General features: G+C 38.7%; 2 protein-coding genes across 2 annotated transcripts; one reads left to right on the forward strand and one right to left on the reverse strand.

Moving 5' to 3' along the window:
• The first annotated feature begins 29,415 nt into the window (after positions 1-29,415).
• On the forward strand, positions 29,416-45,274 carry LOC145558529 (uncharacterized). The gene is made up of 4 exons (XM_081619799.1): positions 29,416-29,859; positions 30,286-30,395; positions 33,832-33,936; positions 44,210-45,274. Exons 1-4 carry the CDS (start codon positions 29,529-29,531, stop codon positions 45,014-45,016), a joined length of 1,353 nt encoding a protein of 450 aa, XP_081475925.1. The 5' UTR covers positions 29,416-29,528; the 3' UTR covers positions 45,017-45,274.
• A 533-nt stretch (positions 45,275-45,807) lies between these two features.
• Positions 45,808-46,268, reverse strand: LOC145559786 (glutaredoxin-C9-like). The gene has a single exon (XM_081621091.1). The coding sequence runs from the start codon at positions 46,266-46,268 to the stop codon at positions 45,825-45,827; it is 444 nt and encodes a 147-aa protein (XP_081477217.1). The 3' UTR covers positions 45,808-45,824.
• Between the last annotated feature and the right edge of the window lie 25,821 nt (positions 46,269-72,089).

The raw sequence follows: 72,089 nt of genomic DNA on the forward strand, positions 1-72,089 counted from the left end.
TGAGGCAGTTGATTTGTTAGGTCCGATCATTCAGCATATTAGGACCTGACCAGTGTCTCGAGGTGGTCCTAGGAGCGGGCGATCGGAGCTGGCTTCAGTTTTAGCTCGTGGCTTCGACATGGAGGATACATCGGCTGAGTAGCGAGTGCGGATTTTCATCCTGATTCTGATCTCCATGACCCTTTCTCTTGATAGGAGTTCACGCGTACTCCTTTGTTACCTCCCCTCTTTGGTCAGGATCCATGAGATAGGATCCTATATCTGGGTCAGCCTCGGATACGCCGACCTTCTCTTATCGCTGCGTCATGGGTGTCGGCAGCTGAACGACGAGTCTCCCATCACTGTCTATGGTCTGTGGAGAGTCGTAGAGGTGATGATCTTTTCCTCATTTGTTTCACTTTAACTTGTTCGACTCATGTGCTAAAGATTACTTTTCATTGCAGCTATGGTTCTACGAGTATTTCCTAGGCTTGGCTCCTCGCCGGCGTCGTGGAGCGGTCCATGATTTCCCTGTCGGGGCCAGCTGGCGTGATCGAGGAGAGTCGCAGGTGGAGTCTGTCCCTGCGCTGCGTGGGCTGCTACGCCGAGGCACTTCTTCTGTTGGCGTAAGAATTAGTTTTGTTGCCTGTTATTTTCCCTCTGACGTTGTTTCCGTTGTTTCATGCCAACTTTTATGGTTTTCAGGTTCCCATTGATGTCCAGTATCGTCCTTGGGCCGGGATGATTGATCTTCCTGAGGCCTTGCGTCTTTCAGCGCACCGCACCATTTTGGTTGGTACCGGACACTTTGTCTGGTATTTGGGGGAGCATGTCCTTCGTCAGCATAGTGACGATCGCTTTGTGGTGCCCTCATCTCCACCAGAGTCGATGCTGGACTCACGCTTGATTAGGGAGTTGATAAACAGGGGAGAGTGCTATAATTTTCCATGGCAGGAGCTTGTGCACATGGAGGGTGATTATGCGCAGGACTTGCTTCCCTCTCTAGCTCCTCCACCCCGTCTTCCTGAGGTATGATTTCTTTTGAGGATCTTTGTTACTAGTCTCTGTTTTAAATAGTCGAATAACTTGATTATTCGATCATATTTTCAGACGACTATTCGCCTTGTGGGGAGGATCGCGATTCCGCCTCAGTCTGTCCGCTATCCAGGGCCGATTGGTATCATCGAGGACCATATTGCTGACGCGCCAGAGGGTTACAGACAGGCGCAGGAGTCTCTGCCCGAGGTCTTTGAGCCAGTAAGTTTTTTGATGCATTATTCATCCTTTTAACACTGCTTGTTACTGACCTTTCTTTGTTTTATCCTCAGCCTAACCGCCCGGAGATGATGGGACTCATGAAGCTGGTTGACGCCCTGAAGTATTGCATCATCAAGCTTCGGCGTGGTGCGAGTTGTCGGAGCTCTAGCGACATTCTTGAGGTATCATTCATTTTTTTTTACTTCTACCATTTGTTTTATTTTGCATTGTTGACACCTTTTGATTTTGTATCTTTCAGGAGCAATGGAGGTCCCGCTCGCGCTCGAGGCATAGAGGCTCGGACGAGGAGGAGCTTGGTCGTGGTAGACGATCTCCTGAGATTCACCGGCGTTCTCATTCTCAGCGAGAGCCTCAGACTACTCAGCCGTTTTAGGAGGCTCAGTGGCAGCAACCTCAGTCTTCCCAGCGCTTTCCGGGCCAGAGTCAGGGGCAGCGGCAGTCGTTTTCTCAGCCTCCACAGCTTGAGCTTGGGTCTGTTTTGACTCCCTTGGATCCTGGTTCATTTTCAGCTCCATTGTCCGGGATTCCTCCTCCGGTGTCGGACTTGTTCTCAGTTCCAATGTATGGGACGATGCCTTCACCGACGATTCCCGCGTCTTTGAGTCAGTCTACACCGTTTGCCGGTTGGACGGGTCCTGCCTTGAGTTTGACTACTGCTGGGGTCACAGGGACTAGTAGGTACACTACTCCCCGTACTCGGATGATAAAGGGACTCTTTGGCTCACCGTTCCCATATTCACAAGGTGGAGATGATACTGATTTTGGCTCTAGAGACTTTTGACCGAGGGTTTTTATTTGTACATGCTATGATGACACTTGACATGTTTATTTATTACGACTCTTTTGTACATTATTCACAGTTTATGTATTTATTATTGTGTGTTAGTGTGTGCTTGAGACTCATTGTGTGTGATCGTGTATTTATTAATGACGCGACAAAAACGTAAGTGGAGTAATGGAGGGTACCGACCTTCCCCAAAAGAAAAGAAATAAAAAGACAAGTAAAAATAAATAGAATAAGTAAATAAAATGATAAAGAGAAAAATAAAAAAAAAATAAAATATTAAAGTGATGAATAAATAAATAAATAAATAAAATAAAGATAATAATAAAAAATTAAAAAAAGTTGAGAATTCTATTAAAAATAAAACTCTCAGAAAATTGAAAAAATAAACGGTGAAGATAAAATACTAAAAAAATCTGGATAGATGCGGGAAAAGATGAAAAAAGAAAGCGCGTGAGGTGCCGTGACACGGCACTGTACACCGTGTCACGGCAAAAATTGCCGTGTCGCGGCAAAAGTTCCCGTGACACGGTGGGAATTCCCGTGTCACGGTACGCGTATTTCTCAGCGGTGTGTTTTACGCGTATGAAAAGATAATTTCTGGGCAGTTTCGAGCGCTTTTGCTATAAAATAAGACCAGTATATTCATGATATGCATAATTACGAAACACAAAATAATTTAGAATTTCATATTTCAATAATCATGTCTACGAATTTTGACAATACATTGCGCGACTAGTCTTATTCTTTGACCAATGCTGAAAAAAGAGAGTTAGAATTATTTCATGTCAGGGGTTTGCTAGCCCTGCAACATGTAGCTATTGAACATGATTTTCTTAGGGCAGCATTAGATTATTGGAGTCCAGAAACACACTGTTTTAAATTTGATTATGATGAAATATGTCCCCTGCCGGAGGAATTCGGTGCAATCTTTGGATTTCCTGCTAGAAATCTTATTGCCATGCCTACCCTACGTGAATATTATTACCAAGATTTTGAACGCCATCTGAATCTAACAGATCCAGATTTAAATAGAATTGTGTGTGGTAATGAGGTAGACTTAGAAAAACTTGCAAATTTATATTTTAATCGCCTTATCTCTGAGTCTTATCATGTATATCGTAGAAGGGCATATATTTTTTGCATGTTTAGCAAGCTTTTATTTGCAAACGGTAGGGTAGGACATGCTTGTCTAGCGTCTGTGCTTGAACATGTCGAATCTGGAAGATCTCCTATGCCGACGTGCCTTGGAGAAACATTTCGTGGCCTTGACGAAGCAAAAGCTGACCAGAAAGCCATCAGGAAGGGCTCTCTGGTACTGCTGCAGGTAAAAATACGCTCCGAGTAGCCCCCGTGACACAAAACAGGCACCGTGTCACGGTGGGTGTCTGTCGTGACACGGTGAGATCTGCCGTGTCACGGGAATCTGTACCCCTTTTTTTTTATCAACGACTAACTCTTTTTTTTTTTTTTTTTTTTTTTTTTGCAGATTTGCAGATTTGGTTGATGGAGCGATTAGAACTATTTGAAGCCCCCGACGATGTTGAAAAATATGGCCCTAACGACCTAGTCCGCAGGAAAAAGAATTACTCTGCGAACATGTCGTATGAAGATTGGAAAAATTTCTTTGCAAAGAGGGAATTTTCCATTCGTTGGGTGGTGCCTTGGTGGAGGCTTACTAGGATGGTTGGCACGAATGATACTCCATATTGCCGTGTTCCTAGTATCTCAAAACTGACCTTTTATTGTCCTTCTCGACTGATGTGGCAGTATGGACTTGAACAAGTAGTTCCACGCTATAACGATAGTCCTCGTAAAGTATCATTGCATGAAAGTAACGTTCACAAGTACGAGACTTATTGGCTTGGAAGACCTTTGTGGACCGTTTCTGCAAGTGACCAAGCACCTCCTCCTTTATCTAGTGCATACAAGGCATGGTTGAACCCTAGAAGTAGGAGGGAACGATTCGGATCATGCAAGTCTGATGTGAAGAGTCGTCTTGGAAATAAGAAAGCCCCTCCTAAAGATCGTCTAGGTCCGAGAACACAAGGGATTGAGTTTAAGACTCCTATAAAGCCGAGAAAGAAGAATTATGTGAAAGGGAAGGGTAAAGAAAAGATGGTCTATAGGGAGAAACAACCGAAAAATTTCAAGAAAGGTGAAAGGGGTGAAAGTTTGACTAGGGGTGTGACGGTTCGGGCTACGAAAGACACATTAATGGTGAAGGCCGACCTAATTGACCAAGAGAAGGATGTTCCTAAAGTGAAGAGAGATTAGATCAATAGTGCTTTGCTTTTTATGATTTATAATTTTTATTTAAAATAAGGCATATGATGCCAATAATTGTAGTCGCATTTATTTCAATAATAATAGCATATTTATTTCAGCCTTAAAAATAAAAAATTACAATGACTTTTATTTATTATTTATTTATCTGGGTCAAGGAGTCGGACGCAATGGAAGAACGAAAATAAAATAACCTCGAATAAACAATGAATTCGCAACGAATGCGTCACTAAAAAAAACAAAACGGAAAACCTGAAATTCCACCGTGTCACGGTGAAAAATCCCGTGACACGTTACAAATTCCCGCGTCACGACAAATTTTTTTTTTTTTTGCACTCAGGTCCACTGCGCCACGGTGAACTGTACCGTGACACGGTGGAATGTCGCGTGTCGCGGCAAACCCCCCCCCCCCCTTTTTTTTGTCGTGACGCAATGCTGAACTGACGCGCATATTTGATCAACAGAGGGAGGATTTTTATTTTTTTAAGTGGCCGGGCCCCCTTGAGGGGTTGCCTACGTATCCTAAAAAGGAATCAGGCCAAACGTAGCTCTATTGGGTCATGAACCCACGCGACTAGGCATAGAATTTCTTGAGTTGATCCAAGTTGGTTAAATTGTGGAAACCATTACCGTCCATGTCTACCAATTGTGCCGCTCCGCCCGACAAGATGGCTTTAACAATGTACGGGCCTGACCAATTCGGTCTGAATTTTCCTCTTGGATCTAACACATTTTTACGAAGTGCCTTAAGCACTAGGTCACCCTCTTTGATGTTCCTGGTCTTGACTTTTTTATTAAAATGTCGCGCCATACGCTGTTGGTAGGTTTGGACATGATGCAAAGCTGCCAAGCGTTTTTCATCAAGTAAGACCAGTTCATCGTATCTTGCTCTAATCCAGTCGACTTCATCTAGTTGGCTTTCCAATGCGATTCGAAGAGAAGGGATTTCGAGTTCGATTGGTTGTACAGCTTCAACTCCATAGACCAAAGAGAAAGGGGTAGTCCCCGTTGATGTACGAACAGAGGTTCGATAACCCCAAAGGGCGAAATGTAGCTTACTTGGCCAATCCTTGTAATTTATGTCATCTTTTCGATGATAGTTTTCACATTTTTGTTGGCCGATTCGACTGCACCATTTGTTTGTGGTCTGTAAGGTGATGATCTGTGATGCTTGATATGATATTTCTGTAATAATTTCGCGCATTCGGCTTGGAAATGTGTTCCATTATCACTGATCATCTCATGTGGTACCCCATAGCGGCATATGATATTTTTCTCAATGAATTGAGCTACATGTTTCGCCGTTAGCTTAGCATATGAGGCAGCTTCGACCCATTTGGTGAAATAGTCGATTGCTACGAGAATGAATTCATGCCCCCCTTGTCCTGGTGGTGTTATTTTTCCAATGATGTCGATGCCCCAAGTGGAGAAAGGCCATGGAGAAGTATATGTGTAGAGAAGCGAAGGTGGAACATGCTGTAAATTTGCGTAGACTTGACACTTCATACATTTCTTGACGTATTCGTGACAATCTCTCTCCATGGTAGTCCAATAGTAACCTTGTCGTTGAATCTTTTGGACTAACATCTTTGCATTCATGTGTGTTCCACATATACCGGCATGCAAGTTTTCCATGGTTTTATGTGCTTCTTTCTTGGCTATGCATAAGAGATTTCTTCCCATTGCAGTTCTCTTGTGGAGTTCTCCCCTGATGAGCACGTACTGTGAGGCCAGGAGCCTCAAAGCACGGCGTGCCCTTTTATCAGTATTAGAAGGGTATTCTCCTCTTGTCACATAATTAAGGATATTTGTATACCATGGCTCTTCATCTTCTTCTTGTGGTTCTTGTTCATCGTCAAGTGCGTGAGAGTTTCTATCGGCAAATTGATTTTCTTCTCTTGGCAAATACGTATATTCCACTTCATATAGTTGCTCCGTGAGAGTTTCTAAATGAGCTTGATACGTAGCGAGACTTTCACTTCTCACTTTCCATCTCTTGGAGATTTGGTTAATGATTAGTGAAGAATCACCATAGATTCTGAGTTTCTTAATTCCCAAGGCGACAACTATTTCTAACCCCAAAATGCATGCTTCATATTCTGCGGCATTGTTGGTGACATCAAAGTCGAGCTCCATGGAAATTGGGATGTGCTCTTCATTGGGTGATACAAGCAAGACTCCTACACCACATCCTTTTTGGTTTGAAGCTCCATCGAAATAGAGTGTCCAGCTATCATCTTCAGTCATGAGTAAATCTTCGTCAGGGAAATCGTACTCATCTTCTTCTTTTTCAGCTTCTTCTAGCGGAAAGTCTGCTAAGAAGTCAGAAACCGCAGAACCTTTGATGGCTTTTTGTGGCACAAATCTCAAGTCAAACTGAGCAAGATTGACTATCCACCTTGATAATCTGTCATTGAGTGTTTCTTTTTCGAACAAGTATTTGAGAGGATCCATCTTGGACACGACATGCACTGTATGAGTGAGCATGTAATGTCTTAGTTTCTGTGCGGCCCATACAAGTGCGAGACACAACTTCTCAAGTGGCGTGTATCGCGTCTCATATTCTTGAAGTTTCTTACTTAAGTAATAGATTGCATTCTCCTTGCTTTCGATCTCTTGTGCTAGCATTGCCCCCATCGTTTCTCTTGTGACCGTAAGGTAGAGTCGAAGAGGAAAGTCAGGTATTGCTGGCGCTAGCACGGGTGGGTTTGCCAAGTACTCTTTGATTTTGTCGAAAGCTTTTTGGCAATCGTCATCCCATGTGACTGGGACATTTTTCTTGAGCTTCTTGAATATAGGTTCACATATCGCTGTGAGCTTTGATATGAACCTACTTATATACTGCAACCTTCCAATGAAACCTCGAATCTCCTTCTCATTTTTGGGTGGTGGCATGGCCATGATCGCCTTTACTTTTGTAGGATCTATTTCAATCCCTCGAGAACTGATCACGTATCCAAGTAATTTGCCTGACGTGACTCTGAATGCACATTTTGCTGGATTTAATCTCATGTTGTACTTGCGGAGTCTTTCAAAGAACTTGCGAAGTGCAATAATATGGTCTGGGCGATCTTTAGACTTAACGATCATATCATCGACATAGACCTCCACCTCTTTGTGCATCATGTCATGTAACAATGCTGTAGTTTCTCTTTGGTAGGTGGCACCCGCGTTTTTCAACCCGAATGGCATTACCGTATAGCAATATGTACCCCATTGCGTGATGAATGTGGTTTTCTCCATGTCTTCTTCGGCCATCAATACCTGATTATATCCGGCGTAACCATCCATGAATGATAGGAGTGCATGGTTTGTTGTATTATCGACCAGAATGTCAATGTGAGGTAGAGGGAACCCATCTTTTGGGCTTGCTTTATTGAGATCCCTGTAATCAACACACATTCTGACCCTTCCATCCTTCTTTGGAACTGGAACCACATTTGCTATCCATTCTGGATATTTGGATACTCTGATGAAACCTACGGCCAACTGCTTCCTGATTTCTTCCTTGATCTTGAGAGCTACATCGGGTTTCATACGGCGCAGCTTTTGTTTGACAGGCTTCATACCTGGAATGAGTGGTATCGTATGCTAAGCTACATCCCTGTCAATTCCTAGCATATCTTGGTATGACCAAGCAAATACATCAACAAATTCACTAAGCAAGTTAATTAGCTCTTTGCGTTCATCTTGACTTAGTGTTAATCCAATTTTTACTTCTTTAACAGTTGTATCATTGGAAATGTTAACTGTTTCTGTATCTTCGATAACTGCTGTTTTATTTTCGTGTTCTTCCATTGCTTTTATTATTTCTTTGTCATTTTTATCATTAGCAAAGCAATATTGATCAGGGCTAGGGGAATGACACGCATCGTAAGCAAAGGTACTCATTTTATTGAATTCATTGGCTAATACATCAAGAGGGGCAAGGTCGGCTGCGACCTCACCGGAATTATTAGGACTAGAAAGAGAGGACTCAACAAGAGACTCGGGGTTGAACTCTATAGCAGAAAGAGGGTCGGCCTCAGACTCTAAGGACTCGTCTACAGACTTAGACTCAGACTAGGACCCAGACGACTCAGACTCATCAAACATAGGACCCTTGCCAGCGGTTATTTCCAACTTCTCTCCACTCGGCGTAGTGATCCTCAATGTCTTGCGCCATCCCCTTGAAATGTTGTCAGCTTGGACGATTAACTCGGAGGGGTCGAAATCCTTGTTTGCTATGACAGCTTGAACGAGTTTGGAGTTATCATTGCGGACCGGCTTAGACTCATTCTTCTCCATTCCAAAAAGCAGATTGATTCCTAAATCATCAGAATTCGGGCTAACTGGCTTCTCGGTTGTGAAGAGCTCTTCGTCTTCATCAACAAAGTCACAATCGAGGAACATCTCGAATCCTGGTTCACGGATCCCATCATGGACGAATGGTTCAGGGAATTCATAGCATGGGAAGTCTTCCACTTCTTTGATGTACTGGCCATTGAGGGTGAACGGATATGGATCCATGGCCATTTCCGTCTTCGTGATTTGAGCATTATTGCGAGCCTTCATCTTCAATAAAGCTTGTTTCACATCTTCTTTTGTTGGCTTGAATCCCAAGCCAAAAGTATCCTTCTTTAGTGCGCTAGGATGGCCCCAAGATTCAGCCATTTTCTTCTTGAGTCCAAGGGTCATTCCAGGGAAATGACCTAGCTTCTTCAGAATGGCATTAATATTGGTGTTTGAATAGGGATCGAAGTCGAGATGGCACTTTTCCTCCTCTTCAATCACGTGAACATCATCTAGTGAAAACCCCCAAAGATCTTCATCTTCTTCGCCATGTTCAACATGGACGATAGGAGTGTCGATAACTTGAATGCGCATAGGAGAAGCATCAATAGTAATTGGAACCCCTCCAACTATGGCTTTCACTTTCTGGTGCAGCGATGATGGAATTGCCTTTAGCTCATGAAGCCAAGGGCGTCCTAACAACAGATTGAAAGAGGCCTTAATGTCCACCACCTGAAATTTGGTGCGACGTTCAATGGCCCCAGTAGTTATATTCAGTATGATAGTACCCACGGCTTGACGGCGAGTATTATCATAAGCGCGAATCCCTTGAGTGGAGGGAGTCAGTTCTTCATTCTTTATGCCCAGCTTCTTTGTAGTACAGAGTGGGCACACATTGATTGCAGAGCCATTATCAACCAGGCTCATAGGAACATTCATCTGCCTACACACCACAGTCAGGTGTAAGGCCTTATTATGTTGATCTCCTTCCGGGGGCAGATCCTTGTCAGAAAACAAAATCAGATTGCTAGTACTTGGCAACTCAGTAGTGAGAAAGTTGACCAGTCCTTGAGGAGTCATGTCATCATCAACTCCTATTTTCACCAGAGCATTCATCACAGCCTTTCGATGCTCGTGGGAAGTGGCCAAAAGCTTCCATACATTCATCTTCACCTTGGTCTTTTGCAACTGTTTGACCACATCGCTGTTCACAGGGTCGATGGGATCAACTATCGGATGTGATTGTGGTGGAGGTGGATTAGGTTGTTAAAACCGTCCACTTCTGGTGAGAACCTTGACCTCAAAGTCCCCCCAAACATCTTCACTTGTGCCAAGATATGAGCAGGCTATATCCTTGAGATAGACGTCTTCATCGTCGCTATCCCAAATTCCATTCACTTCTTCAGAACTCGAGACAAATACAACTTCTGGTAGAGGTTCATTCACAGGTTGAATGAGTATTGACGGATCAAAGGAGACTTCATCTCCCGTGATAGCCAAAGCATCAGAAAGAGGACCTGTTTGAATGTTAGGCTTCTTGCCCCCTGGAGGGACAGGAAGTTGATTAACATCAATTAGGTCTTGGATTGCATCCTTCAACCTCCAACACTTCTCAGTATTGTGACCCTTGCCTTGATGAAACTTTCAATAAGCATTGGGGTCATAGCTAGCGGTCCTATTCTCAGGTCGAGGTTCTGGAAATGGTCCGATTGGCATAATCAGTCCTTGACCATGCAAACGGTCATAAGCAGCATCATAAGTCATTCCCAAAGGCGTGTAAACCCTCCTTTGCCTTTGGAATCTTTGAGGAGGAGCATTAAGGGCCAGCACATCATTGATATTGATATTGTTGGTAGCATTATTGGGCTTAGAAGACGAAGAAGAAGGAGTGTCGTTCTTCTTGTTTTTCCAAGTGCTGTTATTATTGTTGCTACCAACAGACTTCATTAGTTCATCCTCGATATTGATTCCAATATCGTATACAGCTTCAAAGGTACTCAGAGGCAGAAACTTCAAGTGTTGCTTGTACTTATGAGTCAGATTGGCAATGAAAAAGCGAACCATTTCTTTCTCCTTGGGGGGATCCACTAGGAGCGCAGCTGTTTCCCTCCACCTGCTTAAGTAAGTGGTGAAGCCTTCATTCTCTTTCTGTTTGAGAATGGAGAGTTCACATTCAGAAGTCTTGGCCTGAATGTTACATTTGTAACGATTCATAAAACTTTCTGCAACATCCTCCCAGGTCGCGACATGTTTGGATTCCAAAGAATAGAACCACTGTTGACAGGCATGCTCCAAGGAAAGAGGGAACACCGTAGGGAAGAGTGTCACATCTACTCCTTTAAGAGCCATGGTTGCAGAAAAAGCCTTCAAATGGAAAAGCGGATTATCAGTAGGCTTAAATTTGGGAATGTCAGCAGTGGAAAACTTCTCAGGAAGCTTGTCTCTTATGGACGAAGAGGTGACAGGTTGTTCCACATAAGTGAACTCTTCAGAAATCTTGCTCATCTGTTCCTTAATCTTGTCCATTGCAGTAGTAGTGACATTGTTTTGACTGTCTTGTTCTACCGTGCTGACTCTAGTGGTGAGTGTCTGCATCATGTTAGACAACCTTTCAATTGTCCTGTTGAGGTTCTCGATGTCTTCCTTAGTAGCCATTGGTTGAAAGTAAACTAGAGATGGGTCTTGTGGAGATGATTGAGGTGGTTTCCTTGTACGCCTCTTTGGTATAAGAGGTTGTTGAGGTATGGACTCAAACCTTAACAATGTACCCCTGCTTCTTGACCAAGTGCTGTGACACCGAAACAAACACACCTTTAATGACCAAACTTAACCTTAACCCATCCAGATTAAAAAGAATAAAAAAGAAAATTTTTATTTTTTATTAAAAATCTATAATTTTGAAATTCTACTTGTTTTTTTTTTTTTTAAAAAAAAAAAAAAAGGGAGGATACCATCCGACTTACTCCGAAAAAAAAAACGACACAAAAACAAGACTACCCTAAAAATACGGTCAAAAAGTAGTGTACGACTCAAAGAAAAAAAGTGTGTGAACACGATATGTGAGTGATTAGGTGAAGTTATGGACGCGTGTTTTGACCGTACAGCTAGACATGACACCAAACTGGACACAACAACCACATACGTACGCACAAAAAACAAAAAAGGACTGACAGGACACCTTTCCTGGGCACCGTGTCACGGTGCAAACTGTCGTGACACGGTGCAGTCTAACGTCAGACAGTAGAGAGCCCCGTGTCACGGCACTGTTCACCGTGGCGCGGCAGAACATGCCGTGACACAGTGCGCAGTTCCAGGTCAGTTTTGTGATTTTTCCAGATTTTAACCGATTTTAGGTCCGTACTAATTACTATGTGAGAATAAAAACCCTCAGTCATGGGTTAAACAAAAGAGTAAACACATGAAGGTTAGCACCAAACAACCACATTGCATTTAGGCACGATAATGTAAAAAAAAGTTCGCAACCTAGAGTCAAGATCTATGTTCAACTATTGGTCAAGCTTTGGGTGTCAAAAGGGTACCATGGTTAAGAGTTTGGACGCGTTAGCAAGGCAGCCTCCCTTGAGGGTGTATGCCAACGGGCGGCTCCATGAGTTCGTGATGAAATCGAACTCGACTTCATGGTTTGGGTGGATTTAATAACTCGGATGAACCCTTATTGCCATGAGCGTTTTTGGGTCGATAGAGCTTAAATCCCCCGGGGCTAAGACGCATGCAGAACACATACATTTTTTCAGACGGTGCACTGTACCGTGACACGGCAGATTTTGCCGTGGCACGGCAGTCAGAAGATCTGACTGGTGCCCTGTTTTCCTTCGCGCGCAACCAAGTTATCCAATTTTTCCGACGGGACAGACCTGAATGCGACGTTAAAACGTCTATGCAGATGCAAAAATGCCAAATTAATCACAGGAATATTTTTTCAAGAATCTTTCAAGTCTCATCCACTCATCTTAATTAAATACCGATCACTCAAATCGATAAATAATCAAGAATCCTCCCCAGTGGAGTCGTCAAATTGTAGGCGTCGCTCGAAGTGCGCCTACGTTAAAGCATGTTGTGAATATGCTTGGCAATCATAGAAAGTGGGAATTGACATAATACGATTAGGAACAAGGAAAGTAGGGAGCCGCCAACAAGTTTTTAAGGAACTTGTAAACCGTTCACGGATCATAAAAGGCAACCACGAATAAAGGGACAACGAAGGCAACAACGATTGACCCGTGAAGGTTACACCCCATTCATAATCCATGAGATTACTAACTCCATATGGTTCGGAACCACGAAAGGAGGATCGGGGATGATGGTACGAAGTGAGTCATGGAGTCACATTCGCCCGTATTGGCCTCTACTCGATTCTTATAGTGAAAAGTGAATCCTGCGATCTCAAAGGCATACAAACAAAATATTCAATTCGCTCCAAACTATTATTTAGCTAAATTGGTTAGTTGAACATTAATGCACACATTATTCTAAAATATTTGTGATCACTTCAATTAATAACAATATTAAAAAGGATCCTAAACCGGTTGTCCAAATTATCTTATTAGGCGTGATTTTCAATTACATATTTCCTTTAAACATGTAATATGGTGATCATAACAATAATAGAATAAACATTAATATTGGAAGCAATTTAATCACAATTCCAACAACATAAAATCGTTAGAAAAATAATAGAAATAAAAGGAACATGATTCTTACTTTGATTATGTTTGTTTGCAACTACAAAATAATAAACGAGTTAGTAACTTCAAGGAAATAATAAAACAATAATTAAATTAAATTAAATTAAGTAGAGTTGATTTGGGGCCAAACCCTCAAACGGTTCTACCTTTCACACCTTGGCTTAAGGACAGAACCACGAGTAAAGTATGGACTCCTTTGAGCACTTGAAGAAGGAATTTTGAAGTGAAAAGGGTAGGCTAGTGTTTAGGCTAAAGCATAGAAGAGAGAAAAATAAATTCGAGAGAATTCATTGATGCCCCGTTCATCAGAAATGAGGGGGTATTTATAGGGAAAATGTGCTGAGGGAGCACACGGAACCCTAAAATGATAAAAACCCTAAAAAAGTATCCCGTGACACGGCAAACTGTACCGTGACACGAGAAGTCCCACCGTCAGACGATAATCTTTCCCGTGACACGGTACATTTTTAACGTGACACGGGAAATTTTCAGAAAACGGGAAAGAAAACGCATTAAGGGTTTACGCGGAAAAGACACGGAATGTCCCGTGTCACGGCAGACTTCCCGTGTCACGGGAAATCCCACCGTCAGACGGGAAGGATTCCCGTGACACGGTGGCTGTCTACTGTGGCTCGGGAATTTCCAGCCCACTTTTCCGTCTAAATACATTTTTAACCCTAATTTCATTCGGCATTTTAAGTGCCGATTGATAATTTCGGGCCTTTTCTGACTTATTATTATTTGGGCTAAAATAAGAAAATAATTAAATAAAAATAAACAAAAGGTTTGGGCCAAAAATAAAAAAGGGTTTGGGCTAAAACTAAATAATAAGTTTGGGCTGAAATAAAAACTATGCTTTTACCAAACATCAAGACCAATCCATGGACCGTTCATAAATATGAATTTAATTAAATACGATTTTTTAAGCACTCTCGGGATTAAATACTAAACCCGGCCAACAGTGGCGGTGAAAGGTTGTTCATCATCGGGTTTGGTTTTGGGGAGACATTTTTAGGTGTCTACAACCTTTCATATCGAATCATAATCGAATGAAGTGAAAGTGTGGAAAGTCTAGTGTTGCGGATAGTTTTAATTTCTTTTCTCTTCTCTGTGTTTTTGAAAACTTATTTTAAGAAAAAAGCCAATCCAGTTTGGTTGGTCCATGATATGGGTCCAATAGTAGTGTAGTTGGATGGGGCTTGCAAAGACCTTTCCAACGATATATTATAAGCCCAATTCCGATGAATATTGAGGAAGTTATGGCCAATTTACCAAACTGGGCCCGGTTTGAGCTTTATATACGGCCCAATGATCTTGGGGAGGGCCTAATATGATTTATCATTCCTAATGCAATTAGGAATGGTTTTAGTCTTCTAGATTCTTCTAAATGGTTCTTTTCATTCCTAATTCAATTAGCATTGATAAATTGACTTTTTGTTGACTTTTTCAGAGTTTTAATCAAAATCAAATAGCATTTTCGAGGAAATTATATGATTTTATCCTCCAGTACGGCAAACTTATCTGATTTTCGAAAACGCGTTGAAAATAGGCTTGGCGCCTGACCCCAGGCTTTGGCGCCTAGAACCAGCTCTGGCGCCTGGCGCTAGTGTTGGTGCCTGGCGCCAGTTAGCCAGGGTGTGCGCCAACTCTGTTTTTTGTGCGTCAGACTCTATTTTGTTTATTTTATCTTTTTGGCTGATTTCTCTATAAATATCGTATTAAAAACTCCGTTTTCATTCACCAATTCTCATCAATAATCATCTACATTCATCTACAATCAGTTTTAATTAGCATTCTTTAATCTTTCAATTTTCTGATTTTCTCTCTTAATTCTAAACTTGCTTTTACATACAAAATTCCGCATTCACAAGATCTAGAAACACCTAGCCATATTCGAAGTTGCCTTCGCCCTAGACGTGAAAGGTTTAATTTCTGAGGGTTTGGTCCCAAATCTCTATTTCAATTATTTAATTTAATTGTTGTTTATTATTTTCCTTGAAGTTACTAACGTGTGTATTTTGTTATTAGAAAGAGGTACGAAGCATCAAAGTAAGTGTTTTAATTGATTTTATAGATGTTATGGTATAGAAATCATGCTTAGATTGTTATTTTGATTCCTAGTATCATGTTAGAATGTTTTCCTTAATTTGGTGTTTAGGGTGACAACAATAAATTCCTAGTATCATGTCTAGGGTAACTTTAATATCAAGTATGATTAAAAGTATGATGCCTTTTATATTCTTCCTAATATTTATGATTGTTAGTATCATGTTAGGGCTAAAGATTTGATTTTTATGCTTAGTGACATGCTAGGGTTTGTTAGTAATCTTGTTAGTATCATGCCTAGGATCTTGCTATTTTTATTATGCTTTAACATGATTATTATTATGATAATGATTTTATTATTATTATTATTATTATTATTATTATTATTATTATTATTATTATTATTATTATGTTGCTTGATGAAATTTATTTATTGCTTGATCACGCCTTTTATGCATGTTTAAAGGGAATTTGTACTTTTAATCACGCTTAATGAGATAATTAATAATCTTGTTTAGGGTTAATTTGATTATAATTCAAGTGATCGCCAATAATAGATTTATTTGTGCATTTAAATTCAACCAACATAGATAAACAGGTTTAGGGTTAAACTTATTGATTGCATGTTAGTCAGAAAGCGCACATGAATACGATCAGAATAAAGTAGAGGCCTATTATTAGGGCAGGTTCAATCTCTTTTAGATTGGATTTGTACCTTCATCCCCGAACCCTTATTTATTCTAGACCTTATGGAGTTGACGATCTCTTGGATCGTTAAGGGGTGTAACCTTCACCTCGTGAACGGTTTACAAGTTCCTAAAAAAACTTGTTGGTGACTCTTTTGCTCTATCTTCTTCCCTTTTGGACGCCACCGTACTTTAGTGTATGATCACAGTGGGGTTCAAGTTAGTGGGATTAAAGCTTGAAATTATTCCCTACAATGACCAAATATACTTTCCCTTAGGAACCCTTTGTCATGAAATCTTAATACAACGCTGAAGCATGTCTTATCTCATCAATCATAACTATCATTGCATCACGAAGTATGAAGTACTTAGCCTCCGTGCCTAAGTTACCCAAATACTTTCATCATTGAGTCAACCGTTGAGATAGCCTAGGATTGGTTAATCCTTGCACCTTGAGAGATAGTATCAAACAACATTTGACTAAGCTCATTCAGCATGCACCTTCACAAACTTCACTTCGATTCTTTTTCGTGTCTTTCTTTTTCGGGAGAAAGTCGGTACCCTCCACAAAAATGATGGAAAAGATTTGCCTTTTTGCATTTTTCGAGTCGCACGATCACAATACAATGCACACACGAGTCATGTACACATTGAGTCATGTCGTGTCATATCACTTTGATTGAGTCTAACACATTATGTCAAACTCTTCGAGTCGAGTCAACCTCGAGTCAGTCAATCACAGCGAGTCGAGTTTATACCTTGAGTCGTGTCAAGTCAACGAGTCAAGAGACATTAAGCCTTAGGTCAACCCTAAGATAATTAAAGAAATTGGAAAATTTCTATAGTAAAAAATAAATACAGGTGCAGCAGAATAGGGAAGTCCCTACTCCAGCGCCAGATGAAAACATCTAGCGTCTGGTAACAGTTTTTAGCGCCTGGCGCTAGATCCCAGTGTCTGGCGACAGAGTCAATTCTTGGCGCTAGAGATATTTCAGAAGCGACAGAGCTCGAGGCCTCTCAGAAAGGTGATTTCAACCTCATACAGCAATTTCGGGTTCCTTGGTACGCCAGTTAGCCCCTATAAGCAATTTGACATGATCAAGTAGTCGGTTTGATTACAGTCACAATAAGTGATCAACCTGATGAAAGATCGTCTCACTTAGCCTAAAGCGCCTAAGAATTGGCTTATCACGGAGACACCGACATACTGGTTTTAGCGGAATCAAAGTTCAAGCGAGCTTTAGAGATCGACAAGCGTTGGTCTTCGGAAATTTTTCTTCAGAATATTATCGCAATAAACGTTCAAGTATCGAAGCTCTTTTGTTCAGAGACGCGTGGACATATTATTCAAGCTCTATTGTTCAGAGACACGTGGACATATTATTCAAGATCTATTGTTCAGAGACGCGTGGACATATTATTCAAGCTCTATTGTTCAGAGACGCGTGGACATATTATTCAAAGCTCTTTTGTTCAGAGACGCGTGGACATTTCTTTCAAGCTCTTTTGTTCAGAGACGCGTGGACATATCATCAAAGCTCTTTTGTTCAGAGACGCGTGGACATATCAAAAAGCTCTTTTGCTCGGAGACGCGTGGGCATCCTATTATCAAGCTCTTTGTTCAAAGACGCGTGGACACATCATTCAGAAGTTCATATCCAAAAAATAAAAAAGCTCTTTGTTCAGAGACGCGTGGACATATCATCAAGATCTTTTGCTCAGAGACACATAGGTATATCAATAAAAGCTCTTTGTTCAGAGGCGCGTGAACATATCCTAAAAAAAGAAGCTCTTTGTTCAGAGACAAGTGAACATCGAAACAGCAAGTTGGCGTTCCATAGATTGTGGAAAGTTGTCAAAAATCAACTGAAGGTGATTTCAGGCGAAGTTGTCTTTGATCGTGTTCCCTTAGACGTGGAAGATGGTTATAAAGCGGAAGGGGATGATTTCAAGCGAAGTTATCTTCGATAGTATTCCCTTGGACGTGGAGTATTATCATAGCGGAAGAGGATTGTTCCAAGCGAAGCAATCTTCGATAGTATTCCCTTGGACGTGGAGTATTATCATAGCGGAAGAGGATTGTTTCAAGTGAAGCAATCTTCGATGGTATTCCCTTGGACGTGGAATATTATCAAAGCGGAGGAGGATCGTTTCAAGAGAAGAAGTCTTCAATATTGGAAGCAGTTACAAGCGTAGCAGTTTTCAAGCGGGATGGCATTCTCTTAGCAGGAGGTCATCAAAACAACGGTAAAGCGGCAACAAATCGGTTACTTTCAGAGACATGTGCTCGACGGTGCAAGATACGCGTTTCTTAACTCTCTTATCTGTTTAACTAACGCTAGTTTGTAGGTATCGGCGTTATAAGAGTGATTTAGGATCGCAGAACGTTCTGAATCATTCTCCGTCCCTATCGCTACTTTGACTTTTGTTTTCGAAACTTGCGTTTCTCCAAACTCAGTTAAAGTGGGGGCTTCTGTAGACACCCATTTGTGTCTCCCCAAAACCAAACCCGGTGATGAGTACCTTTCACGTCGAATCATAATCGAATGAAGCGAAAGTGTGGAAATTTTAGTGTTGCGGATAGTTTTAATTTCTTTTCTCTTCTCTCTGTTTTTGAAAACTTATTTTAAGAAAACAGCCAATCCAGTTTGGTTGGTCCATGATATGGGTCCAATAGTAGTTTAATTGGATGAGGCTTGACAAGAGATTTCCAACGATATATTATAAGCCCAATTCCGATGAATATTGAGGAAGTTATGGCCAATTTACTGAACTGGGCCCGGTTTGAGCCTTATATGCGGCCCAATGATCTAGGGGAGGGCCTAATATAGATTTATCATTCCTAATGCAATTAGGAATGGTTTTAGTCTTCTAGATTCTTCTAGAAGGTTCTTTTCATTCCTAATTCAATTAGCATTGATAAATTGACTTTTGTTGACTTTTCAGAGTTTTAATTAAAATCAAAGAACATTTTTTGAGGAAAATACGATTTTATCCTCCTGTACGGCAATTTTATCTGATTTTAAGAAAACGCGTGAATTTTTGAATCAGCGCCAAACGCCAGCTGTAGCGCCTGGCGCTACGCTTGGCGCCTGGCGCTAATGTTGGCGTCTGGCGCCAATAGCCAGCATTGGCGCTAATCAGATTTTATCTGCGCCAGAACTCTGTTTTGATATTTTTATCTTTTGGCTGATTTTCTTTATAAATAACGTCGTAAAAACTCCGTTTTCATTCATCAACAATCACCTACAATCACCAACTCTCATCAAGTTTCTCTTGATTACTCTCTCTCTCTCTCTTTCCTAAACTAGCTTCTCTCAAATATAAAAATTCCGCATACATTAGATCTAGATACACCTAGCCATATTCGAAGTTGCCTTCGCCCTAGATGTGAAAGGTTTTAATTTCTGAGGGTTTGGTCCCAAATCTCTCTTTCAATTATTTAATTTAATTGTTTTGTTTATTATTTTCCTTGAAGTTACTAACGTGTGTATTTTGTTATTAGAAAGAGGTACGAGGCATCCAAGTAAGTGCTTTAATGGTTTTAATTGTTTACATTGTTATTATGATGTAGAAATCATGCTTAGATTGTTATTTTGATTCCTAGTATCATGTCTAGGGTAATTTTAATATTAAGTATGATTAAAAGTATGATGCCTTTTATGTTCTTCCTAATATTTATGATTGTTAGTATCATTTTAGGGTTAAAGCTTTGATTTTTATATGCTTAGTGACATACTAGGGTTTGTTATTAATCTTGTTAGTATCATGCCTAGGATCTTGCTATTATTATGCTTTTGTAATCCCCCGTATTTTTAAATATATTATAAATGAAATTATATTTTATTTATAATATTTATTTGTATTTTTCCGGAATTTAATTTCAAAAGTTTCAAATTATTTTGGGTGGAAAATTATTTTTATTACAATATGATTTTTATGGACCATCATTCTATGATTCATGTCCAAACAATCAAAGCCAATCTCACTTTACTTGCTTAATTGGCCCATTAATTTTATGAGGCCCAATCTTACAACTTGCCCTACACCACTCTCTCTCCTATAAATACCCTATACATCCCCAAATATTTCCCCACACAAAAAGGTTAGTAAACTCTCTTTTCTTTATTTTTTTTATTTTTTGTTTTCCACTTATTTTTCTTTTCTTTTCCCCTTTTTCTTTTCTTTTTCTTTCTTTATTTTTTCCTCCTCTTTACGTGAGTTTTGACTCACCACCAACTGCCACCTGCTGGCTGCCGCCACACCGCCGCCCACCGTCGGCGACCCACCAGCGGCCCAGCCGTAGCCCACCATGGCTGCCCCTTTCCTCCTCCTTTTATTTTTGCTCTACTATCTTGTTTATTATTAAATTGTTTTGGGTTTTGATTTTGTAGTATAAAGATTATATTTTTAGTATCAAAATCATGTTTTTGATGTTTTAAACTAATAATTTCAGATTTTAATTATGTTATAAATTTTCAGATTTTATGAATTATAAACCAAGGATTTTAATTTATTGAAATTGGGATTTTAGGGTTCTTATGATCAATTAATTTGGGGCTTTTATTCCTATTGTATTTCTATTGATTAATTAAGCATAAAAACATGTTTTTAAGGAAGTTTTAAGAACTTTTAATCAAATTTATATTACTGGAAATTTGTTTAAGTGTTAATTTGTGATTATTGGTTGTTTTCTAGGAAGTGATTATTCCCTAGGAGACTTTTAATTGATTAAAAGTAGCACAAAGGATTGTTTATACGAGGTACGTACATGTCTACTTCGTTGTAAATAGTATCATGTTTAGGTACCAAAGAAAAGAACTTAGTTTCATGATTAGAGAACACTTGGATGAAAATTGTTAGGTTATACATTTAATTAATTCATGTGCTTATGTTTATGAGACATGTTTTGGTGAATTGATTATGTTTGTATGGAATTATGGATGCAAACATGTTGAATTACATTGGATTAATTGTTTGTATAGAATGTTGATACAAGCATAATTTTATTGGATTGGTTTGTTAACCACATTTGGATTATTAAAGGATTGGAATTGAATGGTTTAAGTGGAATGAATTTATTAATTATTCCACAAGGTTGTTATTTATTTTATTTATTAATCAAGCATAACTTGTTAGTATGTTGAGTAAAAGTGGATTAAGCCGAAATGGCTAGGTGGGTTGACTATGTTCAACAATTTGGATAATTTGGAAGTTAAATGAAATTAAAGGTCAATTTGTGATGTGATCACCATTGTCCTAAATAAGATTAAAAGTAAATTGATGTATGATTTTTATGTATGGTCCATTTGATTGAGTCGGCTATTAATTAAAATTGTAATCACGTAAAGTGAAACATGGATGAGCAATAAAACTCTAGAAAGCGTGCACTTCTAGAGTATTGACAATTATGGGTTGGGGTACACGGTGGTAGCCCGTGGCTTTTCGAGGCTTGTTTGATCAACATGTCCTCTTTTCTTTTGGTATTTACATTTTTATTTTATAATGAAAGTTATATGGGATCCTAGACTAACTTTGTGAGAATGGAGTCGCGCCCATTCTTGAATCGCGCTAAACTTTTATTTTAAATGGTCATTTTGGACCAAAATGATTTGGTGGATTGGACAACCTCGTCTATTGCTTACTCCAAATTAAATTAATTAAATTAAATATAAAGAGTCAAGTGTTTGGAATTGATTAGCAAGTATGTTGAGTCGATTGAATGGTTTAAGTGTGGAGTCTTGATTAATGAATTCGAGTTGTATATTTATTTACTTTAACTAGTTGAGCATGCTAGATTTTGTGCGTTGTAGCTTGTATGTACTCAGCTTTGCTGATTGCGTGCTTTTGTGTGTTTTCTTTTGGTCATGGCCTTCGCCTTTCAATGACCCTGTGATGATCCAATTATTACACTTGTATTATTAGGGAGCAGTATTGCACAGGTTAGCTTGATGATGTGAAGTTCGGGGATTTGACATACGCATTGTCAAGGAATTAGTGTGATTGAGAGTATTCGTTCTTTGTGTTGAACTTATTTATGTTTTACTACTTTAATTATGTTTTGGGACTTTGATTATTGGTTTGGTTTTAAATAAGGGCCTTTATGGTTCCAATTTGTAAGCTTTGACTTATTGGTTTTCTGAATTATATTATTTTAATATTTAAGTTGGATTTCCGCTGCAATACTTTGATAAATCCTTAACGTTTTAACACGTGGCGGTAACATGCCAATGGTTCTCCTCTATTTTTATTTAAAGTAAGTGGTAACATGAATATTATGATTATAATTATTATTATGATTATGATTATTTTTATAATTGTTACTATGATTATTATTATGTTGCTTGATTATATTTATTGTTATTGCTTGATCACGCCTTTATGCATGTTTAAAGGGAATTTGTACTTGTAATCACGCTTATATAAGACAATTAATAATCTTATTGAGGGTTAAATTTGATTATAATTCAAGTGATCGCCAATAATAGTTTTATTTGTGCATTAATATTCAACCAACATAGATAAACAGGTTTAGGGGTAATCCTATTGATTGCATGTTAGTCAGAAAGCGCACATGAATACGATTAGAATAAAGTAGAGGCCTATTATTAGGGCAGGTTCAATCTCTTTTAGGTTGGATTTGTACCTTCATCCCCGAACCCTATTTGGTTCAAGACCTTATGGAGTTGACGATCTCTTGGATCGTTAAGGGGCGTAACCTTCACCCTGTGAACGGTTTACAAGTTCCTAAAAAAACTTGTTGGCGACTCTTTTGCTCTATCTTCTTTCCCTTTGGACGCCACCGTACTTTAGTGTATGATCACAGTGGGGTTCAAGCTAGGGGATTAATGCTTGAAATATTCCCTACAGATACATGTAAGTGTTTTGTGTTCTTTTGTCATAATACTATTTTATTTTTAAATTAAAAATTATATATTTGTTTTAAATGTTTAGAGGTTTCAAGCTTTTAATATATTTTCCATAAATTTTATAATTATATAGTATATTTTTCGTAAATATTTTAATATGTACATTTGTATATACACATATGTATAGTAATAAATAATCAATAAATAATCAAAGATCACTAATCCGTAGTTAAAAATCACTAATTAATAAGTTTAGTTCAGTTCAGTTCAGTTCATCTCAGTTCAGTTCAGTTCAGTTCAGTTCAGTTCAGTCCAGCTGAGTTCAGTCAATCAGAACAGGCCCTAAGAAATAGGCCCATCATTGGGCTTCATTAAGAGGTGGCTGGCCATATGGGACAAGAGAAGGAGTTTTTTGGGCTTGGTTAGGATTCTAATTATTCATGTGATTTATAAATACAAGCCTTGCTTAGGGTTTGACTTTGAAATAGACAACACTTAAGTATTTATTGTGAATTAACAAGTAAGCAACCAAACCCCAAGCCTCACGAAACCTCTTTCCTCTCTCCTTTACACCCTCGTTCGTACAGCCGCACGGCTTCCCCAAGGTGATGTTTTATGGTGGTTATTGTGGTTCATGGCCGGTTTTCTCCTACGGCCTCTCTATAGAACGTGATTCAAAGGTGTTTGTGCCTAATCCTAACATATGGACCAAGAACATGAATTGCGCTTAGTTCTTTTCTCCTAGAGTTTGTGTCGGTTGCACGTGGAAATCACGCATCAAAGGTATAATTATATGTTTCCTTTTGTGTTATGCTTGTAGAACATATTTACATGCAAACGAATATGATTTGTTAAATTCTGCAATATATTACCTAAAACCCTACAACTCTCTCACAAAGAATGCATTTAACAAGAAGAGGTTAAATGATTGTAGGAATTTTATGAGTGAATTTTGAATTTTGAGTTTGAATGTTGCGAACGTAGAGAACAAATTTCGGTTGGATTGGATTCTGTAGACACCTAAAAATGTCTCCCCAAAACCAAACCTAATGATGAACAACCTTTCACCATGGTTATGGTCGAGTTGAATATTTAATCTTTGGAGTGCTTTAGCCCATTTCCCCAAGTCATAACTTATTTTCCTCTTTTTGTGTCAACATAAAAAAATCGAGCTAAAATAATTTTGTGGCCTTATAATTTTTATCTTGATATTTTTTGGTTGGATAGACCTGGCAATAAGATTTCCAACGGTATATCATCAGCCCAATTCCGATTTAAAACGAAGAAGATATGAGTAAAACACTAAAACTCGGCCCAAAACCGACATCCTTGAACTAGAACGACCATATCTTAAAATCTACAAAAGATTATGACATGATTCTAATTGGGTTTGAAAGTAGCCTTGAAGATCTTCCCAACAATATATATTATATGTCTTATTATGATTTATGGATCTAAAGTTATCATAGTTCTAAAAACACGTAAAAACTGGAAACTACCGTGCCATAGCGATTTTTGCCGCACCATGGCAAATTTTGTCAAGCCACATCAATTTTGCCATGACACACAATTTCTAGGGTTTGTATCTATGCAGCACCTCGTTTTTAGGATTCTGTACCTCAACCTTCACATTTTCTCTATAAATACGAGGCTAATTTCTCAGTTTTGGGCTACCAACACACATTCTAATCTTTCTCGCTCATATTCTAAGCCTTAAACCTATATTCCTAATTACACCATTCTTTTAAGCACTCTCTGGAGTCCATACAACACCCGAAATTCCATACTTAAAAACGATTGAGGTAGAAATGATTGAGGGTTTGGACCAAATCTACTATACTTTTATGTAATTTAATTTCAATTTGATTTATATATTTATTGAAGTTACTAACAATTTATTCATGATGTAGCAATTTAAAGAAGCGCGGAACGTGAGTAATTTATTTACTTAATTACTCTTATTTTTATCCTTATTGCTAGTATCATCATTAGGGTTATTATTAAGATTTGATTTGACTAACGCTATTATCGTTAAATTGCTTCCAATGTTGATGGATATTCAATTATAATTATTAATCACCGTATTGCATGTTAAAAGGAATGTGTAATTAAATATATCACTTAATAAGATAATTTGGACAACTGGTTTAAGATCCTTTAATTTTTAATCTTATTGTTAATTGAAGTGGTCACAATATTTAAGAGTTATATGCTGCAATATCATTTAACCAATTTAGCTTAATAATAGTTCGGAGCAACTGAATCTTTGTTTGTGTGCCTTTGAGATCGCAGGAAATACTTTTTACTATAAGAATCGGGTAGAGGCCAACGGGCGAATGTGACTCCATGACTCACTTCGTACATGTAGGCGTCATTCAAAGCGCGCTTATGTTAAGCAAGTTGTGAATATGCTTGGCACTCATACGAAGTGGGAATTGACATTATATGATTAGGGACAAGGAAAGTAGGGAGACACCAACAAGTTTTTAAGATTGTTCATGAATCAAACCCATTTCAGACCATAATTTCGTGAAATTATTGTAAAAAAACAATCTATATGACTCAATTCGAAGAAAAATTGAACCCTAAAGGAAAGGATGTACCTCAATTTTATCGGCAAAGAAGACGAAATTAAACACCATTAAAGCGCGGCGGCCGACGGGTAAAGAAAATTAAGCTAGCAAAATTATTTATGAGTGAGCAAAAGAACAAATTATGAATGGGGTGTAACCTTCACAGGTTAATCATTGTTTCCTATCGTTGTCCCTTAATTGTGGTTACCTTATAATGATCCATGAACGGTTTTACAAGTTCCATAAAAACTTATTGGTGGCTCAATACTTTTCTTGTCTCTAATTGTATAATGTCAATTCTCACTTCCTATGATTGCCAAACATATTCACCACATGCTTTAGTAGGCGCGTTTCGAACGACGCATATATATTCTAATAAGAAAAACCAAATTAATTCAATGTAGTTTGGATTGGATTGAATCTTAATTTTGTTTAAATTTGGTTTAAGAATTTCATAACCAAATCTGATTGGATTTGGTTTTGGCTATAATCTAAATCGTAAACCAAACTTTCATCCCTAATTCCCTAAATGAAATTATGATTTCCAAAAATGCAAGAAATTCCTTGGAATTTTATTTGGGAAATAAAAAATTTCCATGAAATACAATTAATTCCCATGTCAACCAAATAAACCCTGGAAAATAAAATCTTTTATATAGTTGCACAGTCAATTTTGCAACTTTTAATGACAAACCTCCAACCTCTTTATCCATAAATCCTATTACTGTCCTATTTTTAATTTTCTTTTTCAAAAAAAAAAAAAAAACCTACTACGTAACAATAATTGATGATTCACATATTATGTACTTAAGCACAAATATGCTCTAGTAAATAAAATAAAGGAAAAATTGTCAAGAATAAAACGACCTTTAACGAGTCTTCTAATAATAAAACAACCCTTTGAATTATTTTGGAATTAAACGACCTTTGATATGCATCTGAATAGGTTAATTAGGACACGTGTCATAATGTGATAGGTAAGTTTTTATTTTATAACAATTTTCATATTAAAATATTTATTTTAGTGGATTGCTAAATACCGCCAACGTTTTTAATCAAACTGCCAACAAAAAGTGTTGAAGGGACAAAATTACCCTTAATCATCCCCACTTTGCTTTCTTTCTCCAAAGTCCATCAAGCCAAAACTCAACCGTCAACCACGCACTACAAAGGCTGCCACCATTGCCACCACCACCCACGCCACCTTGAGCACGACCACCACCATCCACGCTACTAGGACCACGACCACCTACCCACCATCACTGCCCACAACTCCACAAGTCCACAACTACCAAGACTAGAGCTACCATATTTTTGTTTGTGTTGTCGAAATTAAACCACCAGCAACCTTCATTAATCATTTTGTTTGTGTTGTCAAAATTAAACCACCAGCAACCTTCATTAATCATCTAAAAAACGACCCACCAGCTTCCTTCGTTTGTAGGAGGGTGGTGGATTTTTTATATTGCCGACGACCATCACAATCGGCACGCAAAATCGTTGACCCGGGATGGTAATTGGTTTCAAAGGACGGTTGACCACGGCAACTGGCGTCCAAAACCGGTTATCGTCCCTGGTGATCGGTTTTTCACGCTGGTTGACTACGGTAACCGGCGTCCAAAACCGGTTACCATGGTGTTTAATCGGTTTTGCTTGCCGGAGATTATTAAAAAAAATAGATCGGGGACGAACTAATTTGACGACCACTGTGATGCCAGTTCATTACTCCGTTCGTCGCCATCGCTACCTATCAACTCCGATGTACGGCTGCCGCTTCCCTTCACCTCCGACGTAAAGCCATTGTTGTGGTTGATGGCGGTTGAATTGGGTTATGAGAGAGAAAAAAATAAAAGAGAAAGAAGAAGATGAGTGGGGGATATAGTAAGGGCATAAGTGTCCATTCACCTTAAATGTTGACGATTTTGATAAAAAATGTTGGCGGTATTTAACACCCCCTTATTTTATTGAAAAAAACTAATTAATCCCATCACCGCCCCACTGCCACCACCCAACCACCACCACCCATCACCCTTATTCACCATCTCCAGCCCCGACAAACCCCATATAGCACCCAATCCCCGGACCGTAACTCCAGCCCCCACCTTCATCGTCCACCAGCCCCGAAATCCATGGCCAGCCTTCACCCCCACTCTCCACATCCCGTCATCCCCGACAAATCCCACACTAGCCCAAACCTGTTGGCCGAAACCCCCTTCCCAACCCGTTACGAGCTCGGAATTTCGCACTCGAAACCCTTCCATCACCAATCCTTACCCCCGCCATTGTAAAACACCCACCACGATAACAAGTCGTGGCGCACAATTGGCGTTGCGAGAAGGGGAGGGGGAGGACTTGGGGCACTGCAGGGAGAAGAGGTGGAGGGCTAGAGGTGTCTCGGGAAGCGGAAAGAGGAGGGGGTTAGGTGGCTTGCGAGTTGGAGGTGGCTGGTGTTGGTGTCGCTACAAGGAGAGGAAAGGAAGGGAGTCTCTGATCGTTGAAATGGGTAAGGGTAGTTTTTTTTTTTTTTTTTTAAATAATAAAATAAAATTCATTTTATTTCACAGAAGATTGTAAAAATTGAAATAAAAAATCCATCCTAACAAATCACAATGTGACATGTGTCTAAAGTAACTTATGTAGTAGGTCACCAATTTTTTTTTTTTTTTTTTTTAATTTTTTTTTTATTTTATTTATAAAAGATGCATGTCAAAGGTCGTTTTATTCCGAAATAATCAAGATATCGTTTTATTTTTTTGAAAATCGGTGAAAAGTCATTTTAATCATGATAATTTTTTGTAAAGAGCCGGTAAGTAAGGGCATGTTCTATTCAGCTTAAGTTCAGTTCATTTCATTTCAGTTTAGCTCCATCAGTTCAATTCAGTTCAGTTTAGTTCAATTTATTTTTATGTCTAATGATATTGCTAATGATAACAAAGCCAAATTTCATACTTTTTAGCATATATACAATATTATTATTATTATTATTATTATTATTATTATTATTATTATTATTATTATTATTATTATTATTATTATTATTATTATTTCATTTCCTTCTCTTTTTCTTCGCTCGGGGAATTAGAGAAGGAGACTATTGCGTTGCTGAAGCGGATTCAGAGGTTCTCGACGACGCAAGACAATGGGGTTTGTGCTGCAGCTCATATCTTCACTAAGGTAGGCTAGTCTATAGCTAGAGGAGCGGGGGTCCAGATTGTATCTCGGCTTCCCACAAATTTCCTGTAGGTTGTATGACTTTTGTTTTTGAGATAAAATAATAATAATAATAATAATAATAATAATAATAATAATAATAATATTGTGGACATATAGTACAAAAGGTTGTACTGTTGACAACAAATAGTTGAGGTTGTATTATTTTGCATTACAAATTCTTAATTATATTGAACCTGGTTTCCACTAATTTATTGTGGACCACCAATATTAGAGACAATATGATTGTTTGATTAATAAAAAAAAAAATAAAGGTCACTATATTAAGGGCCTGTTCACATTTACTGAACTGAGCTGAACTGAACTGATTAGAGCTGAACTGAACTGAAATTAAGTAAATGTGAACAGACCCTAAAACAAAGGTTATTATGTTGAAATAAAAGTTAGTATGACATTACAAAAGCTATAAGAGGTTAATTTTTTTAATGAAATTTTTAGTATAATGGTCAATATGAATAATAAAGATCACAATGTTAAAATTAGATCACTATTCAATATAGTGTCCTATTTTAACTTCATAGTAACATTAAAGGTTACTCAAATTTTAAAAAAGGTTACTATATTAAAAATTAAGTTACTATATTAAAATTAGGGGTCACAATGTTGAATATAATGTCAATTACGTATGTATAAACCTTAGGTTCACATTAATATTCGCGCAGGATTTTCTGATTTTGCATATATCATTAATGGTAAAGGAGCACTCAACACTGCTACAGAACTAGGGGTAAAGACTCAGAGACTCGTTTCGAAGTCTCCCTCGTCAGCCGTATTGAGCAAGAAACGAGGTGAAACAGCAGAAAAAACCAACAAGAATAATGGACGTAAAATCTCTAGCAAAATCGAAGAGATCTCACACTCAACATCATCAACCCAGAAAACCCCATCATCATTCTTCCAAGAATACTTCATCTTCTTCTTCAACTTCAAAAGATGGTAAAGATAAGAAGAGGACTACTCAACCATCACCGCCTTCACTCCCTTCCAATTGGGATCGATACGATGATGAAATTGAAGAAAACAGTGTTGAATTGGATTCGGATGATGTGGTTAAACCCAAGAGTAAAGGGGCCAATTTCAGTGAATTGATTGCCCAAGCTAAGGAGTCTCCCTCTCATTTTTCCAATTCTTTTGATGATAGAATGCCTGGTGAATTCTCATATTTTAATTGTAATTTACTAATTGAGTGCAATTTTTATATTGTTTATGTTATTTTTGTTGGTCAAAATGAATTGGGGCACCTTGGTTGAATTGATGATTAAAAGTGTTGATTTTGTTTGATGTTTGCCGAGTAACATTTCACAGTTTTAATTAAAGTGTTATAATTGTAAAAGGGTACTTTGATTTTTGGGTTGAAAAGTGCAAGATTTGTTGAATGTTGTGTGAATCTTAGAGTTTTGATACATTTTCATGCTGGGTGCTTAAAGTGGAGTTTGATTTGGTTAAAGTGTTGTAATTGGACAATGGGCATTCTGATTTTGTTTGATGTTCATGTTGATGAATTGGTTTGTCCAATACTCAAAGTTAAATGACTTTCTGTAAGCTCTTTATTATATTAACATGTATTATTTCTAGAGTTTTGTCAGGGAGTGGCACCAATGCTTGCTGTTAGGGGGAAAAAGATCATTTTACAGAATAGGGATGATGATTTTCTCATGCAGGATGAAGCAATTGGCATCCAAGAGGTATCAACTGAACATCTATGCAATTGGTATTTTAGTTTTATCTTTCTTTTGCTTGCATTTGCTTCAAGTGTATGATATCTGATCTAAACAAGCATGTCTTGATTTATGTGCATGGTTGATGCATGGATTTCTCCTTTTCTGACAGTTTACTTTGTACTACCTATATCAATAAGCTTATGTTTAAGTTGCTCCCACAATTCTGCTTGTTACTTTCCAATTTAAGATTTGGATCCTTTTGTATAGAACAGTAGAAAGACCCCCTGGGGTACAAAAATAAGCGCCAACCTCATCCAGAGCTCTGAAGTGTAATTAAGGTGTTTTAAAATCTTAAAGGCTGAATTTCAGGGATCATTTCATTTGTATATATGCTCATTTTGGTGCTGGCACATTGGATTGACTAGGATTTTTGTGTGATGGTGTGACTACGTGTCCAAGTTGAGTGGCTACCTTGTTGCAAACAGGAAACTACTTAACTGTTAAGGGGGTGTCTGGGATTATTGCGATTTTTTTATTTTATTTTATTTTATTGTTTTTCCATTTATTTAAACAAAAATTAAACTAATTAACGTTTGGCTACACCGCCTAAAAAAACAAAATTTGAATAGTTTTTTATAAAACTGCAACGGAAAAGAGGAAACCACCAAAAGCTGTTATATAGTTTTGGTTTTGGAAAACCCTCATCCCCCACATCTTTCCTGTGTCTAATCTTCTTTCATTCATACACATACTAGGCTTAATCAAAGGCGCAAACTTTTTCATCTCTTTAACATTATCATTCTAGAGAGCGTACTATCGACAATGGGGCTGAGAAGTCGATGATTGGAAATATTTATTATTCTTGTCAGAACCGTGAAGATGTCGGCAAGCGAAATTCTGCAATTACCAACGCAGCAATGACATGGCACATGTTTTACGTTCTTATTTTTCCACCGCCTTCTATTGCCATTGACTTTGCCGACTAATCTACTCTTTCTTTGTGTTTTCACAATCCTCCCCTTTCCTGTAAATAATTTATATTAATTTAAGTTTTTATGTCAAATTTAAACCCAAAAGGAAGGGATAAATAGGGCTAACAGTAACAATGTTGAATGATGATGATTGTATAGGAAAACATCGATGGTGGCCATCCTTGTGTATTATCAGAGGCTAAATGGGTATCCCAATTTTTTAAATTTTATTTTGATTAAATTTGTGTTTTTTTTCCTTGTGTTTTGAAAAAAAAAAAAAAATCTTAAATCAAAACAAAAGCTAATTTTTTGTTTTTTCAAAAACTCAAAACACTAAAACAAAATAATGCCAAACTAGCCTTAAGATTGTGAAGTAAACTATAATTATCGATACCCTTGTTGGTAAAAGCTTTGCAGTTGCTGATGTTCCTTTGATACTTAAGGATAAGTAAACTATAATCATCGATATCGTTGTTGGTAAAAGCTTTGCAGTTGCTGATGTTCCTTTGATACTTCAGGATGCTGTTTTCAAGAGTTTAAAGGTGTTCTTCTGCTAGGAATAGATATCTGTTTTAAGAACTCATTATCACAATGCCCCTAAATAGTCATAGTTGAATATACTTAGCTATCTTAGCCAACGTCTAGAACTGTTTGGTGCATCTTGCAAACACCCCTGCTTTAAAAAGTCTTTGCTGTTATTAGCAAGAACCTCTGCTGAATTGATATATTTGCAGTGATTATCGTGCACTCCTAGTTCTTCTAGTATTTATAATTGTTCACTACTCCAGCTAGGTCTTTACTTTATCTGATGGAATTATGCTGCTAAACTATTTTAATGAAAGTTGTCATTCTTCAATTATATATGGGTTAAGATTTATAAGAGGCCAACACAGAATTCTTAAGTTGATAGTACATATAATTTTGGGATTAATTGCTGAAATTTCATGTTCCCTTTGCATTTTGTCAACAAAGTGTACATCAGTGTTTCATTCAACTGCAGTTTGACAGACTATGCCTCCACCAACCATTTAACCTTGAAAATTTGTAATGTAGTTGGTTTTGAATAATTAGGCGTATTTCTTTTTCAGATAGTAGAAAACTGCTTTATTGACTCATTTATGATGCTAACAGTTGAGTTTTTTTTAACAATCTTTAAAGAATCCTCTTTTCCTATTCAGTTATTTTTTTATGGGTCGTTTACTTGTCTTTGGCTGCTTATTATTGCATTCATATGTAATATTTCTTTTATTGGTTGGCTGCTTGTACATTTTGTTGACAAGCAAAATCCTATAGATCAAATGTCAGTGATGGCTGCATGCAGTCTAGAGCTGTTAAAAAAATCGTGTCACTTTTATTATTAATTCATTACTATTTTTAATTTCTTGGGATTTTTTTTTGGAAATTTTGCAAAAAAGCCACCTTTTAAATCTTGTTTTTTTTGCATATAACCACCTATTTAAAAAAAATGTTGCAAAAGACCACCAATTTTAAAATTTTTGTTGCAAAATACTACTTTTTAGGCCAAATTTATCAATTGTTTTAAAATGAAATGATGGTAATTTGCAACAAAAGTTTTAAAATTGGTGGTCTTTTGCAACATTTTTTTAAAAAGGTGGTTATATGCAAAAATAAAATTTAAAAGGTGGTTTTTTGCAAAATTTCTTTTTTTTTTTTTTTTTTTTTTTTTTACTGGGGCTATCTTTTCCTGTTTCCCAAAAGTAGTAAATGCTGAAAATCATATCGTTGTACTTGCACAAGAAAATGATATTTGTCTGTTTTATTCTTCATTAGAGATGAATATAGATGATGACTTATTAAATTGATAGAAAGTGTTCACTGGTGGATACTTACCCTGTTACAGAAAGTTTAATACACCTTTTATTTTCTTGCATTCCATGATGTTTTTAAATCTTAACACTTTTACTTTATTTCATTTTTTTGGCGAACCTCTTGTACTATTTTACCCCTCATATCCCTCAAACTTCCATCTTTCCTCTCATTCTTTCTTATGTTTCCACTCTTTCTCACACACACCCCTTTTTTACACTCTATCTTCCTTTAGGTCTTTAGCCTTAATTTGTGTTTCAATAGTAAATGTTAAGAAGTTTCTGAAACGGATGTTGAAGAAGGTAAAACTGCTGAAATTGGACAACTGTGAAAGCTATGAAATATACATACTTGGTTTTACATGACTATACTATAGTATTGATTAAGCATTAATTTTTCCATTGATAGCACTTGGATTGGTGCATGACTCATAAAGTCTGAATTAGTACTCTTTTTGGAAATATTTATTATGCTGGTACTCTTTTTGGGAATATCTATTATGCTTGTACACCCTTAGGGCTACAAATAGAAAAAATCTTTAATGCAGTTGTGTTCTGATTAATATACTTTCTCTCATTCTGTATATTGATAGCAGATTACATCTATTATTATGCCAGGATGCCTTGTAAAGCTTTCTTATTTGTTCTTGTAATCTATTGCAGATACCATCTTTGACCTTAGATCTAAAAGATCTTGCAGAGCGGCTATCAAAAGTAGACTTAGCCAAAAGACTCTTCGTTGAATCAGATCTTTTTCCTCCAGAGTTGGTATGTACCGTTTATCTCCAGTCTTCTTATGATGTTAATCAATGATTTCCTTCCTGCATGCTCATAATTAGAAGTTTTTATTCATCATGGCATCGCTACCATGGTTAGATGCTTGCTTGAGTTTATGCACTCTATTTCTGTAGTTGTAGCCAACACCCCATTTCCTGCATTTGTCTGTTTTTTTATTTTTTTTTAATTTTTTTTTTTAATTTTTTTAATTTTTTTTAATTTTTTAATTTTTTAATTTTTTATTTTAATTAATTACAGCATAGCAGCTATTAATTCACATTGGAAGATAAAGTAGAAGTAAAAGTTTGATAATTAATTAAGTACTTTGGGCTTGCTCCAAATATGCATTGTACTTGAAATAATGTACTTTACTAGATTACTATATTTTGAAATACAAATGTGAATCAACTTGATAGAGAAGAAACTGCAATATGATTCAAACATCTAATCCTATCCACATTATCACATTTAATCCAAGGCCAATTTTATCCTTGGCAAATTTCTCTCTCTTTCTATATCTATGCTAAAGTTAAAAATAATAAATATAGTTAATTAGAACATTCATCAATGGTATGCACTAGGATTTTTATATCTTAGGCCATGTTTGGTAATTGGCTTTTTAATGGCTTTTTGGTTAGCTTTTGGCTTTTGGCTTTTTTAGGTGATCAAACAGCCAAAAAATGTGTTTAGTAATTGGTTTTTTAGTCAGCGAAAAAGCTGGCTTTTAAGTCAAAATGAAAAAGCTGCTTTGAGTAACTTTTTTGTTGGCTTTTGGCTTATTGGCCCACAAATTATCTAATAAACAGCCAACAACCAACAATTAATTTACCAAACACTTTTATAAACAACCAGCTTAAACAACCAATTTCAAAAGCCATTATAAACAGCCAAACATTCCAGCTGGTCAAACAAGCCAAGTGAACCAGCCAACCGCCAACAACCATTTGCCAAACAAAGCCTTAGATGTAGATAGGATCATGATGATGTTCCTAGTTTCTCATTTAAGGGCAATGTAAACGAATTTGCATTTATCTACTTTAATACCATGGTTTATGGCCAAGATTTGATACAGTTGTACATGTTATTAGTATAAAGTTATACAGGGAAGGAGCGGTCAGGGCTTTTACTTAAATTTTTTTTTCTCATACGGTCATTTTTTCAAATTGTTGAGAGCTGAATGAGAAAGTAGCTATGAGCTGCTAGTTGAGTTATGGTATCTTACATTTAGTGTATTGGGGACAAGCTATTTACTTTAAAATTAAGCACATATCCTACTTCCTAAAAAAAAGGATTATAGACTGGGAGTACTGGACTATGCACTTCAATTTCTAGAGCATAGATCCTGTAATGAAAACTCATCATTTTGAAAATGGGAAAAAGAAGTCCAAATTAAATCCAATTTGTAAGTGTATCTATTCTCATGAAAATAACTAAAAGTATTGGTTTTTACTATGGACTCTTTTATAAGAATTTAAAACCTCAGCTTTATTGAAAAAAATCTGGCTCCACTCTTGAAGATTTCTATAGAAGAAATCTTAGGATTAAGACATGTTTAAAGTAACCCCAATCTACTAAAGCTAAAAGAAATTACATAGAAGCTTTTAGTTGTTAAAACTGATACTGCTCCTTACTAATGCCATTTAAAAGGCTTATAACAAGAGACCTTGTAAAAGTTCAAATAAAGACATAGGTGGTTCTGCGCTTGTGCCTTTTCAACTAGTTCAACGGTGGTCTTGATAGAGCAGAGTGACTGAGTGGTGGCAACTTAGCATTAAGAAAGTTGTGTGTGTTATTGATGCTGCAAATAATGAGAATAGTATCCACTATATAATGATTTAAGTCATTGAAAAATGACTTATTTCATTACATGTAAATTTGGTGTTTTACGAGTCCTGAGGTTCATCATTGGCAGAATAGTCTTATTTGACGGCTATGTTTCTCAAATAATATTGGATGGCTATAGGGTATGTTGGCATTTGTCATATCGTAAGTAACATTTTATGACGTATATCATGAGATCCAAAGTACAACTTCTCTAAAAATCAACCTAGATCCCTCTATGGTCAAATTTACAAGATTATTAAACCAAGATGCAATCAAATATATCAATCTCAATTACCATTTCCACGTCAAAGTTAGATCAATATGCAATTACACTCACTACCTTGGATGATCAATCCACTTTAAGCTAACAACATGCCACCCATCATTGATCAAATTTAGTCACATAATAGTCATCAAATTCATCTCAATTTACTCAATAGCTCATGATCAAGCTTCACCACTCTAATAATTATGGAAATTGAAGAAATTTAAGGGATACTAAGATTATAAATATGAAATAATTAGCAAGAAACTAATCAAACAAAATGGAGAACTAAATAAAGGATTTTGTACTTAATCAAGCAACCAAACAAAACTAGTACTAATTAACAGATTAACAACTATATATGATCAAAAGAAACTAAAACTAAACTGAAACTAAAGTGCAAGGAATAAAATCAAACAAAATGAAGAACTTGATTGTTTCTACACATTCTCTGGTAAAGCTAAAAACATGAACAGTAAAATGATTAAAGTCTAATTCCTTCATTACATGAGAAAAGGAGTATATTTATGAAAAGGTTAATGAAAAAGAATTAAGAAGTCATGTGCAGGCTGGTGCGGGTGCGCCAAGTGGGTTGTTTGGGCAGTTCCCACACTACTCGCCCACACCGTTGCTGAGCTGCGCTTGCAGTTTGGGTGGACTGCCCGCGCTAATGCCTGCACTGCTGGGATGCGGCTGCTGCTATGTGCTGCGTATGGTCGAGGGATAGTGCGCCCGCATAAGGCTTCTGTCCGCAGCAGTAACTAATTAGCATATCTTCGAACTTAGGTGCGGGCGCACTACAGGGCCTGTGCCGCTCTCTGACTGACTGCCTCTCTGCTATACTCTACTTGTTTCTTGTTCTTCCAAAGCTCCCTTATATCACTTATTTTGAGCACCCTTTCCTCAAACAAGCTTCGAGACACTCCAGAAACCTACATGTAAAAGCCAAAAGTGAGTATGAGACTAAGAGGGATTATCATCAAATTAAAGTAAGACCCCAAGTAAATATGTTATTCTTTTGATTTACATCTCAATATGCTAACTAGTCAATTATTGAATCAAAATGGCTAAAAAGATGCACTAGAACAACAAAAATTACCCTAGGTTCCTACTCTTTGAGTGTCATTATGTCCACTGTGCACATCATGCTCTTGGTTGTACAATCGAGCAATTGAAAAGCTGCTGGTTATAGCAAAGGAGTAAAATATGCTTTGGTTCTATGTTAAGACTTCCAGGGCGAACATTATGGTTTAATGACTAAGAGTTACTTAAGATGTGATTCTTTACTAATTGTTATTCTTAAATGTTCCTTTGAGAATATTTTTTGGCTCTATATATTAATTCATGAACTGTGCTAAGGCGGCTTCTGGTATTATGATCCCATAGAAACCAGCTTCTTTCATGCCTAGAGTATTAGTCAGAACTTATATTTGCTATATAATTTTACCCCTTGATTAGCCTTTCTGTATCCTTGAAAACTCAATGGGGTCTGAGTCAGTAGCTCTTGTTCATAGATTTGCTGGCGAAGATGAATCTTTTTGTGGCGATTCTTCCTTTTGATGTATGATTTCTACTTACTGGTCATTCTGATCTGTGATTTTCTCTCTCCGTTCTTATTGTTCCAGCAGGGAATTGGGTTCAATGTTTGTGGCCTTTCTAGTTCAGAATTTCTTTTAAGTACAGAGGTTTTATTTATTTATTTATTTTCATTGCAGAAGCATCAAAATGCTGCTTAGATTATTATATCATAGAATGTGTCATCAATTTAGGAAAAATTGATTTTACCTACTTTTCTTTAATGAAATAATCACCTTTCATAATTTGTATGATATTCAGTTACCTTCCATTATTTTCTTTTGTAGGTTTTTCTATATCAAACTAAAATTGTTATTTCCCCCTTGTTAGTTTATTTAACAGTAAATCTTTTGCTTATGAAGTAACTAATAAAAGATGATAGAAATTTTCAAGAGTAAATGAATGCATCAACCAAATCTCTTGTTAGTGCAAATAAAAAATTTAGTTTGAATCACATTCTTTTCTTTTTCTTGTTCTATTTTCCTTATCTTCCGGGAAGATAATGCTATGACTCAAGGGAGGTCTCCTAAGCAAATCAAATTTTATGAGAGAAGACGCAAATCAGGTAGAGGGCAGGTATTCTATGAGCTGTCACAAGAGGACAAACAAGAGGATTTTCCACGGAATGTTGAGGCAACAGGGCAACAATTACCTGGAGAAGAAGAAGACAAAACTTGTAATGATTAGGTCACTGATTTAGGAGAGAATGCTGAGTATATAAGCATAGGAATGTAAGAGAGTAGGGCATGTTGAATGAAGTAATCTTGTAGCCGTTATTTAGTAGTAGAGTAGCCTCCAAGGTAGAACCTTTCACCATTGTAGTTTAAGCTTTTAATCAATCAAAGACTCCAACTTTACTCTCTTATTTCCCTTATTTACCTATCAATCTAGTGTTGGAATCAGCAGTCCATAGCAATTGGAGCGGTTCATCATGGTGACACCCGCGCTCTCGCAACGGGCTAATGCAGCCGATGAGAAAATAGGAGAAGTAGAATCGAGGTTGCATAACATTGAGCAGAAGTTCGACCTCCAAGAAGCTCACCTCAAGACTCTGGTGGAGAAGATGGGAACACAAGAGTCGACCATCGAACGTGCAGTACAGGCAGCGGTGGCCGGAGTTCTGGTATCGGAGAGATAAAGAGCCGAGGACGTGCTGTCCAGAACCACCACGGGAGGAGCGGCTTGATCGATTTCGTATCGACCAGGAGCGGCTGGCGACGATTGAAAGGGAGAATAATCAGAAATTCAGAGAGGAGTTGAAGAGGGCCGCAGCCGGAGGAGGGCACAGACCACCACTCGGTTTCCAAACCATCGTCAACTTGGAGGGTGAGGGAAGCCAGAATGGAGGAACGGGAGTAAATGAATCCCGGACCAACCCTCGAAGAGGATGGAAAGGAGAAGGGCATGGCGAAGAGGAGTTTGAGATGAGAAACTGGCCGGGAGGGGGTGGTGCTAACGGTGGCGCGGTGGCAGCCATTAGAAACACCGGAAGCTGGAAATGCCGATATTTGAAGGGAAGGATCTCGATAATTGGATTGTGAGGGCAGAAATGTTCTTTGAGTTTTATCTATTGACTGAGAGGGAGAAGTTAGAAGCGTCGGTGGTGGCCATGGACGGCGATGCTCTGAAGTAGTTTCAATGGGAGAAGAAGCGGAGGCCGTTGGTAGGGTGGACCGATCTAAAGCAACGTATCCTCTATGAGTTCTGGCCGTCGCACTCGGGTTCGCTCTACGAACAGTGGCTGGCTGTGAGTCAAGAAGGGACGGTGGAGGAGTATAGGAGGAAGTATATAGAGATGGATGCCCCTTTAGAAGGCATACCCGAATCCCTGATGATGGGTCAATTCATAAACGGGTTGAGAGGTGATATTAAATCGGAGGTCCGACTCCTTAACCCGTTTAATCTGGAGGGAGCTATGGAGTTGGCGGGTCGGATCGAGGAAAAGAATTGGGTCTGTCAACCCAAAAGGCTAAGTCAAAGCTGGGCGAGAAGTGGGCCGGCCCACCCCTTCAATACGTCCTTGCAGCCCAACAAATCTGGTGGGTTAGGGTTGGTCCAGACATATGGGGTACCCAACCATTCTGGATCCAACAAGTCGTGGGGTAATATACCCAACACTGAGTCTCAGGCTTCTACCTCAGTCAACATAAACAAATCGACTAGAGATTTCCAAAATCGAACCACCTTTACGCGACGTTTGACGGAGGCAGAGCTGCAAGAACGGAGTGCAAAAAATCTTTGTTTTCGGTGTGACGAAAAGTGGAGTGCGGGGCATCGGTGCAAAAGGAAGGAAATGAGTGTCTTGTTAGTGGCTGGAGAAGAGGAGCGCGAGGAAGAAGGTGAGGTGGAGAACGAGGAGGACATTGAGGTGTCCTTGTGCTCCGTGGTCGGAATTTCGAACCCCAAGACCATGAAATTGCCGGGATCAGTGGGAGGAAAAGCGGCGGTAGTAATGGTGGATCCGGGGTCCACCCACAATTTTATAGCTTTGCAGCTGGTGGCCGACGCTGCGGTTCCGGTATCCCGGGGTGGAGAATTTTCGGTGGCCCTGAGCAACGGCAAGACGATCAAAGGGAGGGGAATTTGCCGAGAGGTAGAGGTGGTGTTGGACGGAGGAGTGTCAGTTCAGGATGATTTTCTTCCTCTGGAGTTGGGGAGCGTAGATGTGATTCTCGGCGTTCAGTGGTTGGAGAAGTTGGGGGTTGTCACCACCAACTGGAAGACGCAGGTGATGAAGTTACGATTGGGGGGACTGCCAGTGACGCTGACCGGAGATCCGTCACTTGAGAAGGCCCGCATTTCCCTCGAGGCAATGGTTAGAAATGTGAGCAAGGAAGGGGGAGGCTTATTAATTGAGTTATGCAGCTTGGGAAGTGGGGAAATTGGTGAAGGCAGTGAGTCCACCCCACCTGCATTTTTGACTTAGATACTCCAGGAATTCCAGGGAGTATTCAAGATGCCAGGCGGTCTGCCACCGCACCGAGGACACGAGCATTCGATTGTTTTAAAGGGGGGTAGCAACCCAATCAGTGTTAGGCCGTATCGTTATCCCCAAATACAGAAAGATGAGATTGAAAGGTTGATTCAAGAGATGCTACAAGCCGGCATAATACAACCCTCCACGAGCCCGTTCTCGAGTCCGGTAATTCTTGTCAAGAAGGAGGATGGCTCGTGGCGTTTCTGCGTCGGTTATCGTGCTTTGAATAGGGAAACAGTGCCCGATAAATTTCCTATTCCGGTAATCGACGAATTGCTAGATGAATTGAATGGAGCAAGGTGGTTTTCGAAGTTAGACTTGAAATCGGGGTACCATCAAATTAGAATGAAGGCCGAGCACATCCTTAAAACCGCATTCCGAACCCACGAGGGTCACTATGAGTTTTTAGTGATGCCGTTTGGGTTAACCAACGCTCCCGCCACATTTCAATCCTTGATGAACGAAGTATTTAAACCCTTTTTGAGGAAATTCGTGTTGGTGTTTTTTGATGACATATTGGTGTATAGTAGAGGGGAGGAAGAACACAAGAGACATGTTCGGTTGGTGCTAGAGAAATTGGCAGCAAATGAGTTATATGCCAACTGGAAAAAGTGTGAGTTTGGAAAGCGGGAAGTGGCTTATTTGGGCCATGTGATTTCGGAAGGTGGAGTGGCAATGGATATGGATAAGGTGAAGGCCATTGTAGATTGGGAAGAACCGAGGAATTTGAGGGAATTGAGGGGGTTTCTCGGCCTCACCGGGTATTACCGGAAATTCGTGGCTCACTACGCCCAAATTGCAGCCCCTCTGACCAGTCAGTTGAAGAAGGATGGTTTTTGTTGGGGGAAGGAAGCAACTCAGGCCTTTAAAACCCTTAAGGAGGCCATGATAACAGCCCCTGTTTTAGCTATGTCGAATTTTCAAGAAAATTTTGTGATCGAGACTGATGCATCAGGGTTCGGATTAGGGGCTGTCATGATGCAACTTGGCAGGCCTATAGCTTACTTCAGCAAGTTACTTGGTGTCCGGAACTAGGCTAAATCCATCTATGAAAAGGAGTTGATGGCTATTAGCCTAGCAGTCATGAAATGGAGGCATTACCTCCTTGGGAGGCACTTCATTATTCGCACCGATCAACACAGTTTGCGCTTCTTGACTCAGCAAAGGGAGGTGGGTAGTGAATACCAGAAATGGATGCGGAAATTGATGGGAATGGACTTCGAAATACAATACAAGCCTGGCCCATCTAATCGGGTGGCCGATGCTCTTTCGAGAAAAGGAGAAGCAGCTGTCCAGTTTGGGGCTTTGATTTCAACCCAAAAGGTGGACTGGGCTGACTTGGATGCGGAGGCAGCCCAAGACCCATGGCTGACAGAATTGAAATAGAAGTTATCAGTGAACCCAGAAGCTTGCAAGGGTTTTTTAGTAGTGGGTGGCAGGGTACGGTACAAGGGCAGATTGGTGGTGCCCAAGAAATCAAAGCTAATTCCAGTCTTACTCAGAGAATATCATGATACACCGGTCAGTGGGCATGAAGGGGAAGTCAAGACGTACTTGCGCTTGGCAGCCGACTGGTTCTGGCCGGGCATGCGCAAGAAGGTGGGAGAGTATGTTGGTACTTGTGATGTCTGCCACAGAAGTAAAGTGTCCCAACAATTAGCAGCCGGGTTGCTACAACCGTTTCCTGTGCCTGAGGTGATTTGGGATGAAATTTCGATGGATTTCATCGAAGTGCTTCCTCTTTCGAAAGGTGTGAATGTCATCATGGTGGTTGTGGATAGGTTGTCGAAGTATAGTCACTTTGTGGGGCTGAAGCACCCTTTTACTGCTCTGAAGGTGGCAGAAATCTTCATCAGGGAGATAGTTCGTTTACATGGTTTTCCATCTTCCATTGTGTCGGATCGGGATAAGGTGTTCTTAAGTATCTTTTGGAAGGAGATGTTCAGATTACAGGGGACCCATCTTAATCGCAGCACATCATACCATCCCCAAACGGACGGCCAAACGGAGGTGGTAAACAAATGCCTTGAAACCTACCTTCGTTGTTTTGTTGTCAGTCAACCCAAGAGTTGGGCACAGTGGCTTCCGTGGGCTGAATATGCCTATAACACATCCCCTCATACCACCACCAAGATGACCCCTTTTAAGGTGGTTTATTGGAGGGATCCTCCAAAAATCTGGAAACCAAGGGAGGGGTCAACAGTTGTGAAGAGTTTAGAGGAGGGACTGCTGGAGAGGGAACTGATTTTAGATGAGCTTCGCATGAATATCAATTGCGCTAAGCAATTAATGAAGGATGTTGAGGACAGCAAGAGGAGAGAGTTGGAATTCGAGGTAGGGGACTGGGTGTTTTTGAAGCTCCAACCGTATAGGCAGCGTACAATTGCCAAGAGGCCTTATGAGAAGTTGGCTGCTCGCTTTTATGGCCCCTTTGAAGTAGAGCAGCGGGTTGGGAATGTGGTATATCGTCTTAAGCTGCCAGACAATTGCAAGGTGCACCCCGTGTTTCATATCTCCCAACTTAAGAGGGCAGTAGGGGATGCTCCGGTGAACCCTACAATTCCATCCAACCTCTCAGCAGACCTTGAGTTAATAGTGGAACCTGAAGAGGTGCTGGAGGTCAGGCAGAAGTCAGGAGGGAGCAGCAATGACTTGGAGGTGTTGCTCAAGTGGCACGGACTGCCTGCCTTTGGGGCCACTTGGGAAGACTTTGGGATGATCAACCTCAGATTTCCTTCCTTCCACCTTGAGGACAAGGTGAAGGTTTTGGGGGGGAGTATTGCTATGACTCAAGGGAGGTCTCCTAAGCAAATCAAAGTTTATGAGAGAAGGCGCAAATCAGGTAGAGGGCAGGTATTCTATGAGCTGTCACAAGAGGACAAACAAGAAGATTTTCCACGGAATGTTGAGGCAACAGGGCAGCAATTACCTGGAGAAGAAGAAGACAAAACTTGTAATGATTAGGTCACTGATTTAGGAGAGAATGCTGAGTATATAAGCAGAGGAATGTAAGAGAGTAGGGCATGTTGAATGAAGTTATCTTGTAGCCGTTATTTAGTAGTAGAGTAGCCTCCAAGGTAGAACCTTTCACCATTGTAGTTTCAGCTTTAAATCAATCAAAGACTCCAGCTTTACTCTCTTATTTCCCTTATTTACCTATCAATCTAGTGTTGGAATCAGCAGTCCATAGCAGATAAGAATTCCTTGGCCTGCAAATGGGTCTTTTAGATATGCTTCAGCTCAACATTATTAGGCTGAGTCATGTACCATCGGTGCTGTGTACAAATAAAAAACTCATTTGGATTTAGATAATTGCAGTTTAGAAATGAATTTTCAATGAAATCTCAATCAATATTAGTCATATGGCCTCTCATATTACTTTGGTTTGGATTGACTTGATTTAGGTCTAGGTCAAAAGCACGTTACCATTTGGGTACAATTTTAGGTAATTTGAGTTTAGTAGCCATGTTGAATTTAGTTCTGGAACATAAGTTTTTAGTGCTTAAATGAGCTTATGTAAGATATATGCCAAATATCCCCTAGTATTGTGATGAACAACCGATTCCTTGATATACTTTGTACACTAACATGGTCTTTTCTTCATGCTTCCTTCGTGTTTGCAGCATCACCAAGATGCGAGAGAAGCTGATAATCAGGCGCCTTTACATACATCTGAGAGACAAAAGATTGAAAAAATTGACAGTTTTGGTGAGTTACTAGCTCTTTATTTGGAAGAGGAACGAATGGCTAAGAGTCATGATGTAGAGAAGGATGGTAAGATGCCTTCATCAAATAATACCAGCCGCCATGATCTAGATCCAGAATCAAAATCAGATTCTAAAGGTGATATAAAATTGAGCCGATTGGATGACATGGAATTTCTTGATGATAGAGAAAAAGTACAACTTGATCATGGTAGCAAGAAACATGCAGAGAGCAAATTAGATGATGTAGGGCAGGTTAGTCATGTAACTAAGCAAGTTGCAAATAGCAAATCAGACGACTTGGAATTTCTGGATGAGAGAGAAAAGCCTGAGTTTAGTCATGTAAGTGAGCAAGAAATAAGGCCGTTATCAAGATATGAAGTTGCTTCTGCAGAAGCAGAGCTTGACATGCTTCTTGGATCATTTAACGAGACAAAGCTTTTTGATACTCCCTTAAATCAAACAGGAACCTCTGCATCATTTATCACGGGACATAAAGCTAATCATTTAGCTCCATTACAACATTCATTGGGCCAATCTGCACCTGCATTTCCCATCATCAGTAGTCTCGATACTGAGCTTGATGACCTCCTCGCAGAAACATCCAACCCAAGCAATACGGATAGTCTTTTCCGATCCACCCAGGTTCCCTCATTGTCTACACCCCAATCCGGTTCCAACTCCAAGGCTATGGAAGATTTTGATTCTTGGCTGGATACTATATAATTGTAATTTCTGAATTCCTGTTTGTATTCTAGATGTGTATTGTACATGTTTGTCAAAGTCTATACTTTCTTCCTTTGTTATTCTACTGGATAGATTTTGTAGTTGACTGAACTAGTTGTATTAGCACTCTTCTACAATCACTGCCCTTGGCTTACATAGTTGCTACATCATGTGTTTCTGCTTTGGACAGGTGGAAACATTGACAATTCTGAAACTTATCGAGGGATTTCTTGTCAATAATAGCTGTTTTTATCTGAATTTTCCTCTGTAAGAGGTGATTAATAAACAGTATAGCAACTGCCTTTGACAGCAATAGTTGCATTCATGCATTAGGTAGTATAGTCATCACTTGGTTATTGGAGCGGGGCTGGTGGGTGTATTATGGCTGACCCCACCATTGTGGGTGGGAAGCTAAGTTCTTGGTTTGAGCCTGTACATTAGGCAGACTGTTTTAAGCCACGATTTGAAACAAATCTAGTTGTCGCGATTTCTAGGCTGTGACACACCTCATGTTATGTAGCTTATCCTACACTTAACTTTAAGTGGGAAATTGTAGGAACTTTAATCAAGTAAAACTTCAAAAACTGTCTTAATTTAACACCATAGTTTTATCTTTTCATCTTAAGGCAACATATCTCAGACTAGAGAAGAAATGTTTTATTACTACTAAATCATTATTAAATTCTAGATATGATTATATTTATGGGGTTTAGGTGAAATCAGTTACAATAAATACAAAAACAACCCCCCCCCCCCCCCCCCCAAAAAAAAAAAAAAGGCAATTTCTTCTTATTCAATTGCTCATACTTCAAAGCCATAAGGCCCCTGCATCTTTAAGAATTGGAGTCAACTCGCCAGTAATATGAGCCGCCATAACCTTATCCAAGTCACCAAACCACCGCCCACCAATAAACACCGTCGGAAAACTCACCAGTTTTTCACTACCACCACAGTTGGACCCCACTTTCTTAAGCTCATCTACGACGAGTTGCTCATCTTGCTCATCAATTTCATAAACAGCAGGACTAACTCCAAGGCCAAGTAGCAAACGTCGTACCACATGGCTCATGCAACACCCACGTCGTCCAAAAACTGTCACTGCATTTTCATCAACTAGACTCTTAATGTCTATACTCTCCCCCTTCACCGCCATCCATTTCGACAACGATGAACTTGCATGATCATTCAAGGATGATGGTGTAGGAAATAAATTTGTTGTGTGCCATGCCTTGTAAGGAAGTGCTTGGTACATTGTTACCTTTTTGAAGATATATTTTTTAAAAAAGAGTTTGATATTATTTTTGTTGGCCTTGTAAATTGGAGGGAGCCTATACCATATTTATGGATGGAATGTGAAGAAAAGATTTGTGTCAACGACAGTTAGCATATATTTTATTGTGTATTACGTGCTACATTACGTCAATAAGTAATTGCTGATGTGTTATTACATCACTCTTTGAGTCATTGCCTATCTTTCTATATGACTTGAGTCATTCTTACGACAATTATGAGTATTTAATAACATAAACTCGTCTATGCCCAAATCATAAAATTTATAATTTTGATCAAAATTATTTTGAAAGGGTTAATGTTGAGGAAATTTTGTCAGAAACTACCCATAAATAGCCTGTGATAAGGATCAAATTCCTTATCGAGTTTCTGATTTCAGAAACTAAGCTCAATACCTAGAAAAGATGGAGTATGAAGAAGAAAGAGAAATTAGAGAAGAAGAAGAGATGAGAAACAGAATAGAGAGAGAAATGAAGAGAGAATGTAGAGAGAGAAGTTGTATTATATTTCTTAATTAGCCAAATACAACTCACCTAAGCTTTAATAAGCATAAATGCAAAACAGAAAGATTCCCTTTCTAAGAACCAAACTAAGGCAGAAACGACAAAAACAAAAAGTAATTCACAAATAAACTTCAATTCTAACAAACTTTCCCGCCAAATGTTTCAGCTTAATACTCTTCATACTGTAACATATCCTCCCCCTTTAAGAGGCTTGTCCTCAAGCCTGAACAACAACAAACCAGGAAACATGGCTTCAAAATCATCCTTTACCACCCAAGAAGCTTCATGCTGTGGCTAATTAATCCATTACACCAAATATTGCACCTGATCAATTCCAGAGACAGGAATTGACCTTGATTCCAAGATACAAGTAGGAGAAGATGGAATAGGAGCCTCCTGATTCAATTTAGTTGGCTGGACAGCTGTTGCTCGCAGAGTTCCACGTAAAGGCTTTAGCTGAGATGCATGAAAAACATTGCGAATTCTTGTTGAACTAAGCAACTGCACCTTATATGCCACCTTTCCAATTATAGTAGAAACCTTGAAAGGGCCAAAGTACTTAGCAGCCAGCTTTTGATTGCTCTTGCTACCAACAGAATGTTGCCTATAGGGCTGCAACTTGAGCCAAATCCAATCATTCACCTCAAACTTCTTTATGTTGTGCCTTAGTCAAATTTTCCTTAAGAACCTTTAATATCATTTCTCTCTTCTGCATGCTTCTATCAACCAACTCATTAGCCGATTCACCAGGGAGATAGGGCAAATGAATTGGGGGAGCCTGACAATATAAAACTTCATATGGAGTCATGCCAGCAGAAGAATGGAAATGAGTATTATACCACCAATTTTCCATAGGGAGATACTTACACCATTCTTTAGGCTGATCCCTAGTCATGTACCTTAGGTATGTCTCTAAACACCTATTTACCACCTCAGTCTGCCCATCTATTTTTAGATTATAAGAAGATGATAAAAGGAATTCTGTACCCTGCAAAGAAAATAGCCCCTTCAAAAAATAACTAAAGAAAATGGGATCTCTGTCACTCACTATACTCCTAGGCCACCCATGGAGCTCAAACACATAATCTAAGTATACCCGAGCTACCTCAACAACTGTAAAAGGATGCTTAAGGGACATGAAAGGGGTATATTTGCTAAGTCTATTAACCACCACAAAATAACATTTTGCTCATAGACATAGGCAACCCTATTATATATAGGCAACCCTGTCATAAAATCCATAGAAATGTCAGTCCAAATTTGCTCAGGTATAGGAAAAGGTTGTAATGCACCAGGCTTAGCAAAAGTGTCATATTTGGAAGCTTGATAGACCACACACTTCCTAACAAATTGAATTACGCATCCCTAGCCATACCCTTCCAGTAGAATACCTTGTGTTATCTTTTGTAAGTCTGGTCCCTACCAGAATGTCCAGCTTCCATGAAAGCATAATGCCATGTCATTAACTTTCCCTTCAGAGTTAGGTCAGGGCCAATGACAATCCTGTCATATCTTCTCAACAGCCCTACTGTAAACTGAAAGCGCCTAGCACTTCACCTTGACTCAACTTTTCCACCATAGATCTAGTGTTATCATCCAAGGCATAGTTGGACTTAATATCCTGGCTAAGATCAGAATCAATCACTAAGATAGCCATAAACAAAATCTCTGGTCCAAGCTACTTAGATAAAGCATCTGCAACAGTGTTTTCAGAACCTTCCTTGTAATGGATTTCATAGGGAAACCCCATCAGCTTGAAAGCCAAAACTGTTGAAAAGGGGTTGAAATCTTTTGCTGAAGTAACCATTTCAAGCTCTTTTGATCAGTTCTGACCATAAAGGAAGCCCCTAGAAAATATTGTTCCCATTTTTGGACAGCAAAGACCATAGCAATCAATTCCTTCTCATATACCGAGAGCCTTTGCCACTTTGGTCCCAAGAACTTGCTAATAAAAGTTATTGGATGACTGTCTTGCATCAACACAGCTCCAATACCTATCTTAGAAGCATCTGTCTCCATCACAAACTGCTTGGAAAAGTCTGGCAAATCCAAAACAAGATCACTTACCAAAGCAGATTTCAATGTGTCAAAGGTAGTCTAAACTAAATCAAACCATTCAAATGCCCCCTTCTTCAAAATTTCAGTAAGAGGTTTGCAAATGCTTGTATAATTTCTTATGAACTTTCTGTAATAACCTGCAAGGCCCAAGAAACTTCTAAGTTTATTGACAGACTTAGGGCTTGGCCAAGAATTAACAACACTTACCTTATTAGGATCAATTTCCATTCCCTTAGCTGAAATGAAATGCCCCAAATACTCAACTATATTGGAAGCAAAAGAGCATTTGCTTTAACTTAGCATATAATGAGTATTATGACATAAATATGAATACCAGGGGAAAATGTTGCTAGTGCTATGTAATGCTTTTGTTGTGAACCAGAATATCATATAAAAAAAAGACCAGATGACACTTCCTCGGCAAAGGCCTAAAAACACCATTTATGCAGCTTTTAAAAGAAGAAGGAGCATTGGTGAGATCAAAGGGTATAACCAAGAGCTCATAGTGCCCTTTATGAGTCTTGAATGCAGTTTTGAAAACATTAATTGGGTGAATCCTTAGTTGGTGGTATCCTGCTCTGAGATCTAACTTATTGAACACCACAGAACCTGACAACTCATCAATTAACTCATCTAATACAGGCATTGGAAATTTGTTTTTTATTGTCCTTTTATTGAGCTCCCTATAATCCACACATAACCTCCAAGTCCCATCTTTCTTACCCACCAAGACAACTGGGGAGGCAAAAGGGCTGGAGCTAATTCTAATCAATCCTCTCTCCAGCATTTGTTGAACTAACTGTTCAATAATTTCCTTTTACTTGAGTGGATACCTATAGGGTCTTATATTCACTGCTCCCTTCCCAAGTTCTAGCTCAATTATGCGATCATAAACCCCTCTACTAGGTGGTAGCTCCTCAGGCTCTTCAAACACCTTAGCAAATTAAGTCTTTAAAGCTGCCAATGCTTCATGTTCCTTATCCTCACCAGACACCTAGAGGAAACAAGCAGGCTGACTTTCATCTGTCATATCAGAAACTTGCAAGAAACAGATTTTAGCAGCACAAGATATTAACCTTGAAGAAAGGGTGTCTTGTAACACTTTCAGTTTATGACTAGGCATACCCTTTAGAATCACCTTATCATTGTTTCTACTGAATTTCATGGTAAGTTGTCTGAAATTTCAAGAAATCGACCCAAAAGTGTTGAGCCATTGAATTCCTAAGACCATATCACAGCCTCCCAAAGGTATCAGCATAACATTTGCAGTATGCTCCTGTCTACCAAGGAACCAGGTAAACCCTCTACACATAACTTGACACACAAAATTATTTCCATCAACCACCATGACTGACTATCCTTTTAATATCTCACTTTTACAGCTAAGTGTTTCAGCCAAATGTGAATCTAGAAAATTATGAGTGCGTCATGAGTCAATTAAGGTATGTAGAGGAGTTCCATTCACCATCACTTGAACTCTCATGGTATGAAAGTTTTGATTACAGTTAAAGCACATACAAAAATTTATGGGTCTAACTCCTGCACATGATCATGCTCTTCCAACTCAACTATAGAGGAATCTACCTCATCTACCCCTTGAATTTCTATAGTAAACAACCGTGGCTCCTTAAACTGGCATTTGTGATTCCTGTTATAGGGTGCATCACATTAATAACAAAGGCCTTTAGATATGTTCTCAATTCTGATTTCTGCAGGAATATATTTTTTGGGTTTGTTGGATTTAAGCAAGGGAAGAGGTTTCATAGAAGGGGTTGGAAGGACTGGAGGTTTAGAGCTATTGATTTAAGTTGTGGTGGTATAGGATTTTTTGTAAGGGGAAAATGTTTGGGGTTTGGCTGAGAATTAGCAAGGATAGATTCAGCCTACAACCTTGCATACTCCATAGCTACAGTTATAGTTTGAGGTTTAAAAGCTCTAACAAAGGGTCGTATTCCAGGTTTCAACCAACCAATGAAACTCTCAAGTAAATACTTCTCAGGCAGAACATAACTATTTTGCAACATCAAAGCTCTCAGATTTTCAAATTCATCAACATAAGTTTCAATGGAATCAACTTGAGTCAGCTTATGAAATTCTTCCACAACATTGACCCCTATTTCATCCTTAAAACGACCATTAACATCAATCATAAAATCATTCCAATCCACTGCAGTCCGAGTAGATAAATAGCTAGTCTCCTAATTTTTAGCTTTGTCTGTCATATTCAGTGATGCTAAGTCTACCTTTTGCTCATCAGGAATTTTACAAAGACTAAGTATCTAGAGCAGTTTTTGATCCACAACCTGGGAATACTACCATTTAACTTAGGAAATTTAAGTTTAGGATTATACCCTAATTTAGGCTGGAATGGACGATCATCAGTTTTAGCTAGTGCTAACTGTAGGCGTCGTTCGAAGTGTGCCTACGTAAAAAGCATGTATGAATATGCTTGACACTCATAGGAAGTGGGAATTGACATATACGATTAGGGACAAGGAAAGTAGGGAGCCGCCAACAACTTTTTAAGGAACTTGTAAACCGTTCACGGATCATAAAAGGCAACCACGATAAAGGGACAACAATAGGCAACAACGATTGACCCGTGAAGGTTACACCCAATTCATAATCCATGAGATTACTAACTCCATATGGTTCGGAACCACGAAAGGAGGATCGGGGATGATGGTACGAAGTGAGTCATGGAGTCACATTCGCCCGTATTGGCCTATACTCGATTCTTATAGTGAAAATTGATTCCTGCGATCTCAAAGGCATACAAACAAAGATTCAATTTGCTCCAATCTATTATTAAGCTAAATTGGTTGAATATTACTGCAACATATTATTCTAAAATATTGTGATCACTTGATTAAACAATAAGATAAAAAAGGAACCTAACCGGTCGTCCAAATTATCTTATTAGGCGTGATTTTCAATTACATATTCCCTTTAAACATGCAATATGGTGATCAATAAAAAAAAGTAGAATAAACATTAATATTGGAAGCAATTTACCAATAATAATGTGAGTGAAATCAAATATAAAATAACCTAATCATGATACTAGCAATATAAAAATAAAATAAGAGTAATTAAATTAATTAATTACTCACATTCCGCACGTTCCTTTAAATTTCTACATCATGAATAAAATGTTAGTAACTTCAAGGAAATAATAATAAAACAATAATTAAATTAAATTAAATAGAATTGATCTGATTTGGGGCCAAACCCTCAAACAGTTCTACCTTTCACGCCTTGGCTTAAGGACAGAACCACGAGTAAAGTATGGACTCCTTGGAGTACTTGAAGAAGGACTTTTGAAAGAAGAAGGGTAGGCTAGTGTTTAGGCTAGAGCATAGAAGAGAGAAAAATAGAGAATTAATTGATGCCCCGTACATCAGAAATGAGGGGGTATTTATAGAAAAAAATGTGCTGAGGGAACACACGGAACTCTAAAATGATAAAAACCCTAAAAAAGTATACCGTGACACGGCAAATCCCACCGTCAGACGGGAAACATTCCCGTGACACGGTGGACTTTTGTGTGACGCGGGAAATATATGTTGAACGGGAAAGAAAACGCGTTAAGGGTTTACGCGGAAAGGACACGGAAACCCCCGTGTCACGGCAGGTGTCCCGTGTCACGGGGAACCCCACTGTCAGACGGGAAAGTTTCCTGTGACACGGTGGACTGTTGCCGTGACGCGGGAGTTTTCAGTCCGCTTATCCGTCTAAATTCATTTTTAACCCAAATTTCGTTCAGCATTTTAAATGCCGATTGATAATTTTGGGCCTTTTTCTGATTTATTACTATTTGGGCCAATATAAGAATTATGTAAATAAAAATAATTAAAAAGTTTGGGCCAAAATAAATAATAATAATAATAAAAAAGTAAAATAAGTTTGGGCTGAAATTAAAATTATGCTTTGACCAAACATCAAGACTGACCCATGGACTATTCAAAAATTGAATTAAATATGATTTTTTTCTAAGCACTCTCGGGATTAAATACTGAACCCGACCAATAGTGGCGGTGAAAGGTTGTTCATCATCGGGTTTGGTTTTGGGAAGACATTTTAAGGTGTCTACAGAAGCCCCCACTTTGACTGAGTTTGTAGAAACGTCAGTTTCGAAAACGATAGTCAAAGTAGCCGATAGGGACGGAGAATGATTTAAGACGTTCTGCGATCCTAAACCACTCTGTATACGTCGATACCTGCAGAAAAATGTTAATTCCAAAGATATAAGAGTAAAAGGATAGAATACGTATCTGGCACCAGTGTATCGGTGACAAATGAGTTTGGCAGCTTCCTATGCTTGAAGGAATCCACCGGATGACGTTTGTTGAAACGCTTTCCACGCATGAGGAAAGCCGACTTATGAATTTGGTAACTTTCTAAGCCTGAAGAAATCTACCAGATGATACTTTCCGTGTTTGAGGAAAGCCGACATATGAATTTGGCGGTTTTCTATGCTTGAAGAAATCCACCGGATAATACTTTCCATGCTTGAGGAAAGTCGACAGATGATGAGATTGCAAGTCTCTGTTTATCGAGAACCTTGCGCCGTGAAATGAAGGTGGTTCGATTGTCCCCGAACGTGGGCTGTAGTTGGTTCGCTTGTCCCCGAACGTGGGTTGTAAATGGTCCGCTTGTCCCCGGACGTGGGCTGTAGATGGTCCGCTTGTCCCCGGACGTGGGCTGTAGATGGTCCGCTTGTCCCCGGACGTGGGCTGGTTGTAAATGGTCCGCTTGTCCCCGGACGTGGGCTGTAAATGGTCCGCTTTTACCCAGACGTGGGCGGTAAATGGTCCGCTTGTCCCCGGACGTGGGCTGTAGATGGTCCGCTGTTCCCCGGACGTGGGCTGTAGATGGTCCGCTTGTCCCGGACGTGGGCTGTAGATGGTCCGCTTGTCCCCGGACGTGGGCTGTAGATGGTCCGTGAAAGGAATGGTGTCCTTCGAACAAGTGTATTATTCTGATAGCGGGTTCAAAATTATTAGAAAGCTAATATATTCAGTAAGGTCAAGTGATCGGAATGCTTGGGTGGAGGCCGCTTCCGATCAGTAATATTAATATAATTAATATTACAGCTTAATCTTGACTTAACCCTTCGGGTCACACCCAAGCAAAATATACGAACCAACTCGACAAATTAATTCGCAAGAAATTAATTCGTCGCCCGAGTGTTAAATATTTAGACGTCGGTAATTCGAGCTTAGAGCGTCGAAACCGATCGTCGGAAGTCGAGTCGAAGATAATAAGAAGACAAGACGAGAAAACAGTAATAAATCAACAATGACCAAAATACCCCTAGCATCGGAACATCGAGTGTTAGGGGGTATAGCCGAGCTAGCAGCCCGCACCAAGTACGGGGCTTGCTAGCAAGCTGCGGCTAGCAGCCCGCACCTAGTGCGTGGCGTGCTAGCATGCTACAGCTAGCAACCCGCACTAGGTGCGAGGCAAGCTAGCAGCAGCCCTCAGCAGCAGCAGCACGCACGCAAGTGCAGGGGCCTGCTGGCCGAAGGTGCTAGCAAGCAGCCCGCACTTTGTGGTGCGTGGATAGCTAGGCCGAGGCTAGGGGCAGCGGCAAAATGAGAAGCCCACTTGGGTGCCTTGGTGCCCAAGTGGGGGTTGCCATGTGGCGCAAGGTGAGGGAGAGAGTGGGGAGCAAGTTTGGTCCCCATCTCCAAGTGGTCCTCACCTACTCCCTCATGTATGCTTGACACTTGTTGATTTATTACTAGTTTGCTTAATAATTTTATTTTAGCTTTAAAATAAAATGTGAAAATCTCATTGTCCCACATTGATGGGAGAGATTTTCATACTCTCATCATTCCCTATAAATACCCAACTTGGGGCATTGGAAATGAAGCTTGAGTGGGAGTTAAAAAGAGCATTCCATAATTTTGGGAAAACTCTTAAACTCATATAACACTCGGGTTTTGGTCGGACCTTGCTAACCCCAAGGTAGCGGACCTTAAAGTTGTGTTCGCCTTTTTGTGGGTGGATACTGTCGGAGGCGCGGCGCTTGACGTGCTCGTAGCTTTCAAGTAAGAGCCCCGGTTTTTGGGCGAAGCTCGCTTCGAGGGTAAGATTCGTTATCTTTTCTTTGTGATTATTTATTTATGCTTTATGATTATAATTATTGCGAGTGGTTCCTCGGGTGGGGTTGTTTCCGCGGTGAGTCGGACTCACCAAACCCCAACAGTCCGCTTGTCCCCGGACGTGGGTTGTAGTTGGTTCGCTTGTCCCTGAACGTGGGCTGTAGATGAGACCTGCAAAAATAAATTTGCCAAGGGACTCGTATATACTGTGATTGACTTGACCACTGAGTTGACCAAGTTTGACTTGATGTGACATGACATGTGTATGACTTGTGAGTGTGTGTGTGTGTATATGTGTGTGTGCAGACACAAGCAAACGAAGATGCAAAAGCAAAAAATTTTCGTCAATTTTTGTCATGAGTGGAGGGTACTGACTTTTAAAATTTTTTCGTCAATTTTTGTCATGAGTGGAGGGTACTGACTTTCTCTCGAAAAAGAAAGATGTGAAAACTGAACTTTTATTTTCGAACTTCCCTCGATGAGAAAATTTTGAAAAAGGTTTTTAAACTTCCCCAAAAGAAAAGACGCGAAAAAAGGAAAGAAGATTTGAACTTCCTCGTTGAGCAAGACAAAATGAATCGCATGGATTGAATTGCTTTTCTTGAAAGTAATGTATGCATGATGCATGTCCTTAGGCCAGAAGGCTAAGGACAATTACATCATGTGACACGATGAATGAACTTAGGTCATGGAGCTAAGCATCATTTATGGTGTAAAGAAACGATCTTGAACGTCACTTAGGTCTGGAAGCTAAGCACGTATATAGATGAAGTGATTATTGCACAATGAACGTTGCTTAGGTCAAGGAGCTAAGCACGATATGCTTTGTATGATTAAAAATCATTGAAATATAAATGTTTCTCAGCACATTATGCGATGCATGAAACAATGAATATTGCTCAGATCAGGAAGCTAAGCAAGTATACAATGTATCTTCTAATGAATGTTGTCTTTAAATATGATGAAACATGCACAGTGTTGAAACAAGATTTCATGATAAAAGGTTCCAAAGTGTAGGCGTCGCTCGAAGTGCGCCTACGTTAAAAGCATGTGGTGAATATGCTTGGCACTCATAGGAAGTGGGAATTGACATACGATTAGGGACACAATTAGAGACAAGGAAAGTAGGGAGCCGCCAACAAGTTTTTAAGGAACTTGTAAACCGTTCACGGATCATAAAAGACAACCACGATTAAGGGACAACAATAGGCAACAACGATTGACCCGTGAAGGTTACACCCCATTCATAATCCATGAGATTACTAACTCCATATGGTTCGGAACCACGAAAGGAGGATCGGGGATGATGGTACGAAGTGAGTCATGGAGTCACATTCCCCCGTATTGGCCTCTACTCAATTCTTATAGTGAAAAATGATTCCTGCGATCTCAAAGGCATAAAAACAAAAATTCAATTTGCTCCAAAATATTATTATGCTAAATTTGTTGAATATTAATGCAACACATAATTCTAAAATATTTGTGATCACTTGAATTAATTAACAAGATTAAAAAGGAACCTAAACCGGTTGTCCAAATTATCTTATTAGTCGTGATTTTCAATTACATATTCCCTTTAAACATGCAATATGGTGATCAATAAAAAATAATAGAATAAACATTAATATTGGAAGAAATTTAACAATAATAACGTGAGTCAAATCAAATATAAAATAACCTAATCATGATACTAGCAATAAGAAAATAAAATAAGAGTAATTAATTAATTACTCACATTCTTCGCGTTCCTTTAAATTGCTACATCATGAATAAACTGTTAGTAACTTCAATAAAAAATATAAATCAAATAGAAATTAAATTAAATTAAAAGTAGAGTTAATTTGGTCCAAACCCTCAGTTATTTATATATATCTTTCACGCCTTGGTTAAAGTATAGAACTTTGGGTATTGTATGAACTCCTTGGAGTGCTTAAGGAAGGAATGAAAGAATAGGGAGGCTAGTGTTTAGGCTAAAGAGGGAGAAGAGAATGATTTTATGATCAAGCTTGTTGATGATTGGACAAGGGGTGATATGACCTCTATTTATAGAGAAAAAAGAGAGGTCGAAAAAACAAGATAAGATCCAAATTAAATCGGAATAAAACTTGATAGACAACAGTTTTTGCGGTTTTTGTTTTTATCATATCTTTTGATCCAGAAATTGGAATAAGATGAATAAGATATAGTTGGAAAGCTCTTGAAGTCTACATTCTAACGCAATTAAAATCAGATTAAAATATTATACAGAATAAAAGATATGGCCGAAATAGTGAGACGGTGTCAGTTTTGGATAGAGTTTGACATTTTATTCATATCTTTTCCGTTATAGCTCGGAATTGATATTATAATATATCATTGGAAAGATAATTTCAAGGGATATCCAACCATATAAAATTGGATAAAAACTATGAGGCACGAAAATAATATCTGTCTATCTTTGAACATCTTTTAATTCGGATAGAAATAGGACTTTCAAAAAAAGGAGTTTTATTCAATTCCAAACTATTTAATCTTATCTTTTTAAACCGGATAATTAGGATCTTTTAGAAACTTATAGAAGCTTCCAATTAATCCTAATTGGTTTAGGAATTGGATTAAATCATTTGGACCCTCCACATGATCATTGGGTCGTAGGTAAGGTGGGCTTAGGTTCGGTTTGGGCTCAGTTTAATATTTTGGCCATAACTTATTCGTTATAACTCCGATTTGGGCTTATAATATATCGTTGGAAAGATATTTTAAATCCTCATCCAACTATTTAATCATTGGACCCAGATTATGGACCAAAATAAACTGGATTAAACGTTTTTATAAAAAAGACACGAAATGAATGATTTTAAAGGACACGAAATGAATTATTTTGGGTTTAAAGGCACGAAAAGAGGAAAATAAGTTATATTTTGGGGAAATGGGATAGGAATTGGGTTGGTTTATGAAATGGAAATATGGATTTGAATATGGATTTAAGCACTCTAAAGATTAAATACTAAACCCGACCAATAATGGCGGTGAAAGGTTGTTCATCATCGAGTTTGGTTTTGGGGAGACATTTTTAGGTGTCTACAGAAGCCCCCACTTTGACTGAGTTTGTAGAAACGTCAGTTTCGAAAACGATAGTCAAAGTAGTCGATAGGGACGGAAAATGATTTAAGACGTTCTGCGATCCTAAATCACTCTGTATACGCCGATACCTGCAGAAAAATGTTAGTTCTACAGATAAAAGAGTAAAGGGATTGAACGCTTATCTGACACCAGTGTATCGGTGACAAATGAGTTTGGTATTTTCCTATGCTTGAAGGAATCCACCGGATGACGTTTGTTGAAATGCTTTCCATGCTTGAGGAAAGCCGACAGATGAGTTTGGTAGCTTTCTAAGCCTGAAGAAACCTACCGGATGACACTTTCCATGCTTGAGGAAAGTCGACAAATGATGAGATTGCAAGTCTCATTGTATCGAGAACCTTGCGTCATAAAATGATGGTGGTTTGATTGTTCCCGAACGTGGGCTGTAGTTGGTTCGCTTGTCCCCGAACGTGGGCTGTAGTTGGTTCGCTTGTCCCCGAACGTGGGCTGTAAGTGGTCTGCTTTTCCCCGGACGTGGGCTGTAGATGGTCCGCTTGTCCCCGGACGTGGGCTCTAGATGGTTCGCTTGTCCCCGGACGTGGGCTGTAGATGATCCGCTTGTCCCCGGACGTAGGCTGGTTGTAAATGGTCCGCTTGTCCCCGGACGTGGGCTGTAAATGGTCCGCTTGTCCCCGGACGTAGGCTGTAGATGGTCCGCTTGTCCCCTGACGTAGGCTGTAGATGGTCCGCTTGTCCCCGGACATGGGCTGTAAATGGTCCGCTTGTCCCCGGACGTGGGCTGTAATTGAGACCTGCAAAATAAAATTTGCCAAGGGACTCGTATAGACTATGATTGACTTGACCAACTGACTTGATCAAGCTTTGACTTGACATGACATGACATGTGTATGACTTGTGATTGTGTGTGTCTTGAGTGAGTGTGTGCACTGACACAAGCAATTAAAAATGCAAAAGAAAAAATTTTCCGTCATTTTTGTCATGAGTGGAGGGTACCGACTTTCTCCCGAAAAAGAAAGACGTGAAAAATGAGGTTTTGTTTTTAAACTTCCCCAAAATAAAAGTCATGATAAAAAAGGGAAGAAGTTTTGAACTTCCTTGTTGAGCAAGACGAAATGAATCACATGGATTTTCTTCTTGTCATATTGAACTGCTCGTCTTGAGTATAATGTATGCATGATGCATGTTCTTAGGCTAGGAGGCTAAGGACAATTACATCATGTGACACGATAGATGAATAAACTTAGGTCATGGAGCTAAGCATCATATATGGTGTAAAGAAACGATCTTGAACGTCACTTAGGTCTTGAAGCTAAGCACGTATATAGATGAAGTGATTTTTGCATAATGAAAGTTGCTTAGGTCAAGGAGCTAAGAACGATATGCTTTGTATGATTACAAATCATTGATATATAAATGTTGCTCAGCACATTATGCGATGCATGAAAAATGAACATTGCTCAGGTCAGGAAGCTAAGCAAGTATACAATGTTTCTTTTTATGAATGTTGTCTTGAAAGATGATGAAGCATGCACAGTAGGGAAACAAGATTTCATGATAAATGGTTCCTAAGGGAAAGATGATATGGCTATGTATGTGTGAGTAAAGTGTGTGAATGTGATACTAAGGCTGGCTGCAAAGGTTATGGTGATGGAAATATATGTGTGAAGAGTCAAAGATGATGACTCTTTAGGCTGGGGTAAGCTAATGTGATGTGGGTTCAAGCCCCAAGTCTAGCTCTAAATGGGTAGGGATATAGATATAAGCATTGGATATTCTTTGACTCGATCATGCATAGAAATGAATATGAATGTGGTCGCACCTCAATGTGAGGTTGCCTACGTATCCGTTAGGAATCAGGACGAACGTAGCTCTAATCGAACTTTGCACAAGTGTGGGTACACCTCAAAGAGGTATTTTCAGGGTTGTAATGTGGTTAAGTTGAAGGTTTAGAGAAGAAAGGGGTAAAAAGCTCAAGACCCGAGAGAAGCCCCCGAGATATGCAATTGTGTATTAGACTTTGTAAGTTTTATTTTCAATATTTCTTTTTGTTTTGACTTTTTTTTTCTTTTTTTTTTGAATCAATGTGGGAAATCTCAGATCATGCGGTCCATCACTCACTTAGCATTCATGTTTCTCAGGCACGGTACCAAGCACTCGATGAGAGACGCAATTTGAGACATGTTCATATCGGAGACATTGGAACACTTGCCTTTAGACTTTTTTTTTTTTTTTTTTTTTTTTTTTTTTTTTTTTTACTTTTTTTTTTTTTTTTTTTTTTTTAATTTGAACTTTCTTTCTGATTGTTACACAAATTGCACACCTTCCCATCCCAGGGTTAAGTGAATGTGGGTTGAATAAATAAGGTCAGTCGTTAGACGAGGCTCAAAGTGGTTGACGAAGAAATGGATATGTGATTAAATGGTTAATAGGGAATGACGGGGTTCCAAAGGTGCCTCAAGTCATTGGTGTACCTTGTGTTTAGTTCGGCAATTTTTTTTTTTTTTGATAATTACGTGATCAAATGTAAGAAAGAGATGCTCATTTATGAAGAAGGTAAGAAATGTGACACATAGATGATCGGGATAGGATAGGTCGTTGGGACTACTAACCCTAACTAAATTAATCATTTATAATACCTAAACTTACACTAAACTAGTTAGTGGCAAGTAAAGGGTCGAACCACTAGGGAAGCACGCTAATTTAACATCAAATATCACTAATGCAAGAGTGAAAAAGGGATTGTTTTGTTGGTTTTGTTGAGTAGAACACTAAAACTACAAGTAAGCAAGAAAATGATGATTAAAATCAATAGAAAATGACGCTAGGGGTTCGGGGGTTTCAAACATGATTAGAAAGAGGGGAACAATGATAGTTATCATGATGAACATGCTAAAGAACACAAGATTCTACCTAAACAATTCATTCTCATGCAATAGTCTAGGCAAATCGATGAAAGAAGTCTATGCTAATTAGGATCATTCTCATGCATCCTATTATACACAAGCAAATCAAGAGAATAAAGAAGCACAATACATGAAACTCCATTTTAACAACTCATTCTCATGCAATCATTAAAATAGAGGTGATCTTATCTAGTTCAAATCATTTTCATGCATTTAAACTAGAAGGCAATCAAATAAAGTGCAACAATAATCTCAAGCCATTAAAAATCATGTCTTTCATCAATTTAAGGCATGTAATCAATCCAACTATCATCATTCATCCACCATTCAATGCATATCTTCCACCCCCTTCCCCTAGCTAAGAGTTTAGCCTAGAGAAGGGAGATTACACATAATATCAAAACTAGAAATAAACACAAGAAACTCAAAACAAAACATGATTGAAATATATGAAATCAATAATAACTAGATAAACTAATAAGATAGACAAAAATAAGTAACAATAAAGCAAATAAATAATATTAAAGGAAAGGAGAAGAGATTACTAAAGAAAGGATTGAAGAAAGATGAAAACTTTGATACTTGCTTGATTGATGGAAGATTAAAGCTTGAGAAAAGTTGAATACAATAAAGGAAGCTTGAATAACAATCTATTTTCTCTCTCTAGATTAGGCTAATGTTCTATGGAATTAGTACTAAGTGTCTTTCTATTACAAAGAGTCCCGTCTATATATATGTGGCTCCACCCAAAAGAAAGAGACTTGGATAACAAGGCGCAAATAAATCGGAAACCCAGCCGTGCGCGCCCGCAACTTTGAGGGTACGGGGAAAATGAGCGCGCCCGCACATTAGTCCTGCGCGCCCGCGCATCAGGTGTGTGTGCCCGCACACAAGTCACGCATAAGGTCGCGCAAACTCTCTGGTTTGGCTCTGTTTCTTCTTTCTGGCTGTGCGGGTTCTGACAGGGCTGCGCGCCGCACAGCCTCACATGTGCGCCCGCACAGAAGCCGCACAGTACCCCGCGCACAACAGATAGCTAGGCTTCTTGATATCCTCTTTCTTTCGCACATATTGCCTACAAAACCAAACCATTGAAATCAAAATAAAAACAAAGCGAGAAGACTAAGAGAAGGGAAGATAAGGGAGAAAAGGAAAGAGGAAGCAAAACTAAGTAAAAATGCTTAGAAAAAGGGCCAAACAAGCGCAAATGAGGGGAGAATCCTTAGATAAAAAGGATAAAAGAGTTGCATAAATGCCACTCATCAAAATCTCCCACACTTGCCTCTTGCTTGTCCTCAAGCAAGGAAAACCGGAACGAAAAGACAAACACAACAAACATAACATGACAAGGTTTTCGCAAACCCAATCAAACCTCAAGGTAATGGAATGCTCAATTTGGACTCATTTGCAAATAAATGCACCAAAGAATACTTATCTTTCTCAATTCAAGGAGGGAAAACACGTTCCAAGATGCTCAAGGTTGAAAAAGACAAACTTAAGCTAAGCGTAGAGAACTAATGATTTCATTCTCCGCCCTAGCCCCAACCAAGACGGTCCGCGTTCTATTCACTAGCTTCAATTCATCCCCTAGCTAGCTCCTCATGATTCCTCGAGGGAACCGGAAAAAGAAAATTTTATGTGGAGTCATAAGGTCATCCCGACATCTCAACTATGCATACTCTCTCCATAGGGTTGAAATCTATCTCCCTCCAATGTCCTTTGACCACACCCTTCTAGAATCCAAGGGTCTTAAGTAGGGTTGTAATGTCATGGCTAGGGGTTATGGTTGAGAAACAATTTGAAAATTTTGGTGGCAATTCCTAAGTGAAGCGTAAGAGTGGCCATCTCTCAAGAACATCCTAAGAATTGAACCTATTCTTCAAACTTACAAACTTTTGAAACAAACCCACCACATTACTTCAATCTTTTTCATTTTTTTTTGTTCTTGGTTTTCATGAGTTTCAAGCCTGTAGACACCCATTTGTATCTCCCCAAAACCAAACCCAGTGATGAGTACCTTTCACGTCGAATCATAATCGAATGAAACGAAAGTGTGGAAAGGTCTAGTGTTGCGGAAAGTTTTTATTTCTTTTCTCTTCTCTCTGTTTTTGAAAACTTTATTTTAAGAAAACAGCCAATCCAGTTTGTTTGGTCCATGATATGGGTCCAATAGTGGTGTAGTTGTATGGGGCTTGCAAAGACCTTTCCAACGATATATTATAAGCCCAATTCCGATGAATATTGAGGAAGTTATGGCCAATTTACTAAACTGGGCCCGGTTTGAGCTTTATGTACGGCCCAATGATCTAGGAGAGGGCCTAATATGATTTATCATTCCTAATGCAATTAGGAATGGTTTTAGTCTTCTAGATTCCTCTAGAAGGTTCTTTTCATTCCTAATTCAATTAGCATTGATAAGTTGACTTTGTTGACTTTTCAGAGTTTTAATCAAAATCAAATAGCATTTTCGAAGAATATATATTATTTTATCCTCCAGTACGGTAAACTTATCGGATTTTCGAAAACGCGTTGGAATCAGGCTTGGCGCCTAACCCCAGGCCTTGGCGCCCGGAACCAGGCCTGGCGCCTGGCGCTAGTGTTGGTGCCTGGCGCCAGCTAGCCAGGGTTGGCGCCAGCCCTGTTTTCTGAGCGTCAGACTCTGTTTTGTGAAATTATCTTTTTTTGGCTGATTTTCTCTATAAATATCGTATTTAAAACTCCGTTTTCATGGACAATTAATCATCTACATCCATCATTCATCTATAATCATTAATTCTTTAGCATTCTCTAAATCATTCATCTCTCTTTAAACATTCAATTCTTTCTTACTTTGCTTTTAAACACAAAATTCCGCATTCACAAGATCTAGAAACACCTAGCCATATTAGAAGTTGCCTTCGCCCTAGACGTGAAAGGTTTTAATTTCTGAGGGTTTGGTCCCAAATCTCTCTTTCAATTATTTAATTTAATTGTTTTGATTATTATTTTCCTTGAAGTTACTAACGTGTGTATTTTGTTATTAGAAAAAGGTACGAGGCATCAAAGTAAGTACTTTAATTGATAAATTGATATTATGATGTAGAAATCATGTTTATATTGTTGTTATGATTCCTAGTATCATGTTTAGGGAAAAGGTTATAATATCAAATATGTTTATTATGATTCCTGCGATGCTTCCTATGTTCTTCCTAATATTTATGGTTGCTAGTATCATGTTAGGGTTAAAGATTTGATCTTTATTGCTTAGTGACATGCTAGGGTTTGTTATTAATCTTGTTAGTATCATGCCTTGGATCTTGCTATTATTATTATGCTTTAACATGATTATGAATATTATTATTGTTATTGTGATGATTATCATTTATGATTTATGATTGTCATGATTATTGTGATTATGATTATTATTTTTATGATTGTTATTTTTATAATTTTATTATTCATGATTATTTATTTTATTATTATGTTGCTTGATACATTATTCTTTATTGCTTGATCACCTTTATTGCATGTTTAAAGGGAATTGGTACTTGTAATCACGCTTAATAAGATATTAATAATCTTGTTAGGGTTAATGTGATTATAATTTCAAGTGATCGCCAATAATAGATTTATTTGTGCATTAAATTCAACCAACATAGATTAAACAGGTTTAGGGTTAATCCTATTGATTGCATGTTAATCAGAAAGCGCACATGAATACGATCAGAATAAAGTAGAGGCCTATTATTAGGGCAGGTTCAATCTCTTTTAGGTTGGATTTGTACCTTCATCCCCGAACCCTTATTTGGTTCATGACCTTATGGAGTTGACGATCTATTGGATCGTTAAGGGGTGTAACCTTCACCTCGTGAACGGTTTACAAGTTCCTAAAAAACTTGTTGGCGACTCTTTTGCTCTATCTTCTTCCCTTTTGGACGCCACCGTACTTTAGTGTATGATCATAGTGGAAATATGCGTTCTAATTTCGACCGGTTTTTTGTATTGTTTGCTCGATCCTACTTCCTGATTGAATTTTTCTCACTTTTCTGAAACCCATATGTGTTCTACATATGGACATAACCCTTTGGGAATTCATGCTCCATCTACCCGATTGAAAGCTCCGTGCAACAAAGGGTACATCCGAGATGTTGAATTCACCAAACCATGGAAGCGAGTTTTTTCTAAAGCTCGCGGTGTCCCATCCACTCGCGCCAACCCTTCACGGTTAGGCTTCCGCGCGGTGCATCCGGACAATTAACCATGGACCCTTTTTGACTAAACCATATCCCAAACTTTAGAGAACTAGAGCCATGGTTAGGTTGCAAACGCATTGCATCATATTGTGCCTACTTGACTAATTGTGCATTATTTGTTGTGCATATATATTCTATGTTTCTCTTAACCGTTTGTCGACTTGTGTTGAGACTAAATAAATCAATGACTTAAAGAACTTTGCCTAATTAATTAATTTGAGTCAATAAAGTCTAATATTTTAATCGGAATTGACCTAGTACGACTTTAGGCATTACCCTAGTTGACTAATAACACCGAAAACAGTCCCAGACCAAAGCTCCAATATTGGCGCCAAGGTCTGAGCTGTAGCGCCACACTATGGAGTGTAGCGCCTGATGACAGCAATGTTGTCTGGCGCCAAGCTCCACAGTGTGACGCCAGTCCTGTCGCTTGGCCGACAGTTCGGATTATTGGTCGAGTCATCACCTAGTGTCTAATTAACCAGTTTGCTAATTAATTCGGTTAATTTTCGCTGTCGATAACACCTTGTCGAGTCATTAATCGAGTCTTAGTCACATAGTCTAGCCACATGGTCATGACACGAGTCTTAACGCACCATCTACACTCACTAGTCTTAGCACACACTTTGAGTACATCACCATGACCATGTCTTAGGTCCATGCATGAGTCGGTCTTTCCGTCATTTGAGTTGGGGGTACATTCTATTCCTAGATTCTTCATATCCCTCCATCATTCTTCTTCACATTCTATTCCAATCTCTCTTCACTTCCTCCATCCATTGCATGTTGAATAAAGTTTGAGTCAAATAATTAACAATAAGTATACCCAAATTCCTTTTCCACAGTACTTGGTCAAGGAGAGAAGGGCGATTAATCAAGGACAACTTCTTTATTCAAGTCTCGCTTTTTGATAAACTGATTCGTCAAAAGAGGAAGGCTAGGAAGATAATGGCAACTCAAGAAGAAGTCAATGATCTTAAGAACCAATTGGCTACCGTAACTGAGACACTGAAGCTTCTCGCACTCAAAGTCGACGATCCCGTGAAGCAACAACAGATTGACCTCATGCAAGAGAGCCTAAGCAAGTTGTCTAGAGACTACAAGTTTCAAGAGCTTACATCACAAGGGGTCTCGGTGGACAAAGATCTTCTTCCACATAAGTTCAACGCCAACGACATCCCAAAATTCAAGGCATTGGATAATCCTTACTTTCATCTAAGAGCTTTTGAAACCATAATGAGTATTAAGGGTATTGATAAGAAGGTTTTCCCTTCTCTGTTCTCACTATCTCTTGAAACCGTTTGCCAAAAATGGTACTTCTCCCTCGACAAAGAGAAAACCTCTACCTGGGAATCGATAGTAAACGCTTTCATTGATAGGTACAAATGCAATATCCAAGTTGAAACCGACCATAGACAACTTGAGATGCTAAGACAAAAGGAGAATGAAGGTTTTACTTCTTTCTTTAATAAATGGAGAGAAACTTCCACCAAGATGATTGAGGTCCCCACCGAAAAGGAGTCTGTGAGGATGTTTATCAAGAATCTCCAAGAAAAGTATTCGAAGCATTTAAAATATCAACACAATTTGAATACTTTCAAGGCCGTTTATGACATCGGAATTGAAATCGAAGACGACCTCGCAAAGCAAAAAGCTACTAACAATAGTAACCACGGTGGCTGGAAAGGAAAGAAGAGCGACAATCCTTCTTCTTCCGAAAACGCCCACTCTAGTAATAATGTTAGTACCTTTGACCATAATGGTGTCTTAGCCATGGACAATCAAGGATCTAAAAGGAAACCCAGGCGAGAGTTCACACCCATTGGAATGACCTACGATGCTGCTTTCGATCGTCTCTATGATCGAGGATTAATCAAACCTATTGGCCCTACCGAGGATCCAACACCAGAAAATCGATCTTCGAGATGGAATCCAAATTCCTATTGCAAGTACCATCGAGGAAACGGTCATACCACTGATGAATGCTACAGGTTTCAAAATCTCATTCAAGATCTCATAGAAGCAAACAAGGTCCCATTGCCTCTAATTAGCGAAAAGACTGGGTGATGATGAAGCGAATGCCACAAGACAAGAGGCGAGCTGCAACGACAAGATTTCATGGCCTTTTTTTCTATTTCTTTTTCATTTTTTTTCCTTTCTCCAATCAGTCTAGCATAGGCACCTTTTCCTTTCCTTAGATTAATTTTGTATATTCTTTATTTTCTTTTAATAAAATGAGCACTTATTTCCTTGCATATGATCATCACATTACATTGCAAAAAAAAAAAAATAAAAATAAATATATATATATATATATATATATATATATATATATATATATATATATATATTTATATAAATAAATCCATGTCGAATTAAGCTCAAGGTATACCAATGATTTGAGGCACCCCTTGTAGCCACATCATATCTCCTTTCACCTTTCAAATTTACAATCCTTTCTTCATAAACCACTTTGAGCCTCGTCTAACGATAGACCTTTCTTTTTTCAACCTACATCTACCTAACCTTGGGATGGGATGGTGTGCAACTTATGCAGTTCTAAAAAAAAAGCTTGAGTGATTTCAAAAGATAGCAAAAATAGAAAAAAAATAAATAAAAGTGTACAAAAGGGCAAGTGTTCCAATGTCTTTGATATGAAAATATCTTCGATAAGAACACGTCTCAGATTGCGTCTCTTATCGAGTGCTCGGTACCGTGCCTGAGAAACATGAATGCCAAGTGAGTGATAGACCGCATGATCAAGATTGCTTACACTTATAAAAATAAAAATAAATGCTAAAGCAAAGAGAGCTAAAAAAAAAAGAGTGGAAACTCAAGCATAAAAATACAAAGATTCAAAAGCAAGGTTGCACACCTTGGGGGCTTATCTAGGGTCTTGAGCCTTTATCCCCTTCTTTTTTCTTCAACCTTTAGCCTAACCACGTTACAACCCTTAAAAAGACCTTTTTGAGGTATACACACTTGTGCGAGGTTCGGCTAGAGCTACGTTCGGCCTGATTCCTAACGGATACGTAGGCAACCTCACATCGAGGTGCGGCCGTAATAAACATGCATTCATATTCACATTCACACACTTACACCATGATCATATCAAGGGATCTCCAATGCTCATCCCTATTCACTTAGAGCTAGACTTGGGGGCTTGATCCTTACATCATTAGCTTACCTAACCTAAGAGTCACCACCATTTGACTCTTTTAAATAATTTTTTTTCCACACACTTAGCTCTTGTGGCCTAGCTTTAGTGTCACTTTCACACACATCACAGATACATGACCAAATATACTTCCCTTAGGAACCCTTTGTCATGAAATCTTAACACATATTGAAGCACGCCTTGTCATATCACTCATCACTCATCGTTGCATCACAAAGTACGAAGTGCTTAGCCTCCGTGCCTAAGTTACCCAAATACTTTCATCATTGAGTCAACCATTGAGATAGCCTAGGATGGGTTAATCCTTGCACCTTGAGAGATAGTATCAAACAACATTTGACTAAGCTCATTCAACATGAATCTTCACACTTCGATTCTTTTTTCGCGTCTTTCTTTTCGGGAGAAAGTCGGTTCCCTCCACACAAAAATGACGGAAATTTTTTGCTTTTTTGCATTTTCGAGTCGCACGATCACATTACAATGCACACACGGGTCATGAGTCACACGTGTCATTTCACTTCGAGTCGAGTCAACCGCGAGTCAATCACATCGAGTCAAGTTTATACCTTGAGTCGTGTCAAGTTATTGAGTCAAGCAACATTAAACCTTAGGTCAACCCTAAGATAATTAAGCCTTAGGTCAACCCTAAGATAATTGAAAAGATTGGCAAAGTTCTATAGTAAAAAATAAATACAGGTGCAGCAGAATAGGGAAGACCCTACTCCAATTCCTAGCGCCAGAAATATCTCAGCAACGACAGAGCTCGAAGCCTCTCCAAAAGGTGATTTCGACCTCATACAACAGTTTCGGGTTCCTTGGTACGGCAGTTAGCCCCTATAAGCAATTTGACATGATTGAGTAGTCGATTTGATTACAGTCTAAGTGATCGACCTGACGAAAGATCATCTCACTTAGCTTAAGCGCCTAAGTATTGGCTCATTACAAGCACCAAAGCATCAGTTCAAAAGCAAGCACTTAAACGACAATATTTCCAAATATGGATTGTCGCACATTCTTATTAAACGACAAAGTGTTCCAAAAATTGGATTGTCACCTCCAACTGACAATATTTCCAAAAATGGATTGTCGTGCTCCTTCTTTGTTGGCAAGTTTTTCCAAGTTCGGATTGTCATACATTCATCGGTTCGTTGACAAGTTTTCCAAGATTGGATTGTCATACACCTAGTTCCCTATGGAAAAATTTCCCAAAGGATTGTTGTAGGTCTCTACTCATCATAAATTTCGGCAAAAGTTCCTCAACATGGATTGTCATTCGTTTCAACAAGTGGCAAATTTTCCCGAAGTGGATTGTCGGTCGACTCTTTTTTGCAAATGTTCCAAGACGCGGATTGTCAATAGTGGCAATATTTCCTCAAAAGGATTGTCGCATAGCATTGGCAAATTTCCAAGGTGGATTGCTTTCAAGAGTTATACTCTAAGATGTGGATTGTCGATCGTAGCAAAGTTCTTATGAAAGATTGTTATGAAGCATTGGCAACTTTTCCAAGGATTGGATTTTAACAAATTTTTCGAGATACGGATTGTCGCTTCATCGTAGCAACATTTCCAAGGATGGATTGTTACGAAGCATTGACAACTTTCCCTAAATAGGATTGTCATACATCATACAAGAGTTGTGTTGGCAACTATTCCCAAAGAAAAGAGGATTGTCATCACAGCAAAAGCACCGACATACTGGTTCACAAGCAGCGAAGCGCCGACGTACTGGCATAGCAAATATTAAAAAGCAGTGATCTTTTCGAAGACTATCACAACAGGAAAAAGAAGCTCTTTGTTCAGAATGTCGAAGCAGCCAGGTGGCATTCCCTGGATTGTGGAAAGTTGTCACAAATAACTGAAGATAATTTCGGGCGAAGTTGTCTTCGATCATATTCCCTAGGATGTGGAATATTATCAATGCGGATGAGGATTATTTCAAGAGAAATAATCTTCGATGGTGTTCCCTAGGATGTGGAATATTATCATAGCGGAGGAGGATCGTTTCAGGCGAAGCAATCTTCCAAATTTGGAAGCAGTTACAGGCGTAGCAGTTTTCAAGCGGGATGACATTCTCTAGCTTGCAGAAGGTCGTCAAAACAACAGTGAAGCGGCAACAATTGGTTACTTTCAGAGACGTGTGCTCGACGGTGCAAGATACGCGTTTATTAACTCTTTTATCTGTTTAACTAATGCTAGTTTTGCAGGTATCGGCGTTGCAAGATTGATTTAGGATCGCAGAACGTTCTGAATCATTCTCCGTCCCTATCGCTACTTTGACTTTTGTTTTCGAAACTTGCGTTTCTCCAAACTCAGTCAAAGTGGGGGCTTCTGTAGACACCCATTTGTGTCTCCCCAAAACCAAACCCAGTGATGAGCACCTTTCACGTCGAATCATAATCGAATGAAACGAAAGTGTGGAAAGGTCTAGTGTTGCGGAAAGTTTTTATTTCTTTTCTCTTCTCTCTGTTTTTGAAAACTTTATTTTAAGAAAACAGCCAATCCAGTTTGGTTGGTCCATGATATGGCTCCAATAGTGGTGTAGTTGGATGGGGCTTGCAAAGACCTTTCCAACGATATATTATAAGCCCAATTCCGATGAATATTGAGGAAGTTATGGCCAATTTACTAAACTGGGCCCGGTTTGAGCTTTATGTGCGGCCCAATGATCTAGGGGAGGGCCTAATATGATTTATCATTCCTAATGCAATTAGGAATGGTTTTAGTCTTCTAGATTCTTCTAGAAGGTTCTTTTCATTCCTAATTCAATTAGCATTGATAAGTTGACTTTGTTGACTTTTCAGAGTTTTAATCAAAATCAAATAGCATTTTCGAAGAATATATATTATTTTATCCTCCAGTACGGTAAACTTATCGGATTTTTGAAAACGCGTTGGAATCAGGCTTGGCGCCTAACCCCAGGCCTTGGCGCCCGGAACCAGGCCTGGCGCCTGGCGCTAGTGTTGGTGCCTGGCGCCAGCTAGCCAGGGTTGGCGCCAGCCCTGTTTTCTGAGCGTCAGACTCTGTTTTGTGAAATTATCTTTTTTTGGCTGATTTTCTCTATAAATATCGTATTTAAAACTCCGTTTTCATGGACAATTAATCATCTACATCCATCATTCATCTATAATCATTAATTCTTTAGCATTCTCTAAATCATTCATCTCTCTTTAAACATTCAATTCTTTCTTACTTTGCTTTTAAACACGAAATTCCGCATTCACAAGATCTAGAAACACCTAGCCATATTCGAAGTTGCCTTCGCCCTAGACGTGAAAGGTTTTAATTTCTGAGGGTTTGGTCCCAAATCTCTCTTTCAGTTATTTAATTTAATTGTTTTGATTATTATTTTCCTTGAAGTTACTAACGTGTGTATTTTGTTATTAGAAAAAGGTACGAGGCATCAAAGTAAGTACTTTAATTGATAAATTGATATTATGATGTAGAAATCATGTTTATATTGTTGTTATGATTCCTAGTATCATGTTTAGGGAAAAGGTTATAATATCAAATATGTTTATTATGATTCCTGCGATGCTTCCTATGTTCTTCCTAATATTTATGGTTGCTAGTATCATGTTAGGGTTAAAGATTTGATCTTTATTGCTTAGTGACATGCTAGGGTTTGTTATTAATCTTGTTAGTATCATGCCTAGGATCTTGCTATTATTATTATGCTTTAACATGATTATGAATATTATTATTGTTATTGTGATGA

The sequence above is a fragment of the Chenopodium album genome, chromosome 9 (assembly GCF_948465745.1).
Source record: "Chenopodium album chromosome 9, dcCheAlbu1.1, whole genome shotgun sequence".
Lineage (NCBI taxonomy): Eukaryota > Viridiplantae > Streptophyta > Magnoliopsida > Caryophyllales > Amaranthaceae > Chenopodium > Chenopodium album.

Excerpts from the sequence above, each read along its gene's own strand:
- LOC145558529 (XM_081619799.1), top strand. The coding sequence starts at position 29,529 with ATGGACGTAAAATCTCTAGCAAAATCGAAGAGATCTCACACTCAACAT. Across the intron at positions 30,396-33,831 it reads AAGCAATTGGCATCCAAGAG|ATACCATCTTTGACCTTAGA; the intron begins GTATCAACTGAA and ends AATCTATTGCAG. Across the intron at positions 33,937-44,209 it reads ATCTTTTTCCTCCAGAGTTG|CATCACCAAGATGCGAGAGA; the intron begins GTATGTACCGTT and ends TCGTGTTTGCAG.
- LOC145559786 (XM_081621091.1), bottom strand. The coding sequence starts at position 46,268 with ATGTACCAAGCACTTCCTTACAAGGCATGGCACACAACAAATTTATTT.